Below are 71319 nucleotides of genomic sequence, written 5' to 3'. Positions count from 1 at the left end.
CTTTAACAATATTGTTTGTTTGATATAATAACATTTTGTATCCCATTCCATGAATGTTATTGTGAATTGGTCCATACAAATACGTGAATTTTATTGTGCAAGTGGTCCTTATACTTTAGACACAATAGAGGTTTTGCAGATGGATGATTGTACTTTGACTATAGCTAATGTAACACGAAGGGTGTCGAGTCGAACGACTCATGTTGCACCATAGGGAGAGCGGGAACATCAAGTTATGCAGCCGTGATGAATAATGCAAGTGTAATGCAAATGATAACTTGACGATAAAATCGATGAGAAGAATGACACCCAACGTCGGCAAACACCAACAAAAACTACGTCACGACAAGCAGGACCTGGGAATGCCAGTAGGCTCCCGATGATTCAAACGTCAGGTTGAAGGCTGATGGTGCGAGCACGTCTACTACCGCTAGTGCACTCACCCTCAACAACCCCAACCAAGGATGTAACGATTGAAATCCTAATCCTCTGAACATGGATCCTATCTATCAGTTGATGGATATTATGTGGCCGTCAAGCCAATCCCAAAACTGTGTGACGACACTACGGACAGATAGTTGGTGCTCTTTGGAGACAGAATTCACTAAATTGATCCATACGAATCCCTGAATGGTATTATATCTAAAGGTCAATCAGGTTGATTCAAGTCATGGTTGTATAAGTGATCCACTGACCTGAGACACCAAGGACATCTGGTGAGTGGACGATTACATTTTGACTATGACTTACGACCCTCTAATCATGGGATTCAAATAAGTTATAGATTGGATTTAGTAAGAAGCTTATGGAGATGATTGAGTGGTCAAGATGGGATCATCCGCCCTCGGTATAAGAGGATATTGACTCAAGGAAGACGATGTTGAAAAATCCCTGGCCAGGGTAGTGAGGATATTGGAGAAGGCATTCTCTAATGATCCCCGTTACGCATCAGTACTAATCGAATGACGTAGTAGGGTTTGACGATAAACCATACCCTAAGTTGTTCGAGAGTCTCGCGCAGATGATGGATTATACATATACGGTAACCGATGACGGTAAAGGTTACATGAGAGAGTTCAAGACTACTCGGTATCTTCTAGAGCTCGAGGTGTAGCTTGGCACCCCAAGGGCTGGAAACTTAACCTATCGATTGGGTTAAATTGATCCATATTTAATTAATCTATATCTTGATATAGTTAATTAATAAGGTTGGTCAATAAATGTTTTTAGTCCATTAAAGTTATTAACTAGAACGATACATGGGCCCAGAGGGTAACACTCACAAGATCATAAGGGCATTGGTGGATATATTTTACTTTGTAGGGTTTTTGAGAAAAACCTTGAGTGAAATATAAAGAGGGAAATGGGTCTCATTTTAAGCACCCATGCAAGCTTGATTTGAGAGCCCCTCCCTTTCTCCACTATCTTCTCCAATCATCCAAGGAAGAGTGTCTTCATGGTGAGGAGATCTTCAAGATTCTCAAGAAGAGTTGAAGAAGAAGACTTGGAGATCCAAGTGCCGAGTGATCGCGTGGATACTTCAAGAGGCCGGACGTGTGAACAGCTTCAGAACAATCTTGGAACGGCAAAGTCAAGGGTGAAACGAGTTCCCCAAAAGGTAGTTTTAATGTTATTGTTTTAAAGATCAATTGTGAATCGGTCGACACGCTTCCGCATCCATGGAAATGTGTTTTCCACAAACGAACCAAGGCACTAAACCCAACGATATACACACGGTGAGAGTGACTAATTTCCAAGTGCATAAAAGAATATGTTAAGCCGAGTACGCATTTTACTATTGTAGAACATTTATGTTCGACGCTTTTCGCAAAAGGTCTTTTACATGATTTGGACACACATCGCATAGAATGTTTTGACCCCTCCAATGACATCCACTTTGAAAGCCAAATATATAGAGATAAAAAAAATCCAAAGATCATGCACTCGACAACTGTACGCCTAGAAGCACTCTTACAGAAGGCAGCAGCAAAAAAGGACAGCGAAGCTGGGGACCTAAAAGTCGCAGGAACATTGAGTAAAAAAGTGAGAAAGCGTGAATATAAAGTTATACAACATCAGAAATTAAATAGATCTGACTTGTAACATTGAAAACAAGAAGGTGTTGGCCAGACCCGCTGGCAATATGTTCAAGAAGATACCACTCTATTGATTTCAGGCGCAGGTAAAAAAAAAAAAGTTTGATGATTCAGCATAATGCATTGACTCTTCATATGTTTTCAAACACGTGCCGACAAGAGAAAGAACTTAGTACACCAACTTATTGAAACTTTTTTCGATATTATCACATTCATCAACACATACCTAAAAGTCGCAGGAAAATTGAGTAAAAAGAGAGAGAGCGTGAATATAAAGTTATAAAACATCAGAAATTAAATAAGTCTGACTTGTGGTCCGTTATCTATAGCGGAACCCAGATATTGAAACATTAACGTAAACAGTTGATTTCTTTAAAGAAAATGAATATCAATATACAGGTTGAGAACTCAAAGAGAATTGGGACTTAGTTTAGTTCTTAAAAAAAAGGTACCTGCTCTTGGATTGGGACAAAAGACATTGATCCGGCTAGAAGAATGGACGAAACAATTTTCCCAATGACGATCGCCATAGCTGCAAAACATTTGTCCAATAAGATTACATTATAAGATTGGACTAATAAAACTAAATTAAGATTAATAAGTTACACTAGTCTTCATCGTCAAAAAAGTCATTCGCACTATCTCCATCACTTGACGGTGAGCAAGAGCTCGATGCTTTCAGCAGTAAGACGTGCCCGCTTAAAAGTGATGACTTCACGTCCTACGGAGAATAAAAGTTCTGCTGGGGCACTAGTAGCACATATGGAGAGAAACTCTTGCGCAAGGGTAGAAAGTCGCAGGGAGGTTCGTGTGCCTATGCGCGCCCACCATCCCAATGCTGTCTCTGTGTCCTTCCTCTCCGTTAATTGTAGATACATCTCCAATTCCTCAACTGGAATTGGTACTCGTCGTTCCTTCTGCCTAGCTGGTGCTACGCCATCGATGAGTTCTGTGAGCCAGTCGTCATCATTGGGGTCGTTACCAATTATGTCTTACTCACCATGTAGGGGCATAAATCGATGTACAAATGCCAATGCATATGAATGCCACTAAGATCGAGTGATGCTCCCTTGTTGAAAGGGTCAAGAATTGCTGCTGTTGTCGTCGCACAATTCTTCAAAATCATCTTCTCATATTTCAACATCTTACACTTTATGCTCTCCCAAGCTTTACCAATGCACACAATTTGAGCAGTGGTCATCTTTCTTCCCGATGTGAATATTGTAGACATATAAAACTTGGGTAAGATTGTATCAATATGTTGCATTAGCACCTTCAAGATGCGAATGACTTCCACAACTCTCAGTCTTCGAGCCACTAACATAGTTTGTCGTCCCATAAAATGGCCCTAGAATATCGCGAAAGTCTGCCAACACTTCCCACTCTTCACAAGAAAATCTCATGTCCTTATCTGTTATCGACAATATTTGTAAGACCATAAAATCTATGACTTCTTGCTTCTCCAACGCGGCATGCAACATGTCATGCGTACTATTCCATCGCATTGGGCAGTCTAATGGGATTTGGTTATGATTTTTCTGCATGTCTCTACACGTCTTTATGTACTGTTGTCGTCATTGTGTCAATGCTCAAATGCTTGTCACTAAGTGCCTAAGAGGGGCAACTGCATCCTCGAGGACAAAGCCACTGTCATGAATGACCATTCCTGCATGACTTGTCGCAACCTTCTACATGGCGTCCAAATCATCTATATCAGCGTCGTAATCAAGGTCATATGCTGCGTCCACTGCACAACTGTCCGCAGTCCTAGGAGGTGTGTTCACCGATACACGTAACGATTTCAATGCAGCCTGGACGATGATGTTCAGCACATGGGCAACGCACGGGACATGTCGGCCCACTATGAAATGGTCATTCACCGGCTTGAGTTCCTTTGCGAGTAGTGCTATCATCTGCCTGTTACTTGAAGCATTGTCCGTAGTGATAGATCCAACCTGCATGCTCAAAAGAAAGGTTAGTTTTGCAATAAGGAAGTATGATGCAAAATGAAGCCAGACGGGCTAACGCTGTCCTTCATCTTCAACCAAAGTCTTCCAATGCTTGGAGCACTTTTGTGCTCATATTCTCGCCATCGTGTTTCCCCACTAACTCGCATATAGCAAGTACACGTTCGTATAGTTCCCACTAGTTGTTCACCCAATGAACCATGATGCCGAGATGACCACATGAATTTTCCACGGTCCACGCATCCACCATTAGTGAGACCTTGGGGACATTTGCCAATAACTCTATGAGCCTTCCCTTCATGGTTCCGTATAGCTTACGTGTCGCATCCTTTATTGCCCTCAAACCTGGCGGGTCAACTATCATCTTCGCCGCATATTTCCACAAAATCTTGAGCCCCAGATTGTCCACCATGGCTCATGGGGAGTCCGTGAGACAAAAAAACTACGCTATGATCTCCTTTGTCTTCTCCAGCATCTTCGTGACGGCACCAACCTACCCGTACGTCTCAGCTATTTTCCGTTGATTGAGATTAGTGCCTGATGGAAGCTAAGAGGGGGGGTGAATTAGCTTATCTACTTTTAATTTGCCTAAATTACTTTTAAAATTCCTTAGATTGTCGCTCACCTTCTTTCTCTCGAACACAAGATTTACTTGGTTCCGCGATACGCTAGTGATCGAGTCAATCCAAGGCCCCCCTTCGAGTCCTAATTAGGACTCAGGATAACCTTACTAAGGATCCTCCCTTGTAAGGCACCCCAACCCAACTCACCGAGTTGCCTTTGCAGAGGAGTCTTCCGATGGTACGTCACATCCTTGGGTGCACGAGCTTCACCCCTGAGTCACCTTCGGGTAGACCGTCACGAGCTCTTCCTCGTACGTCCACTTCCCTTGTCACCGTCACGTCCTTGGTGCCACCAACGTCACCTCCCTGCCTTCTTGATCTTCAACACCTGTTCAGATTAGTGGAAGAAACGATATACCGCTCCCCGTGATTGATCAAAGGTCAATCACCGCTCTCAATGATGTATGAATGATCAAATGCACTAAGATTCAAAATGTGATATCAAGATCAATTCTGCAAATCTGTCTCAGAAGTAATTTCAAGATCAACAAATTAATTCCTCTTAGTCGCTTTCAAAAATAATATCAATCCCTTCACTATCCTTCACAAAATCTCATAAAAATCACCACTAACTCAATGATTGCGGAGGAAACTATTACCCTATTCAGTAAATGAATGAGTGATGAAAATGAAAAACTTCCCTTGAGAGTAGAGACGCACAAGCACACTGATTACAGGGGAAGAACTTCACAATAGGGAGCACTTTCTTCTTCAAAGAGGAGCTCAAGAGAGATGGTTTTCCCAGTCAGGATACTAACCCTTGCTTTGAAGGGGTATTTATAGTGCTAGAGGGGTAGATTGTAATTTTCTGAGAATTTCAAAAAAATTCGAGCTCAAAAAGAGCTCAAATTTTTTAATTTTTTATGATTTTTTTAAGTTTTATAGAAAGTTTCCTTAATTAAAAAATTAATTATAGTAATTAGTGCTAATTAAAGTAGTTAGGTTTAATATAGGAATTCCAAAAGTCGAAAAAATATGATTTTTAGAAATAACAAATGAATTTTGGAAAGTCAACCGTCGGACCCGACCTTTGGAATAAATCAAATTTCCTAATTTGATTTATCGGGTCCAAAGTAAGTTAAATATAGAAATTTTATTTCTATATTAAAGTGCACACGTGGCGCACTGGTAAAGCGCCAAGTTGCCGGGGCGGAGGTCGCGGGTTCGACTCCCGCCCGCCCCGTTTTTTTTTTTTTTTAAATTTAAACTTTCTACTGGGGACCCGACCGCGGACTTAACTGGTTAAGTCCGCCCATCGGGTCCGCCACTAAGGCTAATGGGCTCCGCCCATTTAAGTCTTATTGGGCCCTTTATAACCCAAAATAAATAAAAAAAATGATTAAAAACCATTTCTCATTCAATAAAAATTGTTTTAATTTCTTTATTTTTTGACATTTTAAAATATTTTTTAAAATATAAATCAATGTTTTAAAGACACTTTAAAACCTAAGACGCCCTTTATATTATTTAAAACATTTTAAAAACATTTTAAAACATTTTAAAACATTTAAAAACATTTTCAGAATATTTAAAAAGTATTTTTAATTATACAGAAGATTTTAACAACTTTTATTAAAAATTATATTAATAGCTCTTAATATTTGAAAACAATTTTTTTGTTTTTTTTAAAAACATTCAAAAACCTTTAAAAACCTTTAACTTCAAAGAAACTTATTAATTTATAAAGTCATGATTACTATTGTAATTTAATGTACATTAAAAGACAAAAACCTCAACAGTGCCCTTCAGCTTGTTGTATAGTCTGGCATGACTGAACTCCAAGTGCCTCCATAAAATGTTTGTAGACACGTCTTTTCGCTGCTTCAACCTATTCCGCAGTGGGTCAACTTTTTGGTTGTGGCATAATACGCATGCCCATATGCCTGACCCAACCTCCGTAAAATATCACAATATTTCAGCCTTCCCTTTGCGTTTGGGACGGCCCTACCACCAATAGAGGAGTTTCTCGAAGATCCTCCTCCAATGACTCTACTGCCAAGTCAATGCACACATTGCCAATTGGAGTTTCCATTGACGATTGTGTCATAGAGAATAGGTGAAAGTGCGCTGGTAGTCAAATTCAAAAATTAACTCATTCAATGAATAAATCTCCAGGAAATTAACAGTAAGATACTATGAAATATGGAGCTATGAATTTAACTCATTTAAACAAAAACTCATTCATTGTAGATAATGATTGGTTACATATCACAAAATAGACATCAGAAATATGGAACTATGTATGAAATTATTGCCTTCAAGTGTACCTCATTTACGGTGCACCGAAAGTTGGACATTTGAACTTTCATACTGCAAAATGTCAACTCGAGCAGAAAGTCAGAATTTTTGGTCTTCGAATGACCTCTCCTTCTTCGATGAGATTGATAGACGGATGGATACCTAGATTGGAGGAGCTATGTGGGAAGCTAGACATGCAGCCAGATCAGTATATATGTAGATAGAGAAAGAGACTGAAACATAGAAAGGGAAACAAAAAGATGTAGGCAGCCAGATAACAAAATTCAAAGAGAAGTGATAGAGATAGTAAGATAGAGATATTGAGATAAGGAGATAGAGAAATAGATAGAGTGGAGAGGGATGGAGGTGGGAGATAGATAAATAGGGAGAGCAGAGAGGGATGGAGATAGGGAGCTAGAGAACTAGAGAGAGCAGAGAGGGATGGAGATAGGGAGCTAGAGAACTAGAGAGAGCAGAGAGGGATGGAGATAGGGAGATGGAGAGATAGAAATAGGGAGATAGAGAGAGTAAGGGCAGAGAGTGATCGAGATAGGGAGATAGTGAGATTGAGATTGGGAGATAGAGAAATAGAGAGAGAAGAGAGGGATGGAGATAGGGAGGTAGCGAGATAGAGAGTTTGAGATTGGGAGATAGAGAAATAGACAGAGAAGAGAGGGATGGAGATAGGGAGGTAGTGAGATAGAGAGTTTGAGATTGGGAGATAGAGAGAGTGAGAGCAGAGATAACAAAATTCAAAGAGAAGTGATAGAGATAGTAAGATAGAGATATTGAGATAAGGAGATAGAGAAATAGATAGAGTAGAGAGGGATGGAGGTGGGGAGATAGATAAATAGGGAGAGCAGAGAGGGATGGAGATAGGGAGATAGAGAAATAGAGAGAGCAGAGAGGGATGAAGATAGGGAGATGGAGAGATAGAAATAGGGAGATAGAGAGAGTAAGAGCAGAGAGTGATTGAGATAGGGAGATACAGACAACAACTTCAAAGCTAAAGCAAGTCTCATACTTGAATGAACATAACAAGGAACATAACAAGGAACATAACAAGTCTCATACTCAAATGCTTTTCTGGAGTTGATGACAGTTGATTTAGTTCAGATCAATCTAGTCCCAATAGCTCATATAAGTAGAGCTGAGTTCAAACTATTCTGTCCCAAAGAAAGCAAGGGTTTAGATACATTTTCAAATGCATCGATCAGGTTGTCTCGAGCTGTCAATAAAGGGTTCTCCACCGCCAAGCTTCGAAAGTATCGGTAAATTGTTGTAACTTTGTTCTCGTCAGTACAAATAGATAACATAGCATTCTGCCAAAAAGCATTCGGCATTCACCATTTAATGCTAGAGGTAGAAATACTGAACAAAATCAGTATTATAATTCCTATTGATATTGTTGTAAACTTCATTATCAACAGAGAAGATGACATACTACTTGACGGAGAAGCTCCTCTTGGCAGAAGCGGTCCCCGACTGACGGAGAATCAATGGAGAAGAAGGCACTCAAAGAAGAGCTCGACCTGGAAAGAGCTCTCTCAATCTGACAAAAGCGTTGGCCTGGCAACTCGCAAGAGCGTTCAACCTGTCACTAGGAAGCCTTGGAGAAGAGCGTTCGACTTCAACCCAACAACTGTTAGGCTAACGGGGAATCCTTATTCCTTAGATAAGTTAGAAGTTAGAAACTTAAAATTTAGATACTATTTCCGTCACTAGTGACAGTGACGCCGTCATGGTGACGGTGATGTGACAGAATGATGATGGAGGGACACGTGATGGGTATGTGACAGTTTTCTTCCAAAATCCTCAGACGTGTGATGAGATGGTGACGTGACAAACTGTTCGTCATGTCATTGTTCATCACTGTTCATCATCCATCCTGTCACGTCTAGGGCGTCACGTCCTGGACTTGCCGTTCCCTATTGCCCACCGCCATTTGTCACACTGCTTCTCATGATACTCTTATTTTCATCTCCCCTAAAAAATTAAATTCGCGACTCCATTTTTAGGGTTGGTTCTCATTAATATAGGTATTTACACTTGTATATAATAGATTGGCTGATTAATCGGACTGGAATCAGACACCGAAAATTCACTTTTTGAAGGAGCAGATCCAGGAAAAGGAGTATCATAAATTATGTCCAATAAATCAATTGGGTCCATTGATTCAGACCCAAATTATCAACTGAGCTAAAATTTGGCTTGACTTATTATTTTCTATGAAGTTTTGAATGAAGATACATTTATAAAATGGGAAACCTTTGACTTGTTGAAAAATTAGTTTTTTGGTGCAACAACCTGATAGATCAGTAAAACAATGGTTGTTCATCAGAAATATATTCAAATATTGATTATCATTCAAATGTCATGAAAACATTTATTTGAAAGGTCTTGAAATAAATAAAAAATCAGAAATGACAAAAAGTGCAAAAAATTTTGATAATGTTTTTATAACCGTCAATCATCACTAAATTAAATAATTTTTCTATTAAAATAAAGAGAAGGATCCCAGCTATTGTGAATTCAAAAATCATAGAATTTGGATCAGATATGATATATATTTATATGTCATATGAACGAGAACAATATGTAGAAATGACTGATGATGAGTTTTCACTACATCAGCAACATGGGGTAGTGAAACCAAAGGCTGATTTGATGACCCATTTTCACCGCTAAATTTTCATATAGTTGCTGGAGACTTGAGGCATTGAACAAAAGACACTTTAAAGTTAGAAGCTATGACTTAATAGTTTTGGAAATCTTGATCCTCTTGGAGACCATGCCAATAAAACTTCACGGATCGTAAGGAGTAAGATGACCGTCGTGATACCAGTGCTTTAGGAGAATTGTAGAAGAAGACACATGTAAGATATATGATGCTATTTCTATCTGAAGTCAGAGAGTATGTGAGATTAGAAAATCACAAAGAAACCTTGAGGAAACAGGGATGAGATATAAAATTCCAGATGATTTTGTCCACAAAACTCCCCCAGTCTTCTATAAGCCTATAGGCAAGCAATTTCCCTAACTCTAGTTCTGCTTGTGTGTGCAGGTGTATAATTTTAACATGTAATGAATAAAAAAATAACAAGAAAAAATAACAAAATCATTATGGGTTTGATGGATAAAATGCAAAACCAAAAAGGGGAAAATGAATTGAAAAGAGGGTTTATCACTCTTTCAAAAAAATCATAATCTAACGCTATCAATAGAAATATAGTTGAGATATTTTCATTTTTACTCACGTGATAGTGGAGGATAAATGAACAATGATTGAAGAATCACATACTTGGTTCAACTATTTACAACTCTTTGTAATGCATATACTTTCATTATCTTGTACAAGGGAAACTGAATTGTAGGGATGCAGAAGAAACCTCATTACACTGCGATACATGCTAATTAATTCATAAATGCTTTAGATTTTACTAAATATTTTCGTTGAAGTGGTCATATGTGCATGTTACCACAAGTTAAAATGATGAGACTTAATTTTTTGAGTGACATGATAGTTTCTCTAGATTTTTTTTGCATTTTACTGAATTTTTTGCATCATATTCATAGATAAATTAATTTGTTTATAATAAAATATTTTTAAAAATGTTAAAGGTTTTTAAATTAATGATATCGAAGTTTAATTTTTAAATGTATTGAACACAAATTTGACAATTTGTTATAGTCATTACATACAAAGGTGAGTGTAGTATATTTAAAATGTGTTGTAATAATTGGATGTCAGTCCAATTATTACCAAATTTATCAAAATATTTTAAATATTCAGGATTAAAACTAATGAAATAAATTATCCAATACAAAAGAGATCCATCTTATTTGCATTCAATAGGCACATGAGAATGATACAATTAGCCAATGACATGAGACATGTGGAGGTTCTTATAAAACTAACGATTTATATGTGGGGAAAATATACTGGAGCTAGCAGAGAAAAATGTTGATGTGGATATGCATTTAAAAAATATTTTAGTTAAATACTTGGTTGTCGTTTTATTCTACATCCAGATAACTACGTCAAAGCCTTGCACAGTTTGCTAAAAGCAAAGAAAATATGTGGTTTTGTGCGCTGCCAATGACTACCCACTTTTTGGATATCCAGAAGACTCAGAAATACCATATGATCCAACAACAATAATGCTGAGTGAGGAGGAAATAAAAGGAGGACGTTAGATTAATGCAGAGAGAGGAGGAAACAATAATTGTTGAACTTACAAGCATGATTGCAAAGGAGTTTTGTGCTGAAACCTTTGCGGGTGCCTCATCTTTATCCCCTATATCCAACCTACTATAGGATCTAAAAGGGGAGAGAAATAAACTTAAAAATGTTTATTTTGCATTCATGTCCAACAAAGATGGCCAGAAAAGGGAAGGTGTACATGGATCATCCTCCAATTTTGAATCCTCATTTCATTTTCTTCCAAAATACCTAGCCCAGTAAAGATGTATTATTCTCGAATGAACGAGTTGATGGATATAATGTGACCATCAAGCCAAATCACATCACTATGTTTTTCTTTAAGTTCGTTGAATGAACTATTAGTTCATTATTATTCCAGTGTAATGTTTTTAATAAAATCCATGAATACGTGCAATGACCTTGTGAATTATGATGCAATCATAATACAGTGATTGATCGTCTTGAAACATGTATTCAAAATATTCCTATTCGATGGATAGTTGAGAGGGACAACAAATTATGCAGATAGGATAGCACTATTTGATTCTACTTATTTAATAATTAATTATGGTTGATCATGTGATTGTTAGTGTGGCGCCACTAAGGAGAGATAGTGGGTGCTCTTTGGAGAAAGAGTTCATGGAATTGATACTAAGAATCCGTGAATGGTATTATACCTAAACATCAATCAAGTTGATCCATTTTACAGTTGTATAAGTGATCCATTGCCCTGAGACACAAAGGACCACTATGTTTTGGTTAAAACTTACAAGTCTCTAAACTGTGGGATTCAAATAAGTCAAAGCTCAAATCTAGGAACAAGCCCACATAGATGATTGAGTGGTCAAGATGGGATCATCTGTCCTCGGTATAAGGGGAGATCGACTTAAAGTAAGAAAATTCATTTAAATCCCTAGCTAGAGTAGTGAGGATAATGCATTCCCCAATGATCCAATTACGCATCAGTTCTAATCAAAGGACAGATCAGGGTCTGGTGATCAACCATATCCTAAGTCATTCATGAGTCTCATATGGATGAAGAATTTTACATAAAAAGTAATCGATGATGATAAAGATTGTGTGAGAAGGTTTGAACACTACTCAATATCTTCTAGCGCACGAGTGATGGAGGACCATCCAGCCTCAAAGACCCTAGCGAACCACTTCGTTGAGCGACGGCTCACGCGCGAGCCCAACCTTCGGAGTACTCGGCCTAGTCAATGGGCCACAAAGGTTTGACATTATCTTTCCTTATATTTTCCTTGTTTAGTAGGCCTTGTATGTCGGCCTCGTATGTGCTTATTTTTGTTTGTTCGCACTTGTTTGGACCGCGGTATGAATCTACACGTTTGCGCGTGTTAGCCCATGTGTGGGCGTGTTAGTGTGTGTCTTTCTTCTATTAAGAGGCTCTAGGATACTTTAAGAGGGCCTTCTTCCCTTTTTTAAGGGGGAAAGGCCCATATCTACCTTATTGGAGGTGGGGCCGCCCATAGGAAGAGAAAAGAGAAGAAAGATTAAAGCAAATGTGATTTTTTAAGGATTTTCATGATTTTTTTAGTGTTTTATTGAGTTTTTGCCATATTTATAAAAATGCCAGTGCAAAGTTAGGAGAGAGAAAAAACCCTAGAGTTTGTCAGAAACTGCCATCGTCTTTGCCGACAACCACCATTGTCACCTTCACTAGAGCTCCGATGAACGTCTCCCATGGCCGTCCTAAGGCATTTGCCCTACGGCTGCTCTAAGGCCGCCCCCTTATGACCGTCCTAAGGTCGCCGCCCCGCGGCTGCCCTGAGGCCACTGCCTTGCAGCCTCCCTCAGACCGCCGCCCCCCGCCTCCTTGAGGCCCCCACCCTGAGGCCGCCGCCCCGTGGACTCCCTCAGGCCAGCGCCTATAGCTGCCTTGAGGCCGCCGCCTCGCGAGTGCCCTTAGGCTTCCCGCGTGGCCGCCTCTTCGGCTGCCCCTCAACCGCCCCATGGTCGGCCCCATGGCCGGCCCATCTGCCGCCCTATGGGCACCCCTCGGCCGCCCTGTAGGCACCCCCTCGACTGCCCCCGCGGTCGCCCCTCGGCCATCCCTCGCCTGCCCCTGCAGCCACCCCTCGACCACCCCCACGGTCGGGCCCGCGGCCGGGCCCCGCAGTTGCCCCTTGGCCGTCCCTCAGCCACCCCCGTGGCCACCCCTCGACCGCCCTCGCGATCGTTCCTCACCCGCCTCTATCACCGCTCCTCGGGCGCCCCTGGCATCCAGCCACGGCTGACCTTGGCGCCCATCGTACCTCCGTGGCTTGACGTCGTTGCGCCCTGTTGCCATCATGCTGTCGCGCCATCGCGCCGCCACACCCTACTGCTACCGGGTCCTACTGTTGTTGTCGCCCCATCCTGGGCCAGCCGTTGTACCCATTGCCATGCCCAACGTTGCGTTTGTCATCTGACCTGTTGCCTCGTCTTTTTGTGCCACTACTCTTACCTAAGTCCTCATCGCACCTACATGTTGCTCGCCTTCAACTGCTGTTGAATTAGACATCGCCAGCACCTACCGCTATTGGTACGCTCATTAATTCCCTCTTGGCATTATATTATATCTTTCAATATCTCCGAGCGTGTCTCCGCCGCCAGGGTTAGGTTAGTGATAGATAGGAATACATCAGTGGGAATAGGTGTATATTGGTATGATCTTGGTTGGCGCTTCAAATGGTGCTCGCACGAGCAGCAATAGCCGTACTTGCACCATCCGCCCTCAAGCTGTCGTCTGGGTGTTCGGAAGTCTAGTGGCATTCCCAAGTCACACTTACCGTAGCCTAGTAGTCGTTGGTGTACGTCGATGCTGGATTTATACTTCTCAGTGATTTCATCGTTGAATCATCACTTGCATTACATCCATGTTAGTCGTCTCCACTACATGACATGATTATGCTCACCCTCCCTGTGTGTAACACGAGCCGTTTGATCCCGGCATCCCTGTGTACATCAACGAGGTGTAGTTTGGCACCCAATAGGCTAGAAACTCAACCTATTGATTTGGTTAAATTGATCCTTACTTAACTAATCTACATTTTGATATAGTTAATTATTGGGCCACTAAGTCACACGCATAAGATCTTAGGGGCATTGGTGAATGTATCTTACTTTATGATCTTTTTTTTTAAACTTAAGTATAAATAGGGGAAGGGCTAACCATTTTAGGCACCCAAGCCAGTCAGAGTTGGGCAACACCCTTTCTTCCTTTGGAGATGTTTTCTCCACTCATCCAAGAAGAGAGTCTTCATGATGAGAAGGTTTAAAAGGTTTTCAAGAAGAGTTGAAGAAGAAGAAGTAGAGAGCCAAGAGCAACTTGATGGTGTGGATAGTTCTAGAGGCCGGGTATGTGAATGGCTTTAGAGAAATCTCAAAGCAAGTTAAGGGTGGAACAAGTTCCCCACAAGGTACATATAATGTATTATATTTTACAGATCGATATGGAATTAATCAATGCTTCCGTTCCATAGAAAATATATTTCTATCATTCAATCAAGGCACCACAGCACAATATGAGTTAGTTAAGATCGTCAATAGACTGATTTTGATTAACATTGAAAATAGTGAAAATGTAATTTTTCCTATTTGATTTGGAATTTGGTGTGTTAAATTTTATATATTAAATATCATTCCGTTTTTAAATATTGATTCCTTCCTTCTGCAAAAAGAGAAATAGATAATTTTGATAATATTTCTATCTTTTCTATATTTTTCTAATCTAATTAATTATCTTCTTCTATTATTTTAGTGTAACTAGACTCAAAATTAATGCATTACCCTCTTTGTGGTTTGACCTCTTAGTCGTGTCATGCGTAGTCTTTAGTGTTTAATGTGATATTATAAATTTACTACCTAAAAAAAATCCTTTAAAAATGATATAGTCTCTTCCAAAAGCATTTTCATCACATGATTTCTGAATCAATTTCAAGGGTACAATTTGTTTCTTGTTGGGCTTTAATTTTTTTAACCAAATAATTATTTATTAAATTTTTTATACCCACTAAAGATGTGTATTTGTGAGCGAGGTCATGTCCATAGGGACCCTTTAAGCCAATCATGTAATTGGATCATGCAAGTGGATCTCACTAACTGATATTATTTAAGAAGATTGTGTTTGGAAGTGTGTAACCTGCAAGCAGATTATAATGGAAACATATGTGGCCGGCAAGAAAATCACACATTCCATATCTCGTTCCATGTTCATTAATAGAACATACTAATTATAGTACACATGTGACGCTTATAATGAAGTTCATGAATACATGATCCGACTTAATGAATTATGATGAGATCATAATACATAGATCACTAGTCTTTAAGCATGTGTTCTAAGGATTCCTATTCAAATGATACTCTAAAGGGACATCAAAGTATCCAGATATAATAACACTATCTAGCAGCACTCCTATGATTAGTATGGCCATTCGTGTAGCCCTGAATGGATACACTAAGGATAGATAATGGGTGGAGACACTAAGGATAGATAGTGGGTGTTGTTTAGTGGAAAGAGTTCACTAAATTGATCCGTATGAATCCCTGACGTCACGTTGATTAACGTCACGGTTGCATAAGTTGTCCTTAGACTATTGTACTTTGACTATGGCCAACGAGTCTCTAATCATGGGATTCTAAACGACCTTAGTTCAGGAGCATCAAGAAGTTTAAGAAGATGATTGAGTGGTCAAGATGTGATCGTCCACCATTGGTATAAGATGTGACAACTAAATGAAGACGATGCGATGAAATCCTTGGCCAAGGAAGTGAAATCTCAAGAGAAGAGTTCTCCCATAATTTGCGAACGTATCAGTACTAACTCTAATGACAGATAATGGTTCTATAGTTGACCATACCTAAGTCTTCCAAGGAGTGTCAAGTGGATGAGGGATATACGTACACGGTAACCAATGATGAACAGGTTCCATGTTAGCGTCGATACACACTCCTTTGTATCTTCTAGATCATGAGGTGTAGCTTGGCAACCCATGTGTTGGAGACTCAACCTATCTATTGGGTTAATCGATCTGACATTACTTAATCTATATAAAGGTAATTGGGCTGTTGGAGTCATCAACTAGACTGATACATGGGCCTAGGAGGTCACCGCAAATGGTCTTTGGATGTCAGAAGATATACTTAAGTTTGGGGGTTTTTATGAAAATACCCCTTAAGAAGGGGAAGGCCCCAGAAAAATTCTGGCATGGGTGAATTTTGTTTAGGGCTTTTCCCAATTTATACTAAGTTGGTTTCTTCGTAATAATCTCAAAATTTACGTATATCTTCAGACATCCAAAGACTATTTGTGTGTGACCCTCTAGGCCAATATATTAGTCGAGTTAATGGCTTTAGTCACCCAATAACCATTATTGGCCTTCCAAATTACTTAAATATTATATAGATTAATTAGTATCAGATTAATTTAACTCACTCAATAGGTTCGGTCTCCAACACGTGGGGTGCCGAGCTACACCTGATGCTCTAGTAGATGCAAAGAAGTATGTATCGACTAACTCATTGAACACGTTCATAATTGGTTATCGCGTTTGTATAGTCCCCCATCCAGTTGGTGCTCCTAGGACGACTTAGGATATGGTCAATTGTCAAACCCTAATCGGTCGTTTGAGTCAGAATTCATGCATTCTAAAATCATCGGAGAACTCTTCTCTGATATTTCACTATCTTGGCCAAGGACTTCATCGCCTCATCTCCCTTGAGCTGTCATCTCTTATACCGAGGGTGGAAGATCCCATCTTGACCACTTAGGCATCTTCATCCAACTGATCGGCGATGCCGCCGCCGCCGTTCTTCCCGCAAACAAGCGACATGTGAGCCTAAAGACGACGACGCCGCGAGGGTCAGCGAGCGCATATACAGGCCGGCAGAGTAGAGAAGAGAGTAAGGTACAGAGACAGGTAGGATGACCCACTTCATTGATGGCAAGCAGAAAACGGTGCTTCTCGCGGAGCTCCACGAGCTCCAGCATTGGCGCAAAGTCCCCTTCCATGCTGAACAGGCTGGGCCCACGAAAGAGAGCCGCCCAAGAGGAAGACAGGGTGAGCAAGGCGAAAACAGGACGAACGTGCAAAGCCTATGGGTTTCGCCCACCTGTCCGTGATGACGACCTTCATCGGGTTGTCACATTGGGAGAGCAGCTCGTCCAGGTGGTGCATGTCGCTGTGCCTGTAGACGGAGACGACGGCCTGCTGATGGCGCTCCATCATGCGCAAGCCATCGATGATGGATGCATGGTTCAGGGCGTCCGAGAAAACAGCCACCTTCTCGTGCGCCTCGAGCCGCTTCGAGGCGGCGTTGTAGGAGGCGACGACGCCCAACGCTGAAAGCAAGGACGTGTTAGCGGCGAACCCGGTTGGCATCATGACGCATGCCTCCTTGTCGTGCATCTCTGCCAGCAGCTTCTCCAGTCGCCGGTGGTAGTCCGTGTGCCCGCTGATCATGGACGACGCCCTCGGGCCCATCCCGAAGGCCTTCGCCGCCCGCACAGTCAACATGCCGGTTAGTTATCTTGTGCCGAGCGCTGCATCAAGGAAAAGCGGCTTCGGGGGGGGGGGGGGGCGCGGGAAGCACAAACCGCACCTTTATGGACGCCTCGCGCATGGCAGGGTGGGCGCTGACTTTCCATTATTGGTTCAACAGCCCCTACTTCCCTGGAACTGAATCCAAGTGTGGCAAGTAATATGGAACCCCTATTTGAATTTGTCTTACCCCTCATTGTATCCTATCCTTGAATTATGTCCCAAAACATTACTAGCAGACAATGCATTAAATTTAGGCTCTCCAATATGTCTAAATTGTGCTAGATCCACATAGAAGTGATCTTACAAACTCTCATTTGGAGAAAAATAAAGAAGAATACCATCTTGGGCCCTAATTAGCCAGACCCAAAGGTTTGTGTGATCATTTTGATTCTTTCCTTGTTTCCCATATTACTAATAATTTATTAGCAAGAATATAGCATAGATCAAATGCATCAAATCAGGTTAAAAAAATCCTCTTGTAGAAAATGTTACATTTCTTTATACACCTTAAATCTTAGCTAAATTCTGCCACTCACTGCACACAATGGCCATCCCTTTATGTGCAGGTACCACAACCATCACCTAGAACGTGTGGGTGGAGATAAATATATATTTTTTAATTTCATTCTTCTTCTAAAAAATAAAAAAAAATTCTTAAAAATCTGACAAATACCATAAAATTTATTAAACAGAAAATATGTATCTATCTTGTTTTAGAAAGTTACTTGTTTTATTTTGATTAAAGCCATTTTACATAAAGTCTCAAATTAGGCATATTAACACTTTCAAAATATGGATTCGACTCTTACTCTATGCTTAGTATGGGCATTATAAAAAATTACAATGCATAAGTCAAAACGTTAAAATAACTTTTTACTTTATTATGTTTTATCAATGTACACATAACAAATAAAACAAGCAGCAGAGGTGAAATCATATGTAGCGCCGGATATTTTATATTTCATATTAACATCATGGGCTGGGCCAAGGGAAAGAAGACAGCAAGAGAGGATCGTGGCCTAACAAAATGCAATGTTAAAGATATCAAAAAATAAATGAGGTTAAAGCCAGCTCTTCCTGAAACCAAGTCATAATGGGTTACATTTAAAATATCGGGTTATAAATTCAGCCTTCCAATCTGTTCTTAATCTGACAACAGCGTTGTTGTCGAGTTTCATGCCTCTCACTGCCTTGTGAAGGACGCACCAACTGGCCAAGTATTGGTCCGGGGAACCACTAAGGATGGTCTGTACTACTCGGACCGCTCGCCCTCCAAATCAGCAGACATCGGCGAACACTCCTCGACAGGGATATGGCCCTCTCGTCTCGGTCATCTGCAAATGAAAACATTGATTCATATCATTCACAAGTTTGGACTTCCTATTTCCGATTTCCACAAGCATTTAGTTTGTGAATCTTGCAATATCTCAAAATCGCATAAGTTTCCCTCTTCTCTTACTCGCAATTCTGCAAAATCCCACCTCCAAGTCATTCATTCTGGTTAATGGGGTCCTGCCCCAATTATATCTCATTCTAGCCGCTATACGTGGCTTTATCCTCTTACAAAGAAAAGTGATGTGTTGCAATTTTTTCAAACATTTCAAAGACAAGTGGAGAACAAGTTATCCTCCAAAATCAAGTACGTAGCATCAGGCTGGGGTGGGGATTATCAATCCCTCAACACTTATCTTCAATCACAAGGTATTGTAGATCATGTTTCTTTTGGTCACACACCAGAGCAGAACGCCACTGCTGAACAGAATCACCGCCATCTCGTGGAAACCGCCAACGCCTTACTTCACCATGCAACAATGCCTAAATCAGGTTGGGATGAAGCCGTGGTCACTGCAGCCTATCTTATAAGCCGGCTTCCTACCTCTGTCCTTGCTCACAAGTCGCCATACGAGGTACTATTTGGATGTCTATCAAATTATAATCTTGTAAAAATTTCGGTTGTCTATGTTATCCGTTCTTGAGACGCTACGCCGAGGACAAGCTTGACTTATATTCTTTGACATTTTGTTTCCTTTCGCTAATCATACCTCCTCCCCGCATAATGACATACTCGGCGCCCTTCATCATTCTCCACCAGAACCAACTCCCTCCTTCTCTGCATCCGTCCCTGTCGTATAAACCTTTCCGGACGGATGTCCCTCTTCGTTGGCCTCGGACACCCCATAAGCCCACTCTCCAGGCCCGGCATTGATCGCTGCCTCTCCACCCACATCCCGTCTCCCAAACTCTCCCGATCCGACATCCCCACCATGCCATCATGATGTCTTTGATCCCACTCACCCCTCTTTGGCTAACCTCGCCCTTTGACCCACGCCTGATCACTCTATTGAGCCAGGGACTCTCTTTAAAGTCCAACCCCTCACCGACATCCACCTGGACGATTCTTTGTCAACCACTCCCTCCACTGTTCGACACCCTCTTTCTCAATGTCTTCTCTCCCACGTCAACACTCCCACCGAACCTGCTACGTCCACTCTTTCCTATCCAGATCCCAATCGGAGGCACGCTATACAGTTAGAATTTCTAGCTCTTCTTCATAACCAAACTTGGCGTTTAGTCCCCCGGCATCCAAATCTTGAAATTATTGGCTGCAAGTGGGTCTACCGCCTCAAATACGAATCAACTGGTGAAATTGATAAATATAAAGCCCGCTTCGTTGCCGAATGTTTTAAACAACAGGAAGGCTTCGGCTACACTGAAACTTTCAGTCCCGTGCTCAAGCATACTACCATTCGTCTTCTCCTCTCCATTGCCATCAGTCACCAGTGGCATATCCATCAATTAGACGTGTCAAATGCGTTCTTACACACCAACTTGACTGACACCGTGTATATGGAGCAGCCCCCTGGATTTCACCATCTGTCTCCTTAAAAAATCCATCTGTGGCCTTAAACAATCACCCGGCGCCTGGGTTACACGCTTAAGTACTTTCCTTCTCACCCTTGGCTTCGCCGGGGTCTAAAACCGACAGGTCATTATTTTATCGACTCTCTCGTGACTCTCCTGTGTTTAGCCTTATTTACGTCGATTATATTCTTATCATCTCTCCTCAGCCCGCCGCTATCTGCACAGTCGTCTCTCAACTCAACTGTGAGTTCGCTATCAAAGACTTAGGTGTTGCGCACTACTTCCTCGGAATTGAAATTCTTCCCCAATCCTCTGGATGCCTCCTTTCTCAATCAAAATACATTACCGAAATCGTGCGCCAAGTAAACATGCTCCATTGCAAACCCTCTACAACTCCCTGCGCTCTCACCCTCTCCTACCCATCACCCTCGCCCTTTCTCCCTCCTCTTCCTAGCGTAAGCTTGTCGGTTCTCTCCAATATCTCATTTGAACCTGCCAGATATCTCATTCGTCGTTAATAAAGCTTGCCAGCGCATGCATGACCCTACCGCAACTGATTGGCAAGCTTTAAAACATATTCTCCGATATCTCAAGGGCAGAATTCTTCATGTCTTCATATCCACTCATCATCCGATCTTACTCTCAATGTCTTTAGTGACGCAGATTGGGCTTGCGACTCCTCTGCCCGTCGATCCACTAGCGCATTCCTCATCCACGTAGGCCGCAACTTAATCTCCTGGATTTCCAAGAAACAACCCACTGTTGCTCGCTCCAGCGTTGAGGCCGAGTACAAAGCCCTGGCCAACGCCTCCGCCGAAGCCATTTGGCTCCAATCTCTTCTCCGAGAACTGAATCTGGCGTTGACGTCTCCTCCAACGCTCTGATGTGACAATCTCGGCGATACTTACTTGTCCGCAAATCCCGTGTTCCATGCCAGCACCAAAAACATTGTGACTGATTTCCACTTTGTCGGCGAACAAGTTGCTGCTGGAACTCTTCATATTGGCCAGCTCGCCGATGTCTTACCAAGCCTCTCCCTCAGGCTTGCTTCTCTGACCTCACAGCCAGGCTCAACGTGCTTCCGCCGACGCTGAGCTTGCAGGGGGATATTGAAGACCAGGAGTCAACCACTCTAGAAACCGCGTCTATCCAATCAGCATCCACCTAACGGACTGGCAAATCAGAACCGGGCACGCAACCCGCATGATGAACGGTCCAGATACGGCCCTCTTAAGTAACCGTTGCGACTCTCTCGGCGCTCACGGTTACCATCTAAGGGATTACAAGTCTTCTCGCTGTGTTGTCATCTCATCCCTTATCTCTCTATCTCCTTCTCCTACTTCCACTTCTCCTTATCTTCTTCTATGTCTTCTTCAGTGTCAAATCAGCGCACCGCTGAATCTCGTCATGCATGACCTGCGCGAGTACGCAGAAAACTAACCGAAGCCCGTCGTTATTTATACGAAAGTGTGCTAATACATGCTGAAGCCGATATTAATGCAGGCGAAATTGCACGTTCTGCCTAATAACATCTTTTCGGTTTTTCAAACCCGGGGACAAGGCGAATTCATGTAGCAGAGAACGTGATACCATGGAGAGCTTAAAACGTCACCTATCTTAGTGGGAGAATGATCTTATTCTGTTTATCGCATTTGAAGTTAAGTTTTAAAGATCAGCCTCGAAATAAACTGAGTCAGCTCCGCGGCAATTATAATACACCGAGGAAAAACTAACGGGGGGACAAGGGAGAAAATAGGAAAAAAGGGACCTCCGCGCTTTGTGAAATCAGGCACACGGAGATGGGGAGGCAGAGCTGTACAGAGCCAAGCAACGGACAGAGCAAGTCCACCGTAAGACTTCTTGACACCCGACTCAGAGGTCTTTTGGGGGCGACCTATCATCTCGAGTTGATCTCATGGATTATACATGTATATCCGTACGGTTCTAATATCGGTAGGAACCTGTGACGCTCCTATTTGACGCCACTCGTTTTGCCTTTCTGTGGCCGGGGGTATTTGGTCACAGTATCGTAAATGGAGATAAGGAGTTGATCCATAGGTTCCACTAACTACAATCTATATTTTATTTAAAGAATGACTATACATAGGTCGAATGTGTTAGCAGGACGGGGCGTCTTAAGATATTTTTCGCGCCCGAATCGAATAGATCTTACTCTTCAGTTGGATCTCTTGGGATTTATTTCGTGGTTAGATTGGTATACTTTGGGTCGTTTTTACCCAATGATTGACTATGTTATTTATCTCCGGCGAGTCTTCTGTGTTTTATCAATGCTTCAGTGACCAGGATCTTTCGTGCACGATTTCTCAGATCCACTGGCTAACATCCGTCGCGCGTGATTCAATTGGTAACTCGGGGTCCAGAGGTGGGGGTCAATTCGTAACACCATAAGATGTGAACGATACATTTATAAATATCCTGCGAATTGTATTGCATTGACGGCGAGCCAGAAATGATTCTGGTTCGCGTATAAATAAACGGTGAGACAGAAATTGTAGTGCGTTGAAGTTTTGTATGCCATTCGAGTCGTTGCTGTTTCTCGCAAAGTGAGGTTTCAATGATTCGTCGTGTTTAGTAGAAACACGAAGATGCAACATGCGGATGTTCGAACGGACGGCGCGTCGTTCAAGATGATCCAATTGACGATATCGGAGCTCGAGAAGTGGAGAAAGCCGGGCACCAGAAGAAAGAGAGGACTATGTTTCGCTCGGGAAATCCACCAGAGGACAGACCAGGTCGATGAAGAGACTAGCGCGTAGGGCCGGCGATCATTTCTCGGTTCGAAGGGGTCCATCGACCGGGGCGACAGCGTTCTCCGCAAATGACGTCAAGGCGGTGATCATTTACTTAACTTTTGGCGGGCGACTGGTTTTGAAACGACAACAAGACGATCTGAATGCCACAGTCTCTCGGAATCCTAACTTCTTCCCGACATAGTTTGCGCCAAAGATGAGCCGCGCGGGTGGTCGAACGGAGAAATCATGTTTAAGAGGATCAAACGCGCGAGATTGGAGCCGCAGAGGTCTTAAGCAGGAACCTAGCGACGAAAGGAGACACCCATCTTTCTAATTGCACAAGGAACCAAAGAAGAGACGAAATCGGGGAAGAGGCTATCACGTAGGTCCAGCCGGTGTGCATCAGTTGGGTGGTCGTGATTCCTCGCAGAGAATCAGCCTCCCTGAGGAGTTTTGTATTGAGAAGACTACCCGACGATTTGAATACCCTAGCCCTTCGAAATCCTAACCTGTTTTTAAAGTTAGCCAATGTTTGTCCATTTAGGCGACACTGCATATGAGGAGAGTGGATTTACTACAATCATTTCCAACTCCGACGCGCATGATCTGGCTGACTCCTGCACCAGGATGCCTGGCCGATAGTCGTCTCCGTGAGAGCCCTCTGAGAGGCGAAGGGAAAAGCCGCCTGCTGAGACGAGCGAAGCTCTTATCGTTGTTCGTTTGAGGGGGCCCGGGCATCCAGTGCAAAGAATGTATAGAAGAGTATAGCGACCGTCTTCCGTAGAGGTCAAAGGCGCCGGCGCCGGCCACCCATGACAAATGGCAGTCGAGTCATAGAGATCCTCCCCTGATTTCCACCAAACGTACAGTCTGCCGGGACCTTAAATACATAAGCCTCACTTATTCTTAGGACTGCAACGAGTCTGCAGCGCCATCGACGACTAACGTTCCCGGCGTCCCTGAAGACAAAGTTGTTAGATCCGCAGGAGTCTTGCATCGATTCTCAAGGATGATGAAGATCGTACATGAATGTAAATCAATGAAAAACATACCTCGATCCATCGCGTCTTCTCTAGTTGAATAGAACAAGCTTGAGGGGAGGCCTTTTGGATCAATATCGGATGACTTCCTGAAGAGGAGATACTTAAGCCTCTTAAGCCTATCTTAATTATTCCCATCATTATAATTAAGACATGCTTAGCCTCTACACAATTAATTACCACACTCATTGTTATAAATGTCTTAATCCCGTCATTAAGTGAATCACATATAAAGTGGGATTTATAACTGATAGCTTAACAATATGCAATTATATACATACATATATATAATTGTCCATAGATTAAGAAATTAATCTAACAAAAGTCCAGTTCGGCCATTCGTAGGCGACACGCGAGGAGTAGAGATGGCTTCCGTTGCGGCTATGTGGGAGGAATGGGTGCAGACAACGCTCGCCAAGGGAGATAGGAACAACTACCTGTCCTACTTGCCCAGAGTGTGCCTCCCTAGGCTCAACGCCGAGGATGATCCCCTGGCAGATATCCGAACGCAAGAAGGTCCGGGGCCATGGGACCGGACCTTGCTGGAGGTGGAAGCGGAGGATCCCACGGCGGCCCCCGCCGCGGGCGAGCCGTCGAGGAAGAAGATGATTCTCTTCTCCGGAAACGACTACCTGAGCCTCAGCGCCCATCCCGCCGTGCGCGAGGCCGCCATCAAGGTACGCCTTGCGCTTCCCGCCCCCGGCGGCCGCTTTTCCCGGATGGTGCAGGCCTGGCGCGAGAGGACTAACCAGCTCTTCGACGGTGCAGGCGGCGAAGGCCTTCGGGATGGGCCCGAGGGCGTCGTCGATGATCAGCGGGCACACGGACTACCACCGGCGACTGGAGATGCTGCTGGCGGAGATGCACGGCAAGGAGGCATGCGTCATGACGCCGACCGGGTTCGCCGCTAACACGTCCTTGCTTTCAACGTTGGGCGCCATCGCCTCCTACAACGCCGCGTCCAAGCGGCTCGAGGCGCACGAGAAGGTGGCTGTTTTCTCGGACGCCCTGAACCATGCCTCCATCATCGACGGCTTGCGCATGATGGAGCGCCATCAGCAGGCCCTCGTCTCCATCTACAGGCACAGCGACATGCGCCACCTGGATGAGCTGCTCTCCAAATGTGACAACCCGATGAAGGTCGTCATCACGGACAGGTGGGCGAAACCCATACGCTTTGCACGTTCATCCCGTTTTCGCCTTGCTCACCCAGTCTTCCTCCTCCGCGTCTCTTTCGTGGGCCCAGCCTGTTCAGCATGGAAGGGGACTTTGCGCCGATGCTGGAGCTCGTGGACCTCCGCCTGAAGCACCGTTTTCTGCTCGCCGTCGATGAAGTGGGTCATCCTACCCGTCTCTGTACCTTACTCTCTTCTCTGCCCTATCGTCCCGTACATGCGCCCGCTGACCCTCGCGGCGTCGTCCTCTTTAGGCTCACACGTCGCTTGTTTGCGGGAAGAACGGCGGCGGCATCGGAGAGGTCTACGGCATCGCCGATCAGTTGGACATTGTCGTCGGGACGCTGAGCAAGGCCACGGGATGCCTCGGCGGGTACATCGCCTGCAGCAAGAAGTTTTCATACCTTGTTCGCGGGTTCGGCCGCTCCAACATCTTCACCACCGCCACCCCGTTGCCGGTCGTCGCTGCCTGTTATGGTAAGGACGAGTTTGCTCGCGCCCATACCACGGAACCCGCATCCGAATTTATCCCCGCCGGATCCGAATTTATCGCGCCCGGATCGCCGTTTATCCCCGCCTGAGGATTACCACACCCTCCCTAAACTTCTTCTCTGGACCTTGCACAGCCGCCCTGACGGTGGCCAGGAAGGAGGGATGGCGCAGGCGGGCCGTGTGGAGCAAGGTGCAGGAGTTCGCAGCTATGACCGGGCACCCTGCTACCAGCCCCATAGTCTCCCTCGTCGTCGGCTCGGAGGCTGCCGCCATCCGAGCCAGCAAGCACATGCTGGACCGCGGCTTCCACGTCACCGCCATACGACCACCCGCCGTCGCCCCCGACGCCTGCCGGTATGCATGCCTCTCCTTCCCCAGCCTCTACCGCCCCTCCTGGGTCCTCCCTTGTATCGTCTCCCACTAAACATCACGCTCATTCCATTTCCAGCCTAAGGATCACCCTCACTGCGGCCCACACCTCAGAAGAACTCAAGAATCTTGTCGCCGCACTCGCCGAATGCATCCCGGCACTCGGCAGGCCCACGGATCTTCTCGCTGCGAGGCTTTGATTACCTTCCGGATGACGCCGCGCAGCGTACGCTCAGTGGCCAGTCCCAGACGTTTCATCGCACCGTTGAACGTCCATGACGGTTGACCGAGGCACATTAGTGGCCTAATTCTTTTGTACCTTAACTCTCAGATTGTTCTGTTCATTATCTGTGCTGTCTAAAAGAAACCAATAGAGAGGATCCTGTGGACCAAAGTGCCAGGGGAAGAAAGAGAAGCGGCCACCTAAAGGGAGGGAAAAGAAGTGCGAGGGCGAGTGACCATGAAGAGAGATGCCGATTGTTGTGGAGATAGCTTTGATGGCCGCTCGCAGATAGATCCAGGATGCCATCGCCATGGATGGGCATCTGATAGAAATGATGCTCTTCTGCTCTACTAGGGGCACCTAGGTTTCATCTTTTTTCTCTGGAGTACCCATGTGATCTCTGGCGCAGCGTAGAAACGACCATTCCAGAATCGTTTTGGAATGTCGTTTTGTTCAATGCCCTTGCTTCTCTTTTTTCCCCCATTCAGTGAAAACAACGAAGGAAAGTGGAACATAAGTGGAGCCTGAGTTCTGTCCAGAAGAGACAGATTGAGCACCACGATTCCGAAGCTAAAATAATTCCGAATCATTTTGTGTTTACTTTCTGGTCTTCCCTAATTGAGAGAATTCAATACTTCAATGATGATTACATTTCACATCGCTCTGGTCAGTCATGTAGCGTGAACTCCCAAAAATCAGATTTCCTTGTGGACTAATATGTAAACCGAATGAGCGATGTATCGATGAGAATAATTATTCAAAACACATTACAAACATAGATGGTCGTCAACGGCTTATATCTCTTCTAATCAAACACATGAATTTCCTGCCGGGGTCACCAGTCGGCATACCTTGTTGTCCGTATTGTACAATCAAGGGAGTCGGGCAAGTTAAAACTGGCGTTTCATTTAGGAAAGTTGCGATTTATTTGCGATCATGCGCAATTGTTAAGATATTAATTTTGGATCCACCACATCCTGGAAGTATTGTAGTTAAAGGCATCCTCCTATTGAATTGGCAGTAATTATTTCCAATACCTGCCCCGTAAATTTGTTGTTACTATATCCCTTTCCAGTTCAACATACGCAATGTTACGCCTTTGTCTGTCAGCACAACGTTGAGGGCAAGCTACACCTCTGTCGTTCCCCCTTTGCCAGTGATTTGCGCTCATTCCTGATATCCCTTTTTGTGCTTCTATATCCGTCATTCAGCGACATCCCATTCAAATCCTGCAACTAAGGGACCGTTGAAAATCTATAAACATGAAAGAGAGAAGGAAACGCCAAGAGGCAGAGTTCCTCATTCGATCTCCGGTCCTCGTGAAGCTCCCCGAATAGTTTTGTGTATTCATTTCTGGGCAGAGGTCTCTAACCGGCGGGCTGTAGCAACTCCAACCGCACGTAAACGTGTATAAACTAATTGTGTCCCCCAAACATGATCCTCATCATTACATTGGTTTTCTAGCTCCATGCATCCCTACTTCAGGGCATGCCTAGATCTTCAATGTGCGTAATTTTCCTCCGAATTCAGAATCCGGAGGGTTATGCATGTGTCACAAAATACCTGCACTCTCACAAGAGATTTGTTCAGTGAGAGTAGGATATAAATACAGAATCCCTACTCGAGCTTGGACCTGAAAGAAATAACTGTGAGGTAGGATATAAAACAAGTACAGCCCGCATTTCATTTAGGGATGTCTAATGTGCCATCTTCCGAGCTCATAACCACTGCAAAGACTTGTGGAAATCTTCGGCTCCAGCGGACAACGTATGGGATTGACCAGGATTATCGACATTCGGTCCAGGCCATCAAGTCCTTATGATGGATGCCGCAATGGGTAGGATATGGCGTAGACCTATAACTCGGCCTCACTATTACAAGTTCATCCGTGTCATGGGCCATGTGGGGCTTGACTCGCTAGTGGTGCTTTCTGACACCCATGTAAGCACTACATAGTCTTGTGCTGCGTTTCACTGGACCTGTCCCCGCTACCATCCCCAGGCCCATTGTGCGCCCCCTTTCATGGATCACCGCTATGGCTGTCTCGCCCTCAAGTAGGGACAAGGTAAACATGGGGCTCATATTTTCAGACATTTTCTCCGTGCGTCAAGTATTCTTCCTTCGAATCCAATGAATTGAAAGGTGTACAGTGTCAGGATTACTTTAGGACGTAGTCGATATATGACTCAACAATTCACGATGACAAAGATGGACTAGAAGGTCGAGTGGCTCAATTGACCATCTTTGTTAAGCCCATGGGATCACCGGATATAAATATAAAAGTCGCCTAGTCCTTTCGAAGAGGACGCCTTCGATATATGATGCAACCATTCACGATGACAAAGATTGTCCAGAAGGTCGAGTGGCTCAATTGACCATCTTTGTTAAGCCCATGGGATCACCAGATATATATATATATATATATACGTGAAAGTCGCTTAGTCCTCTCGAAGACCACATTTTCGACAGATGACTCAACAATTCGCGATGACAAAGATGGCCTAGAAGTTCGAGTGGCTCAATTGACCATCTTTCTTAAGCCCATGGGATGACCAGATATATATAGCTCCTTCTTTCGCTCTAATCCCTGCCAAAGTAAGTCATGTAGAAGACACAGAGACCTGCGGGATTCCATTAAACGCTGAGAGCCGTCTGATGCGCAACTCTCTTTGGCTTATGATACGATCCCTGCCGAGGGGGGTATCGCGAGGGGAGGAGAAGGAAGCTGGCCCTGGCTAATCTAGCTCTAAGACGTGCTAAGACACGAGTAGAGGCTATGAATGTTATTTTCGCTAGTTGATGAGTCGAACGGAACAATAAAAAGAAGTTCTTTATTAGAGAAGACTGTTTATTTTGAGCCCAAAAATGGGAAACAATGATATCAAGTCTAGTCTAATAAATACAACAAAAAAATGATCTGAGTATAAAAACTTATCAGATACGGGAATAAAGGGTATCTAATAAAGTTGTACCTACTATTGGATTTGAACCAGTGACTCCCGCATGAAAGCAATACTCTAACCACTGAGTTTAGTAGGTCTTTTATCACTACAAGGAAAGATTTAAGTTATCAGTTTTGGGATTTGAATAAAATACTTTTTTTTTGTCACTAGACAGTTCGACCTATCTTTTTTTTATTACGAAAAACAAGTAATTAGATACAAAATGGGCATTCTTTTTTATTTATTTTGTTGCTGTTCTGGCTTCTAAAAAACAGGGGGTGCTATTAAAAAAAGATAATTAATTCGTTCTCGCTACTCATTTCTGTAATCAGCGAACAGGAGCACACTCTAGATCAGAATCTTAAGGAACTGCTACTTTAAAATTGGAATGGACGACGCGGAGGGCCGTGGACGTGCAGCGGAGTGGACGTCGTCGGGGGAAAAGGGAAACTCTACTTGTGATTCAAATCCCGGCCTCCAACGAGGAGGGGCACATATTTAACGGTTAAAACAAGACGGAATCGGATAGTAAGTCGTACCAGTTTTTTGCCGTAACCCTTTTATGAGCTGGCGTGACTTATATCTTTCTGCATGTCCTGCGCGAGTTTGCATAGAACTAAATCAAGCCCCTCGTTACTCCTATGAGAGGGTGCTAATACAGGCGAAATCGCACGTTGTCCCTGATAACTTCGTTTGGATTTTTCAAAACTGGGGGCATGGCGAATTCATGTATCGGGGAGGATCATACCATGTAGAGCTTGAAAGGTCACCCGCGACTTGCGTCGGGGAATTGTCTTATCCTGTAGACCATATAATAGGTTTTGATGTAAAGATCACCCTCGAAATAAACTGAGGCAATTCCGTGGCGATAATAGCACAGAGAACAAAAACTAAAGGGCGACAAGGAAGAGAGTTGGGAAAGGAAGGACCCCGCGCTTTGTGAAATCAGGCACATGCAGATGGGGGGAGGCAGAGCCGTACAGAGCCAAGCAACGGACTGAGCAAGTCCAACTTGGTCCATGGGCCTTCTTGACACGCGACTCAGAGTTTCTTGACATCTCGACCATATTTCATGGATTACATATGGATATCCGTACGGCCCTTTTGCATCTGACATTCCTACTTGACGTCACTCGTTTTGCCGTTTTGTAACAGGGGTGTATTTGGTCACCTTATCCTTAATGAAGACAAGGAGCTGAATCTTAGCTTCCACTAACTACGGTCTGCATTTTATTCCCCTCTAAAGATGGACTTTACACAGATCGAATATGTTTGCAGGACGGGATTTCTTCAGATTTTTTTCGTGCCGAAATCGGATAGATATTACTCTTCAGTTGGATCGCTCGGGACTTCCTTCGCGCTTATATTGGTATTCCTAGGAACGCTTTTACCCAGTGCTTATCCCATGTTATTTAGCTCCGGCAAGTCTTCTATGTTTTATCAATGACTCAGTGACGCGGATCTTTCGCGCACGACTCCTTAGAGCCACGGGACAGCATCTATCGCGCGTGATTCGGCAGGAAACTCGGGATTAAGAGTTCCGGGTCAACTCGTAATACACTTATGAGTGTTGTGCGAACTGTATTGCGTTAACGGCCAGCCAGATATGATTCTCATTCGCCTATAGATGAGCGAGTGAGACAGACACTGTATTGCGTTGAATGATAAACGTTTGATATCTCATCCGAGTCATTGCCATTTCTCGCGATGTCAGGTTTAAGTGATTATTCGTATTTTATAGAGATATTAGAGGTGATCCCTCGTATCGAGCGGGAGAGGCCACATGCGGATGTTCGAACGGACGGTGCGCTGATGAAGATGATCCCATCGATCACATTGTAGCTCGAGAAGTCGAAAAAGCCCGACACAAGATGAGAGAGAGAATAATCTTTCGCGCGCGAAATAAACAAAAGAACAGACCAGGGTGACGAAGAGATTATCGCGTAGCCCCGACGACGATTTCTCAGTTCGAAGGCGGTCATACAACGGGGCGAGAGCTTTTTCTGCAATTTTTTTTCAGCTTTTCCTTAACGGCGACTGGATTTCAAACGACACCAAGATGATTGGAACGTCGCAGTCTTTCCGAACCCTGACTTCTTCCCGACACATTCGGGTCCCAAGATGAGCCGGGCGGGTGATCGAATGGAGAAATCACATTGAGGAGGATCAAACACGCGAGTTTGGAGCCCCGGAGGTGTAAAACAGAAACCTAGGGACGAAGGAAACACAACCCTGCTCGCTCGCTGGACAAGGAACCAAAGAAGAGACAAAATCGGCGAAGAGACTATCCCGTAGCCCCAGCCGTCATGCTCCAGTCGGGCGGTCGTGATTCCACGCAGAGAATTATTTTCTCTGCGAAGTTTCGTTTGGGGAAGACTACCCCACGATTTCAATGCCTCAGTCCTCCGAAATCCTAACCCGTTTTCAAAGTTAACCAACGCCCGCCCTTTTGCGCGGCACTCCGTATGAGAACGGGGGATTTATTCTATTGATTTCTGAGTCCGACGCGCATGATCTGGCTGACTCCTGCACCAGGGCGCCCCGGCGATAGTCGTCTCCGCGAGTGCCCTCTGAGAGGCGAAGGCAAAAGCCGCCCGCTGATACGAGCGAAGCCCTTACCGTTGTTCGTCAGAAGCGGGACCGGGCATCCGATACAAGCGGCGATCCGGCCCGGTCAAAGCCCGGAAGTGTCTAGCGACCGTCTTCTGTAGAGGTCAAAGGCGCTGGCGCCGGCCACCCATGACAAATGACAGTGGAGTCATACAGTCTGCCGCAAGCTCTGGATAAATAAGCCGCACTTATTCTTAGGACGGCAACGAATCTGCAGCGCCATCGACGGCTACCGTTCCCTGCCTGCCTGAAGACAGAGCCCGGTTCGGCCATTCGTAGGCGACACGCGAGGAGTAGAGATGGCTTCCGTTGCGGCTATGTGGGAGGAATGGGTGCAGACAACGCTCGCCAAGGGAGATAGGAACAACTACCTGTCCTACTTGCCCAGAGTGTGCCTCCCTAGGCTCAACGCCGAGGATGATCCCCTGGCAGATATCCGAACGCAAGAAGGTCCGGGGCCATGGGACCGGACCTTGCTGGAGGTGGAAGCGGAGGATCCCACGGCGGCCCCCGCCGCGGGCGAGCCGTCGAGGAAGAAGATGATTCTCTTCTCCGGAAACGACTACCTGAGCCTCAGCGCCCATCCCGCCGTGCGCGAGGCCGCCATCAAGGTACGCCTTGCGCTTCCCGCCCCCGGCGGCCGCTTTTCCCGGATGGTGCAGGCCTGGCGCGAGAGGACTAACCAGCTCTTCGACGGTGCAGGCGGCGAAGGCCTTCGGGATGGGCCCGAGGGCGTCGTCGATGATCAGCGGGCACACGGACTACCACCGGCGACTGGAGATGCTGCTGGCGGAGATGCACGGCAAGGAGGCATGCGTCATGACGCCGACCGGTTCGCCGCTAACACGTCCTTGCTTTCAACGTTGGGCGCCATCGCCTCCTACAACGCCGCGTCCAAGCGGCTCGAGGCGCACGAGAAGGTGGCTGTTTTCTCGGACGCCCTGAACCATGCCTCCATCATCGACGGCTTGCGCATGATGGAGCGCCATCAGCAGGCCCTCGTCTCCATCTACAGGCACAGCGACATGCGCCACCTGGATGAGCTGCTCTCCAAATGTGACAACCCGATGAAGGTCGTCATCACGGACAGGTGGGCGAAACCCATACGCTTTGCACGTTCATCCCGTTTTCGCCTTGCTCACCCAGTCTTCCTCCTCCGCGCGTCTCTTTCGTGGGCCCAGCCTGTTCAGCATGGAAGGGGACTTTGCGCCGATGCTGGAGCTCGTGGACCTCCGCCTGAAGCACCGTTTTCTGCTCGCCGTCGATGAAGTGGGTCATCCTACCCGTCTCTGTACCTTACTCTCTCTCTGCCCTATCGTCCCGCACATGCGCCCGCTGACCGCGCGCGCCGTCCTCTTTAGGCTCACACGTCGCTTGTTTGCGGGAAGAACGGCGGCGGCATCGGAGAGGTCTACGGCATCGCCGATCAGTTGGACATTGTCGTCGGGACGCTGAGCAAGGCCACGGGATGCCTCGGCGGGTACATCGCCTGCAGCAAGAAGTTTTCATACCTTGTTCGCGGGTTCGCCGCTCCAACATCTTCACCACCGCCACCCCGTTGCCGGTCGTCGCTGCCTGTTATGGTAAGGACGAGTTTGCTCGCGCCCATACCACGGAACCCGCATCCGAATTTATCCCCGCCGGATCCGAATTTATCGCGCCCGGATCGCCGTTTATCCCCGCCTGAGGATTACCACACCCTCCCTAAACTTCTTCTCTGGACCTTGCACAGCCGCCCTGACGGTGGCCAGGAAGGAGGGATGGCGCAGGCGGGCCGTGTGGAGCAAGGTGCAGGAGTTCGCAGCTATGACCGGGCACCCTGCTACCAGCCCCATAGTCTCCCTCGTCGTCGGCTCGGAGGCTGCCGCCATCCGAGCCAGCAAGCACATGCTGGACCGCGGCTTCCACGTCACCGCCATACGACCACCCGCCGTCGCCCCCGACGCCTGCCGGTATGCATGCCTCTCCTTCCCCAGCCTCTACCGCCCCTCCTGGGTCCTCCCTTGTATCGTCTCCCACTAAACATCACGCTCATTCCATTTCCAGCCTAAGGATCACCCTCACTGCGGCCCACACCTCAGAAGAACTCAAGAATCTTGTCGCCGCACTCGCCGAATGCATCCCGGCACTCGGCAGGCCCACGGATCTTCTCGCTGCGAGGCTTTGATTACCTTCCGGATGACGCCGCGCAGCGTACGCTCAGTGGCCAGTCCCAGACGTTTCATCGCACCGTTGAACGTCCGCACGGTTGACCGAGGCACATTAGTGGCCTAATTCTTTTGTACCTTAACTCTCAGATTGTTCTGTTCATTATCTGTGCTGTCTAAAAGAAACCAATAGAGAGGATCCTGTGGACCAAAGTGCCAGGGGAAGAAAGAGAAGCGGCCACCTAAAGGGAGGGAAAAGAAGTGCGAGGGCGAGTGACCATGAAGAGAGATGCCGATTGTTGTGGAGATAGCTTTGATGGCCGCTCGCAGATAGATCCAGGATGCCATCGCCATGGATGGGCATCTGATAGAAATGATGCTCTTCTGCTCTACTAGGGGCACCTAGGTTTCATCTTTTTTCTCTGGAGTACCCATGTGATCTACGAGCGCAGCGAGAAACGACCATTCCAGAATCGTTTTGGAATGTCGTTTTGTTCAATGCCCTTGCTTCTCTTTTTTCCCCCATTCAGTGAAAACAACGAAGGAAAGTGGAACATAAGTGGAGCCTGAGTTCTGTCCAGAAGAGACAGATTGAGCACCACGATTCCGAAGCTAAAATAATTCCGAATCATTTTGTGTTTACTTTCTGGTCTTCCCTAATTGAGAGAATTCAATACTTCAATGATGATTACATTTCACATCGCTCTGGTCAGTCATGTAGCGTGAACTCCCAAAAATCAGATTTCCTTGTGGACTAATATGTAAACCGAATGAGCGATGTATCGATGAGAATAATTATTCAAAACACATTACAAACATAGATGGTCGTCAACGGCTTATATCTCTTCTAATCAAACACATGAATTTCCTGCCGGGGTCACCAGTCGGCATACCTTGTTGTCCGTATTGTACAATCAAGGGAGTCGGGCAAGTTAAAACTGGCGTTTCATTTAGGAAAGTTGCGATTTATTTGCGATCATGCGCAATTGTTAAGATATTAATTTTGGATCCACCACATCCTGGAAGTATTGTAGTTAAAGGCATCCTCCTATTGAATTGGCAGTAATTATTTCCAATACCTGCCCCGTAAATTTGTTGTTACTATATCCCTTTCCAGTTCAACATACGCAATGTTACGCCTTTGTCTGTCAGCACAACGTTGAGGGCAAGCTACACCTCTGTCGTTCCCCCTTTGCCAGTGATTTGCGCTCATTCCTGATATCCCTTTTTGTGCTTCTATATCCGTCATTCAGCGACATCCCATTCAAATCCTGCAACTAAGGGACCGTTGAAAATCTATAAACATGAAAGAGAGAAGGAAACGCCAAGAGGCAGAGTTCCTCATTCGATCTCCGGTCCTCGTGAAGCTCCCCGAATAGTTTTGTGTATTCATTTCTGGGCAGAGGTCTCTAACCGGCGGGCTGTAGCAACTCCAACCGCACGTAAACGTGTATAAACTAATTGTGTCCCCCAAACATGATCCTCATCATTACATTGGTTTTCTAGCTCCATGCATCCCTACTTCAGGGCATGCCTAGATCTTCAATGTGCGCCAATTTTCCTCCGAATTCAGAATCCGGAGGGTTATGCATGTGTCACAAAATACCTGCACTCTCACAAGAGATTTGTTCAGTGAGAGTAGGATATAAATACAGAATCCCTACTCGAGCTTGGACCCTGAAAGAAATAACTGTGAGGTAGGATATAAAACAAGTACAGCCCGCATTTCATTTAGGGATGTCTAATGTTCCATCTTCCGAGCTCATAACCACTGCAAAGACTTGTGGAAATCTTCGGCTCCAGCGGACAACGTATGGGATTGACCAGGATTATCGACATTCGGTCCAGGCCATCAAGTCCTTATGATGGATGCCGCAATGGGTAGGATATGGCGTAGACCTATAACTCGGCCTCACTATTACAAGTTCATCCGTGTCATGGGCCATGTGGGGCTTGACTCGCTAGTGGTGCTTTCTGACACCCATGTAAGCACTACATAGTCTTGTGCTGCGTTTCACTGGACCTGTCCCCGCTACCATCCCCAGGCCCATTGTGCGCCCCCTTTCATGGATCACCGCTATGGCTGTCTCGCCCTCAAGTAGGGACAAGGTAAACATGGGGCTCATATTTTCAGACATTTTCTCCGTGCGTCAAGTATTCTTCCTTCGAATCCAATGAATTGAAAGGTGTACAGTGTCAGGATTACTTTAGGACGTAGTCGATATATGACTCAACAATTCACGATGACAAAGATGGACTAGAAGGTCGAGTGGCTCAATTGACCATCTTTGTTAAGCCCATGGGATCACCGGATATAAATATCACAGTCGCCTAGTCCTTTCGAAGAGGACGCCTTCGATATATGATGCAACCATTCACGATGACAAAGATTGTCCAGAAGGTCGAGTGGCTCAATTGACCATCTTTGTTAAGCCCATGGGATCACCAGATATATATATATATATATATACGTGAAAGTCGCTTAGTCCTCTCGAAGACCACATTTTCGACAGATGACTCAACAATTCGCGATGACAAAGATGGCCTAGAAGTTCGAGTGGCTCAATTGACCATCTTTCTTAAGCCCATGGGATGACCAGATATATATAGCTCCTTCTTTCGCTCTAATCCCTGCCAAAGTAAGTCATGTAGAAGACACAGAGACCTGCGGGATTCCATTAAACGCTGAGAGCCGTCTGATGCGCAACTCTCTTTGGCTTATGATACGATCCCTGCCGAGGGGGGTATCGCGAGGGGAGGAGAAGGAAGCTGGCCCTGGCTAATCTAGCTCTAAGACGTGCTAAGACACGAGTAGAGGCTATGAATGTTATTTTCGCTAGTTGATGAGTCGAACGGAACAATAAAAAGAAGTTCTTTATTAGAGAAGACTGTTTATTTTGAGCCCAAAAATGGGAAACAATGATATCAAGTCTAGTCTAATAAATACAACAAAAAAAAATGATACGAGTATAAAAACTTATCAGATACGGGAATAAAGGGTATCTAATAAAGTTGTACCTACTATTGGATTTGAACCAGTGACTCCCGCCGTATGAAAGCAATACTCTAACCACTGAGTTTAGTAGGTCTTTTATCACTACAAGGAAAGATTTAAGTTATCAGTTTTGGGATTTGAATAAAATACTTTTTTTTTGTCACTAGACAGTTCGACCTATCTTTTTTTTATTACGAAAAACAAGTAATTAGATACAAAATGGGCATTCTTTTTTATTTATTTTGTTGCTGTTCTGGCTTCTAAAAAACAGGGGGTGCTATTAAAAAAAGATAATTAATTCGTTCTCGCTACTCATTTCTGTAATCAGCGAACAGGAGCACACTCTAGATCAGAATCTTAAGGAACTGCTACTTTAAAATTGGAATGGACGACGCGGAGGGCCGTGGACGTGCAGCGGAGTGGACGTCGTCGGGGGAAAAGGGAAACTCTACTTGTGATTCAAATCCCGGCCTCCAACGAGGAGGGGCACATATTTAACGGTTAAAACAAGACGGAATCGGATAGTAAGTCGTACCAGTTTTTTGCCGTAACCCTTTTATGAGCTGGCGTGACTTATATCTTTCTGCATGTCCTGCGCGAGTTTGCATAGAACTAAATCAAGCCCCTCGTTACTCCTATGAGAGGGTGCTAATACAGGCGAAATCGCACGTTGTCCCTGATAACTTCGTTTGGATTTTTCAAAACTGGGGGCATGGCGAATTCATGTATCGGGGAGGATCATACCATGTAGAGCTTGAAAGGTCACCCGCGACTTGCGTCGGGGAATTGTCTTATCCTGTAGACCATATAATAGGTTTTGATGTAAAGATCACCCTCGAAATAAACTGAGGCAATTCCGTGGCGATAATAGCACAGAGAACAAAAACTAAAGGGCGACAAGGAAGAGAGTTGGGAAAGGAAGGACCCCGCGCTTTGTGAAATCAGGCACATGCAGATGGGGGGAGGCAGAGCCGTACAGAGCCAAGCAACGGACTGAGCAAGTCCAACTTGGTCCATGGGCCTTCTTGACACGCGACTCAGAGTTTCTTGACATCTCGACCATATTTCATGGATTACATATGGATATCCGTACGGCCCTTTTGCATCTGACATTCCTACTTGACGTCACTCGTTTTGCCGTTTTGTAACAGGGGTGTATTTGGTCACCTTATCCTTAATGAAGACAAGGAGCTGAATCTTAGCTTCCACTAACTACGGTCTGCATTTTATTCCCCTCTAAAGATGGACTTTACACAGATCGAATATGTTTGCAGGACGGGATTTCTTCAGATTTTTTTCGTGCCGAAATCGGATAGATATTACTCTTCAGTTGGATCGCTCGGGACTTCCTTCGCGCTTATATTGGTATTCCTAGGAACGCTTTTACCCAGTGCTTATCCCATGTTATTTAGCTCCGGCAAGTCTTCTATGTTTTATCAATGACTCAGTGACGCGGATCTTTCGCGCACGACTCCTTAGAGCCACGGGACAGCATCTATCGCGCGTGATTCGGCAGGAAACTCGGGATTAAGAGTTCCGGGTCAACTCGTAATACACTTATGAGTGTTGTGCGAACTGTATTGCGTTAACGGCCAGCCAGATATGATTCTCATTCGCCTATAGATGGCGAGTGAGACAGACACTGTATTGCGTTGAATGATAAACGTTTGATATCTCATCCGAGTCATTGCCATTTCTCGCGATGTCAGGTTTAAGTGATTATTCGTATTTTATAGAGATATTAGAGGTGATCCCTCGTATCGAGCGGGAGAGGCCACATGCGGATGTTCGAACGGACGGTGCGCTGATGAAGATGATCCCATCGATCACATTGTAGCTCGAGAAGTCGAAAAAGCCCGACACAAGATGAGAGAGAGAATAATCTTTCGCGCGCGAAATAAACAAAAGAACAGACCAGGGTGACGAAGAGATTATCGCGTAGCCCCGACGACGATTTCTCAGTTCGAAGGCGGTCATACAACGGGGCGAGAGCTTTTTCTGCAATTTTTTTTCAGCTTTTCCTTAACGGCGACTGGATTTCAAACGACACCAAGATGATTGGAACGTCGCAGTCTTTCCGAACCCTGACTTCTTCCCGACACATTCGGGTCCCAAGATGAGCCGGGCGGGTGATCGAATGGAGAAATCACATTGAGGAGGATCAAACACGCGAGTTTGGAGCCCCGGAGGTGTAAAACAGAAACCTAGGGACGAAAGGAAACACAACCCTGCTCGTTCGCTGGACAAGGAACCAAAGAAGAGACAAAATCGGCGAAGAGACTATCCCGTAGCCCCAGCCGTCATGCTCCAGTCGGGCGGTCGTGATTCCACGCAGAGAATTATTTTCTCTGCGAAGTTTCGTTTGGGGAAGACTACCCCACGATTTCAATGCCTCAGTCCTCCGAAATCCTAACCCGTTTTCAAAGTTAACCAACGCCCGCCCTTTTGCGCGGCACTCCGTATGAGAACGGGGGATTTATTCTATTGATTTCTGAGTCCGACGCGCATGATCTGGCTGACTCCTGCACCAGGGCGCCCCGGCGATAGTCGTCTCCGCGAGTGCCCTCTGAGAGGCGAAGGCAAAAGCCGCCCGCTGATACGAGCGAAGCCCTTACCGTTGTTCGTCAGAAGCGGGACCGGGCATCCGATACAAGCGGCGATCCGGCCCGGTCAAAGCCCGGAAGTGTCTAGCGACCGTCTTCTGTAGAGGTCAAAGGCGCTGGCGCCGGCCACCCATGACAAATGACAGTGGAGTCATACAGTCTGCCGCAAGCTCTGGATAAATAAGCCGCACTTATTCTTAGGACGGCAACGAATCTGCAGCGCCATCGACGGCTACCGTTCCCTGCCTGCCTGAAGACAGAGCCCGGTTCGGCCATTCGTAGGCGACACGCGAGGAGTAGAGATGGCTTCCGCGGCTATGTGGGAGGAATGGGTGCAGACAACGCCGCCAAGGGAGATAGGAACAACTACCTGTCCTACTTGCCCAGAGTGTGCCTCCTAGGCTCAACGCCGAGGATGATCCTGGCAGATATCCGAACGCAAGAAGGTCCGGGGCCATGGGACCGGACCTTGCTGGAGGTGGAAGCGGAGGATCCCACGGCGGCCCCCGCCGCGGGCGAGCCGTCGAGGAAGAAGATGATTCTCTTCTCCGGAAACGACTACCTGGGCCTCAGCGCCCATCCCGCCGCGGCGCGAGGCCGCCATCAAGGTGCGCCTTGCGCTTCCCGCCCCCGGCGGCCGCTTTTCCCGGATGGTGCAGGCCTGGCGCGAGAGGACTAACCAGCTCTTCGACGGTGCAGGCGGCGAAGGCCTTCGGGATGGGCCCGAGGGCGTCGTCGATGATCAGCGGGCACACGGACTACCACCGGCGACTGGAGATGCTGCTGGCGGAGATGCACGGCAAGGAGGCATGCGTCATGACGCCGACCGGGTTCGCCGCTAACACGTCCTTGCTTTCAACGTTGGGCGCCATCGCCTCCTACAACGCCGCGTCCAAGCGGCTCGAGGCGCACGAGAAGGTGGCTGTTTTCTCGGACGCCCTGAACCATGCCTCCATCATCGACGGCTTGCGCATGATGGAGCGCCATCAGCAGGCCCTCGTCTCCATCTACAGGCACAGCGACATGCGCCACCTGGATGAGCTGCTCTCCAAATGTGACAACCCGATGAAGGTCGTCATCACGGACAGGTGGGCGAAACCCATACGCTTTGCACGTTCATCCCGTTTTCGCCTTGCTCACCCAGTCTTCCTCCTCCGCGCGTCTCTTTCGTGGGCCCAGCCTGTTCAGCATGGAAGGGGACTTTGCGCCGATGCTGGAGCTCGTGGACCTCCGCCTGAAGCACCGTTTTCTGCTCGCCGTCGATGAAGTGGGTCATCCTACCCGTCTCTGTACCTTACTCTCTTCTCTGCCCTATCGTCCCGTACATGCGCCCGCTGACCCTCGCGGCGTCGTCCTCTTTAGGCTCACACGTCGCTTGTTTGCGGGAAGAACGGCGGCGGCATCGGAGAGGTCTACGGCATCGCCGATCAGTTGGACATTGTCGTCGGGACGCTGAGCAAGGCCACGGGATGCCTCGGCGGGTACATCGCCTGCAGCAAGAAGTTTTCATACCTTGTTCGCGGGTTCGGCCGCTCCAACATCTTCACCACCGCCACCCCGTTGCCGGTCGTCGCTGCCTGTTATGGTAAGGACGAGTTTGCTCGCGCCCATACCACGGAACCCGCATCCGAATTTATCCCCGCCGGATCCGAATTTATCGCGCCCGGATCGCCGTTTATCCCGCCTGAGGATTACCACACCCTCCCTAAACTTCTTCTCTGGACCTTGCACAGCCGCCCTGACGGTGGCCAGGAAGGAGGGATGGCGCAGGCGGGCCGTGTGGAGCAAGGTGCAGGAGTTCGCAGCTATGACCGGGCACCCTGCTACCAGCCCCATAGTCTCCCTCGTCGTCGGCTCGGAGGCTGCCGCCATCCGAGCCAGCAAGCACATGCTGGACCGCGGCTTCCACGTCACCGCCATACGACCACCCGCCGTCGCCCCCGACGCCTGCCGGTATGCATGCCTCTCCTTCCCCAGCCTCTACCGCCCCTCCTGGGTCCTCCCTTGTATCGTCTCCCACTAAACATCACGCTCATTCCATTTCCAGCCTAAGGATCACCCTCACTGCGGCCCACACCTCAGAAGAACTCAAGAATCTTGTCGCCGCACTCGCCGAATGCATCCCGGCACTCGGCAGGCCCACGGATCTTCTCGCTGCGAGGCTTTGATTACCTTCCGGATGGCGCCGCGCAGCGCACGCTCGATGGCCAGTCCCAGACGTTTCATCGCACCGTTGAACGTCCGCACGGTTGACCGAGGCACATTAGTGGCCTAATTCTTTTGTACCTTAACTCTCAGATTGTTCTGTTCATTATCTGTGCTGTCTAAAAGAAACCAATAGAGAGGATCCTGTGGACCAAAGTGCCAGGAAGAAAGAAAGCGGCCACCTAAAGGGAGGGAAAAGAAGTGCGAGGCGAGTGACCATGAAGAGAGATGCCGATTGTTGTGGAGATAGCTTTGATGGCCGCGCAGATAGATCCAGGATGCCATCGCCATGGATGGGCATCTGATAGAAATGATGCTCTTCTGCTCTACTAGGGGCACCTAGGTTTCATCTTTTTCTCTGGAGTACCCATGTGATCTCTGTGGCGACAGCCATTCAGAATCGTTTTGGAATGTCGTTTTGTTCAATGCCCTTGCTTCTCTTTTTCCCCATTCAGTGAAAACAACGAAAGTGGAACATAAGTGGAGCCTGAGTTCTGTCCAGAAGAGACAGATTGAGCACCACGATTCCGAAGCTAAAATAATTCCGAATCATTTTGTGTTTACTTTCTGGTCTTCCCTAATTGAGAGAATTCAATACTTCAATGATGATTACATTTCACATCGCTCTGGTCAGTCATGTAGCGTGAACTCCCAAAAATCAGATTTCCTTGTGGACTAATATGTAAACCGAATGAGCGATGTATCGATGAGAATAATTATTCAAAACACATTACAAACATAGATGGTCGTCAACGGCTTATATCTCTTCTAATCAAACACATGAATTTCCTGCCGGGGTCACCAGTCGGCATACCTTGTTGTCCGTATTGTACAATCAAGGGAGTCGGGCAAGTTAAAACTGGCGTTTCATTTAGGAAAGTTGCGATTTATTTGCGATCATGCGCAATTGTTAAGATATTAATTTTGGATCCACCACATCCTGGAAGTATTGTAGTTAAAGGCATCCTCCTATTGAATTGGCAGTAATTATTTCCAATACCTGCCCCGTAAATTTGTTGTTACTATATCCCTTTCCAGTTCAACATACGCAATGTTACGCCTTTGTCTGTCAGCACAACGTTGAGGGCAAGCTACACCTCTGTCGTTCCCCCTTTGCCAGTGATTTGCGCTCATTCCTGATATCCCTTTTTGTGCTTCTATATCCGTCATTCAGCGACATCCCATTCAAATCCTGCAACTAAGGGACCGTTGAAAATCTATAAACATGAAAGAGAGAAGGAAACGCCAAGAGGCAGAGTTCCTCATTCGATCTCCGGTCCTCGTGAAGCTCCCCGAATAGTTTTGTGTATTCATTTCTGGGCAGAGGTCTCTAACCGGCGGGCTGTAGCAACTCAACCGCACGTAAGCGTGTATAAACTAATTGTGTCCCCAAACATGATCCTCATCATTACATTGGTTTTCTAGCTCCATGCATCCCTACTTCAGGGCATGCCTAGATCTTCAATGTGTAATTTTCCTCCGAATTCAGAATCGGAGGGTTATGCATGTCACAAAATACCTGCACTCTCACAAGAGATTTGTTCAGTGAGAGTAGGATATAAATACAGAATCCCTACTCGAGCTTGGACCCTGAAAGAAATAACTGTGAGGTAGGATATAAAACAAGTACAGCCCGCATTTCATTTAGGGATGTCTAATGTTCCATCTTCGAGCTCATAACCACTGCAAAGACTTGTGGAAATCTTGGCTCCAGCGGACAACGTATGGGATTGACCAGGATTATCGACATTCGGTCCAGGCCATCAAGTCCTTATGATGGATGCCGCAATGGGTAGGATATGGCGTAGACCTATAACTCGGCCTCACTATTACAAGTTCATCCGTGTCATGGGCCATGTGGGGCTTGACTCGCTAGTGGTGCTTTCTGACACCCATGTAAGCACTACATAGTCTTGTGCTGCGTTTCACTGGACCTGTCCCCGCTACCATCCCCAGGCCCATTGTGCGCCCCCTTTCATGGATCACCGCTATGGCTGTCTCGCCCTCAAGTAGGGACAAGGTAAACATGGGGCTCATATTTTCAGACATTTTCTCCGTGCGTCAAGTATTCTTCCTTCGAATCCAATGAATTGAAAGGTGTACAGTGTCAGGATTACTTTAGGACGTAGTCGATATATGACTCAACAATTCACGATGACAAAGATGGACTAGAAGGTCGAGTGGCTCAATTGACCATCTTTGTTAAGCCCATGGGATGACGGATATAAATATAAAAGTCGCCTAGTCCTTTCGAAGAGGACGCCTTCGATATATGATGCAACCATTCACGATGACAAAGATTGTCCAGAAGGTCGAGTGGCTCAATTGACCATCTTTGTTAAGCCCATGGGATCACCAGATATATATATATATATATATACGTGAAAGTCGCTTAGTCCTCTCGAAGACCACATTTTCGACAGATGACTCAACAATTCGCGATGACAAAGATGGCCTAGAAGTTCGAGTGGCTCAATTGACCATCTTTCTTAAGCCCATGGGATGACCAGATATATATAGCTCCTTCTTTCGCTCTAATCCCTGCCAAAGTAAGTCATGTAGAAGACACAGAGACCTGCGGGATTCCATTAAACGCTGAGAGCCGTCTGATGCGCAACTCTCTTTGGCTTATGATACGATCCCTGCCGAGGGGGGTAGGGAACGGCACGTCCGGGACGTGACACCCCGGACATGACGGGACGGATGACGAGTCATGACGGACGGTGACGTGACGAACTGTTTGCCACGTCACCGTCACGTCACTCGTCCAAGGATTTTCATAAAAATCATCACCGACCCGTCACTCATCGGCAGACCCTCGTCACCGTCATGTCACCGTCACGGTGACGGCGTCACCGTCATCGTGACGGGAAAATTTTCATTTTTATTGGTTATGTATTTTTATTCTTATGGACCATTTGTTATTGTTATGTGACATAACGGGAGAGAGAGTGCGAGAGAGAGAGAGAGAGAGAGAGAGAGAGAGAGAGAGAGAGAGAGAGAGAGAGAGAGAGAGAGAGAGAGAGAGAGGGAGAGAGAGAGGGAGAGAGAGTGAGAGAGAGAGATCGCGAGAGAGAGTGAGAGAGAGAGAGATCGAGAGAGAGAGTGCGAGAGAGAGAGGGAGAGAGAGAGAGAGAGAGGGAGAGAGAGCGAGAGAGAAAGAGAGAGCGAGAGAGGGAGAGAATGAAAGAGAGAGAGCGAGAGAGAAAGAGAGAACGAGAGAGGGAGAGAATGAAAGAGAGAGAGCGAGAGAGAAAGAGAGAGCGAGAGAGGGAGAGAATGAAAGAGAGAGAGCGAGAGAGAAAGAGAGAGCGAGAGAGGGAGAGAACGAGAGCGAGAGAGAGAGAGAACGAAAGAAAGAGAGAGAGATTATTAAAATACCGTCACGGACGTCATCCGCGATGGACGTCACTCGTTCGGACTACCCCGTCACTGTCACGTCACCGTCACGGGCGATCCGTCACCGTCACCGTCACCGTCACAGGACCTCTGATTCGTCACCGTCACCGTCACGTCATCCGTCACGGGCGATCCGTCACCGTCACGGGCCCTCTGATTCGTCACCGTCACCGTCACGTCATCCGCCACGTGACCGTCACGGTGACACGTGACGTGACGGATGACGATTGCCGATCTGTCGAGGGGGGTATCGCGAGGGGAGGAGAGGGAAGCTGGCCCTGGCTAATCTAGCTCTAAGACGTGCTAAGACACGAGCAGAGGCTATGAATGTTATTTTTGCCAGTTGATGCATCGAACGGAACAATAAAAAGAATTCCCAACTAATCATGAAATCTGTTTAATCGGAGTAAAAATTTCTACTCTCTAATCCAATAAAAATTGAATTTCCCTATCACCTCCCTAAGGTTCGACCCCTTACTCAAGCATCAAGGGACAAAAAAAATTTAGTGATTAAGTTCGAGAAACCCCTAAAATAACGACATATAAACACGTATTTTTGAACTTATCTCGGGGTTCCCTTTGGCCATACTATCCACATTCAACTTGAGGATACCAATTGGCGGTGGGCGCCAATGGACAGGTTGTAGCCAAATGGTAATGGGGGCAAGGGTCACTGAAATGCCCCAAGTGTGTAGGAGATCATATGTGAGGGCTTAGTGGTGGGTGAGGGGCGATATGAGATGGTGGGTGTGTCGCATCCACTGCTGAACTCATTGCATGATATCCAGCGCTCGCATGGGGGTCCCTACAAAACGAGAAGAATTTCGCCCTTTCCAAATCTCTCATAGTAAGTAAGTTGTGGTGACGTGAAGGAATGGGCTCCGCTTAGAGCATGTTGACGAGAGAAAAAACTTGCCAAAACACTCTAACGGTGTTAGAGTAGAAAGGGTACATAGTAGCGAGTGCCAATGATGTGTAATTTGGTGCCAATAGTCTAGGGATGTCTCACTATGGAAGAAAAAGGTGCTCCATAGTCTCAGCCTGGGGAGATACGGGGCAACAATGGCAACGCGAACTGAGGGAGTGACCGATATGAGTCACCCGATCATCAGTCGAGAGGCGACGATGCATGAGTCTCGAGAGGAAGAAGGAGACATGAGTGAAGATCGTCGGACGCCAGATGCAGCGACCCTAGTGTTGGGTGGGGGATTTCTCGCGAAAAGGCTCCCAAGAAGATCGGCACGAGAAGGACCCATCGAGGGTAAGCGTCCAAATAGGACAGTCATGAGTGATCCCGATGAGAGTACTCTTGGCATGATATAACATGTATGAGGGGAGTCCATGCTTCTCCCAAAGGCGGCGCATGTTGCCCGTGAGCAGCTGTGCCATGGTCAATCGAAGGCGATGGGGCTCAAAGTGTGGATGATGGGCTAAGGGTGCCTCAGCTAGCCATGTATCATACCAAGCACTAATCTCGCCGCGACCAACATGCCAATGTGTGACCTTGGCTATCGCTAGCCAATGTCACTTCCAAGTCCGCCATCTGTGATAGCCCCAGATATCTATCTCTCTACGAGCCCGTTTGCCATACTTGGCTGAGATGAAACTCCCCAATGGGTAGTGCGTGGTACGCATACGCCACACAAGCTTCTTCTGAAGCATGTCATGGATGTCCTGAAGATGTTTGATCCCTAAACTCCCCTCGTCCATCTGCTGACAAGCTTTCTCCCATGAAATCCAGTGGTGGCGACTCTCTCCCTCGAGGTGACCGGACCATAAGAAATGTGCACACTATTTCTCCCTCAAGGTGCTTCTTCCTTTAAACTCTAATTGACTACTTGGTGTTGGAAAACTTTAGGGCTTTCATCAACAAATCTATAACTCAGTCGTGCACCAGAGTATCAAATTGAAAACAGATTTGAAAACCAAGAAGATAGAAAAACCAAAATGTCACCTTTGCATGGATCAAATCTGCAATTTCTTGGTTCCTAAAATGAGCATTTGAAAGTTGCTCAGATGCCTAGATGTATCCACGTGATCTTTACGGTGCTTGATCTCCTCTTCTTTTCACAAACACTATTGTTGGAAATCCAACATCCACTACATCTAGTCTCAACTAGAAGCATTACTTAGGGAAGAGGAAGAGAAGAAAAAAGGGGGCTCAAACTGAATCGCATTTGTATCAAATGAGGATCGCCCTCCCTATTTATATTTTTTGTAAATTTCTTCATAAAACAGTCCTTGGGAACAATTAATAAAAACCCTCAAACTTTGAGTATTTCCACTGACCTCTAGAAACCTTGTGTGGGTGGCCCTCTTGGCCTACATATTAGTATAGTTGATAACTTAAGTGGCCCAAAAACTTTTATTCAGATAACCTTCTTATATAACTATATCACACACACATATATACTAATCAAGGATAGATTTGACCTGATTGATTGGTTTTAAGTTCTTGGCACGTGTGTTGACAAGCTACATCGTGTGCCCTAGAAGACACAAAACAGTATGCCAACTCTCTCATAGGACCGTCCTTGGTAGACTCATTTCTCCTAAATAGTGTAGTTTTGTCAAGGGCCGACAGATTTCTGACAATATCATGCCAGCTCACAAGTTGCACAATCACTGGACTCTCTTATTTCGATTTGGAACATCATTGATGGAGCAAGAGATCTGACTCCATCAAGGACGATGCCGAAGCCCATGCTATCACCGTCAACAGCTGCCGGCTCAAGCACCGCCAGATCGGCACACCAAGAGGAAGGCGACGGTACTTTCTGGTGGCGACAACGTCAACGCATCGACACCGGACGTCAAGGCATCAACACTGGACGTGCCTCCAACGTCATCCGACACGCCGAGCATGCAGACTCGTCATCGACATCAACCAAATAACTGCCAGACTTGAACGTGTCACCACCGCCTCCCGAGACATCCATCATCATGACATGTCATCAACGACAGATCCAGAACTGCCCTTTGATGTGACATGATTACACGTCACCCATGTTTTATTTTTACGTCATTTCCCGTATTTTCTCTTTCCTCCAAGGCCTATATGAAGGCCAATGTTGTAAGAAACACTTGGAAAAGTTATAATCAAGAATTGAGTTTTCTCTTCGTGAGGACTTGCCCTAGCCCTTCTTCCCTAGATCGCCGTTGCCACCGCCATCGTCGCCGTCACGCGTCGCCGGCTGCCCTTCTCTCTCTCTCTCTCTCTCTCTCTCTCTCTCTCTCTCTCTCTCTCTCTCTCTCTCTCTCTCTCTCTTGTCCTGCGCGTCCAGTGCTCTAGCACCAAGGCCGCCCACGCTAGGCTTCTTAGCGCCGGTCGTCCCGCTCAGGGCCGCCCGCACCAGACATCCCAGTGCCAGGTGCCCCACGAGGGCCGCTAGGGCCGCCCGCAGGCACCCTAGCGCCGGCCGCCCGCCAGGGCTGCTCGCGCTAGGCATCCTAGCGCCCGGTTGCCCGCCAAGGCCACCCAACGCTGGGTGGCTTAGCACCGGCTGCCCCGCTCAGGGCCACCCGCGCCAGGCATTTCTCCGCCAGTCGCCCCGCCTGGGGCCGCCCACGCTAGGCCTCCCAGTGCGGAGCGCCTCGCCAGGGCTGCCCACGCCAGGCATCCTAGCCCCCACCGGCCCGCCACGGTCACCCAACGCATCGGGCATCAACACCGGTCATCGTCGACGCCGTCCAAAGCTTCGAGTCACACGTGCTCTGCGTCCTCCATGTGCGCTGCATGCCCTCTGCGCTTTCTGCGTGCTGCTCTGCGCACCCTATGCGCACTCCACGCGTGTGGGAAATCGCCTACGCCTGAATCTCCGACAACGACGTCACTGCTCGTCTGCCACGCCCAAGCATCCCGGTCACCAAGTGGCCAGGCTTTGTCCGGACATCCCCCCGCCAGGGCTGCTCAACGCCCGAAATCGCCAAGTTATATCATCCAAGCGGGGCCACGCAACGCCCGGATTGTCGAGCCAAGTTACGACCAGAATTCCCCGCAGCCTCAACACGCACACTGGTGCCGAGGTACGCCTGAACTCTTTGGTGTCATGTGTTCTTCGTCCAGTATTCCACGAGAATTCTTCCATCGCCGTCTGATTTTCTTTGAATTTCTTGGAATTTCAACGACTAGTGGATTAGGTCTTTTCGTGAGATTTCCCGCGAACGTGAATTCGAAAGTATTGGATTTGGGGCTTGAGCATCGTCGCGGTGGTTCAAGACAGTACTCCCGCCCTCGACGAGGAAAGGGGCTGCACCACTATTATTTCATCGGGTTTAAGTTTTTGAAATCGACCGTGTTGATTTGCGGTCTGTTTTATCCCTCCATTCCTAAACCATACCGGCATCCAACACCTATCATCGTCCTTCCCGTCTCCTCAATCGTCTACTCCCGTTCCCCTATTTGTCCTGCATCACTTTCGTGATTTCAACTTTTGGGCCATATCTCCACGCACGGCCCTTTTCCTTGTCGAATCGTTGTTTTATATGTGTTTTATTTTTGTTGTTTTAAGAGGAGCCCCTATGCTAATAGGCCCCTCTTATGGACCCTTTGTTAGGCCCAACACCATCCCTATATAAGGCATCGAGGGGGTGCCCTAGTTTTTTAAGTCCAGTTGAAATTATGGAAAAAAGGGATCGTTCATGATCATGAGAGAAAGAAGAGGAAGAAGGAGAAGAAGCAGAAGGACGAGGAAGAGAAGAAAAAAGGGAGAAGACAGAGAGAGCGGCATCGCCGCCTTTTGCCAGATGTTGTCGTCGGGCCGCCACCGCGCTGCCGCCCACGCTACTTCCTTCGTCACCGCCCCACCAATGCGCCGACTCGCCGCCCATGCCAATGATGCACTGCCATCGTGCGCCGCCGCTTAAGATGCTGCCGCCACTACCAGACGTCGTCGCCGTGACGCTGCCCGCGACGCTCCCCCTCCGCCGCCCATGCCATCATTGTGCAAACCCGCGCCCCGTCGCGCCACTGTCAGCGGTGCAGCCGCCACCGCCATACACTGTCGCTGCCGCATCGCCGCTCGCGCCGCCACTTGCGTCGCCACCTACCGCCGGACATCGCTGCAAGCCACCCCCGTGCCACCTCCCGCGTTGCCATCGCGTCGCCTCGCTGCCTGCACCATCGCAGCGCCGCTCACGTCGCTACTTCTGGCATCGCCGCCACTACTGAATTCTGCCACCGCCCACCGCTTCTCGCGCCGACTCGCCGCCCGCACCGTCGCCATGCGAACCCATGCGCCACTGTGCTGCCGCCCGCGCAGCCACCGCGCCGCCACCGTGCCGCCAATGCGCCATCGCCCGGGCCACCGCTTGCGCCGCCGCTGCGCCGCCACCCACGCCGCCGTCGAACCGCTGCCCGCGTTGCTTCTTGGGCCGCCTGTGCGCCTCTTGTTCCGCTACTGCTGCCACCAGACGCCGTCGCCGCCACCCGTGCCGTCGTGCCACACCGCCAGTCCAGCAACGCCGTGCCTGTCTCTGGCACAGCTCCACCGACCCCGCCCACCGGTTCCTGCATCGACAAGTACCACGACTCAGGGAGGATGTCATCATAGAGGTACCTCGCTCCCCTCGCCCACTCATTAATTTATCTTTTGTCGTATATCTTTCGATTGCACTCCACTGCGCTCGGGTTAGAGTAGGTGAGAGGATAAATGGACACAAGATAATCTACCGAGCGTCTTCCCTAGGTACGTGTTGAGCCCGTCCGTTACGTGAAAGCACCTACGGACACAGTCTGTTCGGCATCGTAGAGATCGTCGTCCCTCTAACGAGGGTTAGGAGGTCACCGTCACCATCATCGGTCGTTCGCCCTGGAGCCTGAAGCTTGGTGAACCCCACGAGTCGTGGCCTGCACGTACATCCACCTAGGAGTCTTCGCATCATGTAGTCGCATCTCCGTAGATCCATACCTGACCGAATGAGGTCTGGCATCAACCCCGTATCCGAACATCGACTTGGTACCCCTACGGACGACATCTCCAACGACGTCGGCATCAGTCATCATCAAACTCAATAAGGAGAAGGCCTTTGATAGAGTCAAATCAACTTTACTTACCGTAGTGTGGTGATGCTTTGCTTTTGCTTATGCATTCATCAATCTTGTTGATGCTTGTATTTGAGAGATTCATTTATCTTTCTCGGTTGATGGAAATTCCACTCGTTTCTTCACGACCACGCACGATCTATGGCAAGGTGACCCTATTTCACCCACCCTTTTTATATTGATGGAAGAGGTCTTCAGTTGATTACTCACACAAGCGATCGCCCGAGGTCTCATAACCATATTTTTTTGTTTCGTCTTGCCTTCTCTATTCACAAATGATGTGATCCTTTACATTAATGGATCTAAAAAATCCATTTAGGGGCTTACGAGTGTACTTATTGCATACAAGAGGCCCTCGGGTCAACTCATCAAGGCCTCGAATAGCAGCTTTATGGTAGGACCATCTACTACCGTAAAACTCTCACACATTATCCAACATTACACTCGACACTCACGAGGATGTCAACCTTTCGACTATCTTGGATGTCCCATCTTTCTAGGCCCCACACATCATGATTATTTTGATGCCATGTTGGCCTAGTTGAGAAAGAAACTCGAAGAATGGAAACTCCATTTTCTATCCCGGATTGGCGCATTCAACTCATATGTCATGTCCTCATGAGCTCCCATTGCATATCCTAGCGTTACACTCTGTATCTCTCACCATTCTTCAATCCGTGGAGCGCTTATGTGCGCACTTCCTATAGTCGAGTCACCTAGAGGGAGGCTAGTGACATCATTGGGTCTCATGGGAGAAAGCATGTCCACCGACAGACAAGGGGTCTAATAATCAAGCGCCCTCAAGACATTCAAGACATGCTTTAGAAGAAGCTTTTGTAGCATATGTACCACATACGGTGCTTTTTATCGACCAAATATGACGAGTGGGCTTGCGGTGAGTTAAATATCAGAGGCCCCAAACGGTGGCATACTTAACAATGTCACTAGCTAGAGATATTCCATGTGACCCGCTAGCTAGACAGGCATGGCACGATTAGTACATGGCATGATGCTTGGCTTATGACTACCCCCTTAGCTCACCACCCTAGCTCTATCCACCATCGCCTTTGGTTGATCGTGGCTCAGTTGCTAACAGGGAACGTGAGACTCATGTGGGAGAAATATGGACTTCTATTAGACTTCTTACTAATGACTATGGCCACTGATATAAGAGCCTCCCCTGATTATCCTATATAGACACTCACGCTTGATGGGAATTTCTCCTGCCATTCCTCTTGGGACCACTTTCGAGAGAGATTCCCTACGCAGGCTTGGGGTAGACGCATCTGGCATCCAACGGTTATCACCCGCGCCTCATTCTTCCTTTGGAGATTCATGCACCGTGGTCTACCTATTGAAGATCGAGTGACCCGTATTGGTCACTCCATTACTTCAAGCTGTCATTGTTGTCCCGTTTCTCCTGAAGTTGAGACTATTGAACACCTCTTCTTCCATAGTAAGATTGCTTTAAAATGTTGGCGCTAATTTACTCGCCATTGGTGTCTAATTCTTTGTACCCATACTACACCAACAGTGTTAGAATGTTTTCACAAGATCTTTATCTCGTCAACACACTTTAAGCTTAGCCCTTATCTACACATCATCATAACATACTTACTATGAGAGATATGGAAAGGGAGAACTTCTCATTTTGCAAGGTCCACCATGAGCGCACCAGATGTCATGCGACACATCAAGCAATGGCTACAAAGAACTCATCGCCTTGTACTGCCCATTTCACGATGCTCACTACCTCTGTGTGACTCACTCCATAGCTGAAGCATCCCAGTTGCTTTGACCTGCATCACCACTCGACTATAGAGTGTCCATTGGAACCCACCACCAATAGGCTATCTGATGACGGATGTCGTTCGGTTGACACCGAATATGATTGTTCGGTGCCGGTGAATGATAATGGTATCGGACTACAATGGTGGCGTCGTCCGACTAGAAATCCTAAACGGAAAATATACTATGATCCAATGCAAGATGCGAGGTATTTGGTACGTGCAAGTGCCGACTTGCTAGGAATACTGACGCCCGGGACTGACGAAGTCACCCGGCGGTGGAAGGGTAGACCTCTCGAGCCTCGTCCGAAGGGACGAGGACGACTACGAAACCAAACAGAGTAACTCCGCCGGATGTTGCCCATACGTGACGGGCAGACCCCACTCGTACCAAGAATAGACGCTCAAGCAAGACATAGTTCACGCTCAACCTGTCTCTCTCACCTATATCTAACCCGAGCGCGGAGGAGGCAATTTGAAAATGCACTATAGAAAATGAGAGACGGGCGGGCAGAGAGATGATGTACCTCGTCGATGTGTGCGGGCCGATATTCTTGTGCTTGCGTGAGTCCAGATCAAGCGCGAGAGGTGTCGAGGCGAGAGTTTCAGGGGAGAGACCAGCGAGGTATAACTACCGCAGGCCTGGACCGTTAAGTGGGAGAAGTGGTCGAGGTGGCAGCGGTGACGGGTCGGTATGTCTGTTGGCGGAGGGACCCTGCCCTGAAAAACCCAGTTCCCCGTCATTCGACCAGGTCGCGGTCAGCACAAGACCCGGTCAACCCAAATCAACCAATGGTCAGGGCACCTGGCTCGTTCGGCGGTGGTTCAAGGGTGAACCGTGATCGTGGCTGGGCGTCGGGGGTGACCCACCAGGCTCGGGCGCATCCTGGGGTTCCCACACGATCAGGAGGGGATCATTCTTGACCAGAGCAATCGATCACCAGAACCGCATTCCCCAGTCAATCGACTAGGTCGCAGCCCCGCGCAAGACCCGGTCAACCCGAATCACCCAGCGATCAGGGCGCCTGGCTCTTCGGCGGCGATTCGCAGGTGAATCGCAGTTGTGGTTGGGCATTGTGAGTGACTCGCCCGGCTCGGGCACGTCCTTAGATTCCCATGCGGTCGGGAAGGGGCCATGAGCGTCGGTCACCGACGTGACAACTTCCAATCGTCCTCCAGCGACGAGAGGGGAGTCAAGAGAACCGGCGCTCAATCTCTGCACCCGGGTTGTTGGGGTGATCGATAGCGTGAAGGAGGGGGGGAAGAACCACGACACGACCGAAGCAAGCAATGCCCTCTTCCCCTCTCTAGTTCTCTTCCTCCTTAGCCCACCTTCCTCCACACTCCTCTGCTTCTTCTCCAAGAACGGGACCTGTTTCTTCAACACAACTTCTTCAAGAAAATCAACAAGTCCAAATCTGTTAGGGCGCCCATCCTTTCCTTTTATAGGGAATGACGTGAATGGGCCCCTAACAACCCAAAAGAGAGTAAAACAGGGGGGGTCATGGCCCATTAGGGGAAAGGGGAGGGGAAAGTCCTTATAGAATGGACTTCCCCTCACTACAACACAAAAGGGAAGGGGAAAGAAATAAAAGATGAGAAGAGGAACAGGATGGAGGAATAAGAGGGGGGTCTCGGGAGATGCAGTCAAACCAAAGCTTCTCATCTCATCACTAACGAATGCTGACAGCGGAAAACGCGGATAAAGACTCGAATGAAAACAATGAAAAAATGAAGATGATATGCCTTTTATTCAGGATATTTGAATTCGGACGTTCGCGCGGTTGCCTTGGCTTGCCGGGAAGGCTGAACGTGAGCCGGCTGTGGTGTCGTTGGTGATGGCGGCATCTCCAAAGATGTTCTTTGGGGCTCAGGCTGCGTCACGCCATCACTATCTCAAGTTTATCATGGATGGTACTGCCAAAAGGAACCCAAGCCTTGTCGACAGAGGTGGTATCCATCAAGATCACGCAAGGAGTATCATTTTTACTTTATCATATTTCTATGGAGTTCAGACTAATGTAATAGCCGAGGCTATGGTGGTACATGATAGCTTGCTCCTTTGTGAGGAGCAAAACCTTCATAGTATCATCATAGAATTGGACTCACATTTTTTAGTCGATATGCTCCATGCACGCTCACGCTCTCAGTGGCGTCTCTAGAGGGTATGGCAGGATGTCATGCGGTCTCACGCTCACCTAACTAGTATGTGTCACTAGCTGCTAGAGGGAAACCAGGTGACCGATGCACTTGCCAACTATCCAGTATGCCCTCGCACCCCTTCCCTCTATACTGTATGGCAGGATCTTCGCGAGGAGGCCCACACCAGCCATCGTGTCGAGAGACTCGGTCTGCCAGCTCTCCACAAACATTGCACCCTTGCGCGACCGCCCTCCTGAGTGGTGTATTGTGTGGAACGCTGGAGGCGGGAGTGCACGGCATCCCGCCTAGACATTGTACCCTTTGCAAAACTCTATGATGATGTGTAATGATGGCGCAAAGATGGCACCTATTCCACGCACCACCAACTTTGAGGGACAAGAATGAGCTGCTAGCGCTTGAGGTCTCCACGACCTATAGTGGTATCACTATTATTTTTTTTTCCTTTTTGTCATGGGCGTTGGTGAATAGGGTTCATGTGTAATTGGGATATTCACACTCACTCCATACCAATAAACTCTTATAAACACTCAACCTTGCATATATAAAGCCCCCCGGGTGCATCAATGGCATGACTGGATCGGTCTACAAGCACAACCCATGAGTTGGTCGTACCCAGCACCATGTTTTTGCCAAAAAAGACTCTCTCATGAACCTTTATCATCACTGATTGTCGTGTATTTATGATCTTTCAACTGAATGAGAATCCCAAATTACTTAGGGTATGGATTTCCATCAAACCCTAATGGGTCATTCATTTTAGTACTAATGCATGAAAAAATCATTGGACAACATATTCTCCAATATCTCCATTACCATGGCCAGGGATTATTTAGTTTCATAATCTTCTTCGAGTCAATGGAGGCTGAACGATCCCATCTTGACCACACAATCACCTTTGTACGTTTGTTGCTGCATCCGACCTAGGACAATTAGGAATCCCTACTTGAAGATTAGTAGGTCATAGTCAAAACACAAATGTCCATGAACAAGGCATCATTGGCATCTGAAGTCTAAGGACCACTTAAATAATAGTGACTTGACATGAAACAACTTGATTAATGATAGGTATATACAATTTGGGGATTCATATGGATGAATTCAGTGAACTCTTTTCCCTAAGAGCACCCACTAAATGTCCTTAACATCTCCAAACTAATGGCCACCAAATCAACCATACTCATCATATGAGTGGGATTAGACAATGCTATTCTATCCAGATATTTTGATGTCCTTATTGAGTATCTTTCAAATAGGAATTTCTAGAAACACATGTTTAAATACCAATGATTACCATACTATGATCTCATCATTATTCACATAGTGATGACATGTATTCATGGATTTCAATTACAAGTATTGCCCGTGCATTATAATGAATATATATTGTGTAAAATGAATATTAGACGAGATGTAGAATGTGTGCTTCGCTTACAGGCCATATGTATTGTTAACAATTGGTGCATGCGGTATATTTTCCTAAGGTGGCTATTGAAGCGGAAAAGGTGAGGGCAGTGCAAGATGGCTTCACAGTTTTCTTCACTTAGCATGCTACTTTTGACACTTTGTTGCATGATACAGCTCCATTCCCTGGTTACTCACCAAACTCTTGAATAAGGGCATGTTTGTGTAGCCTAAGGAGGCCAAATAGGCATTCTAGCAACTAAAGTGGACTTTCTCCAATATGTCGTTGCTGATCCTGCCCTACTTTTCCCACGAGTTTTGTGCTGGATGAGCACACCGCAGATTAGACATGGTTGTTCTGTTCGGATTGTTCGATTTGGTGCGAATTGCGCGTTCTGTTCGGATTTCCAAACAGAACAATGTTGAAAACGAACACAACTTCGCACACATGACTGTGCACTTCGTTTTGTGCGAAATGCGCGAATTTTTTTAAGGTTTTTTTGAAAAAAAACTCCCTCGTTACTCTCGTTCTCGTTCTACTTCTCCTTCCCCCTCCTTCGTTCTCCATCTTTCTCACTTCTCATCTTTCTCCTTCTCCCTCCCTCGTTCTCCATCGTTCTCCTTCTCCCTCCCTCGTTCTCCATCGTTCTCCTTCATCTCTCTCGAGTCTCCAGAGAGGCTTTTTCTATCTTTCTTTCTCCCGTATCTTCTCCCCGAACTTGAAACCATCGGACTTCCTCCCAGTCGATTTGGCGCCGGATTCGGACCGCGCCGAGCCGTGAGGTTTGGATTTTGTTTTTTTTGTTTTTTTTCTTTTGGTTTCTCTTGATTATTGCGCTCCGCTCCCGGTCGGCGTCGATCGGGAAATTCGCTCCGACGCCTCCGACGCTTGGAAATTCGCTCGGAATGTGTAAATGATCTCTGCTTCCTTCTTCTTCTTACTACTACTACGATAGATTCATTCAAACTTGTTCTTCTTTTTCTCGCTTTTGTTCGTTGGAATCGTTGCTTCTTCTCAATTATCTTCTTCGTCTCCCTGGTATGATCGTTAAAAAGGATTTAACCTTCGTCTGAATTTTGAAAAATCCCTCGGGATGTGGTAATGATACCCCATTCAAGCTTCTGCTGACAGTTCGTCAATTACCTTCTTCGTCTGTCTCCCTTGTGCGAATTTGTTAGGGTATGCGAATTTTGTTCGTTTGTTCGAATTGTTCGAACATTTGTTCGAATTTTCGAACATAAAAAGAACAGCACACCGAACACACCCCTGTGCAGATGCAACACAACCTATTGTCACATACTGCAGCCAGTCACATCCTCAGCAAATCTCTCTCTTTTCCTCTCGCTCTCTCACTTTTATCTCCCTATATCTAGCTCTCTTTTCCCCTCCTCTCTCACTTTTTATCTCCCTATATCTAGCTCTCTTTTCCCTTCCCTCTCTCTCTCAATCTTTATTTTTTATCTCTTTCTCTCTTCATTTCTTATCATCATTCTATCTCTAATTAAGGTCATTGTTTTGACAAGGGACCATTAACACTTAACCTCAATACTTATTCTTCATCATTTGTTCTATTATCCTTCACCTTCAGCCCAGTCACAATGACAGTACCGATACACAAAGCTTTTCACAACCATTTTCCGACTACAATATCAAATTGTCAAGGTTTAATCAAACATATCTTAAAGAGTCAAACAATCATGCTTTCAAGAAATTTCAGCTCCTTTTTGGGTTTTGTCCTGTCATCTTTGTAAAACCTTGTCTCCATCATCTTCTTACCTTATCTTGCTATATTTTTCATCTGTTTTAGGATAAAGAAATCACGCCATAAGCAGAGATGTAGAACATCAGCCCCCATAATTTGAAAGAGGAATCACCTTGATTTTTTTACTATCTGATCGACAAGTGAATCTATAAAATATTTAATTTTCTTGTACTGAAATCCTTCACTTATTGTCCAGCACTATCCAATGTTGGGTCAAGCTGAGTTACACATGCACACTAGGACAGAAACCAATGATGTGCATTCCAGAAGCCAGTTTGATTGACAGAAACATTCAATATTTCATTAACCCAATAAGAACCCTTGAAAATTTAGTTCAATGAAAGCAGATAATAGATTAATATAGGCCAAAGCAATTGGAACCATAACACTAGCCAAGCTCTAACATGGTAACCAAAAAAATAAGTTTTGGTGCACTAAACAATCAGCAGCTTACGTTATTACACAACGTTCTGTTTTTATTACCCAACGTTTCCATCTATTTTCATCCATTACAATAAGAGGATTCCAAATACAGTATGGCAAAATAACACCTCATATAAACTCGGATGCACTGTGATACTCACCATGCTCCTCAAAATATTCCACCAAGCGTTTCAAAAAGGCATCTTGGCTCACTGTTTCTGTGTCACAGATAACACAGCACTGTCTCCTTGCACGGGTGACCGCAACATTAATTCGTCGTCGCTCGCTCAAGAAGCCCACCTGAGAAGAGTAAGTCAAATACCTGCACAACCTACAGGAAGTAATTTTTTCTCTTCAGGTTTGGGCAAGTCACCTCTTTCTTTTGGTTGGAGCGAACCATAGAGATGATGATGGCTTCCTTCTCCCGCCCTTGAAACCCATCAACAGTGGAGATTTCCAATTCCCTCAATTTATCATTTTTACCTCTCATTGTCTTCAGAAGAACAACCTGACAAGGGTAAGTCGGGACTCGGTCAAAAAATGAAATAATAAGAGTGACTGCAGGGCTAAAAGCTCCCTAGTTTACTAGCTGTTTAAATCTAGATCTGCATATCTCTACTGGCGTATTTAAGGCAGAAATGGAGAGGTAGAATGGGACCCGTCTAGGGTATTTCCAACAGAATATTATATTGAACAGCATTTTCAGGAGGGGTGCAACGCAGAACCTGAGCAGCATATGGTGTGATGATTCCTATGTCAACTGGATGAATGCCAGCCTCCACGAGCCTTGTCGCATGAGTAATGGCCACCGTTGCTTCACCCTCATTCAGACTGCTGTCCTCTTCATCCTTTTTCTCTTCCATGTCACACCTTCAACCAATACCAAAATCCAAAGACATATGATAGGTTTCTAGAACGCAATGCATTATTTTATAGTTATTGAATATTAAACTAATTGAGGATTCACAAAATTACAAAATAAAAGAATTGACAGCTCTCAGGTTTAGGGTTTAGGGTAGCAACAAACTGTACCCGGCCGTGTCAACCAGCAGGAGAGTGGGTTCAGTCGACGGAGTTTGCAGCACGTTATCGAGATCAAAGAGAAGGTGGCCAGCAACAGTCGGGTGGGCTTCAATCTGCGTATCCAAAGAGGATATCAGAATAATATTCTGAATAAATAACCCAAAACATGAGTAAACTAAATGTTGATGCATCTTCAGCACATCGATGCATGACCGTGATTGAAAACCTCATGGAGTGTCAGATAACAAACTATAATGACATACCTTGCCTTTGTACAACTCCTTGGATGACCAATTCATTACTTGCTTATGCATTCGGTATTGGACAGTGAGCATGGACATGACTTCATCCCCATACATTTCTGCAAGGCGTTCAAATAATGTTTTACCCAGACCTTTTCGCTTCGCTTCAACACTTTGTATGGTGGGTGGAAGCTGCAAGTGGTCACCTGAAAGGACACATCTCGAGCCCTGGAATGCCATGGAAAGATTATTTGATCATTAAAGAAGAAAATGTTGACACAGAAGGATTAAGACATGTTTAAGATATAAGTATGTTTACATGGGCATAGAATTTCCTAAATGAAATTTTATGAAAACTAGGAAGACCTAAAAGTCAGTACTTTCTGGGACACAACCCAGAACCCGTCTTCTTTCCCTTATTTGATTAAATTCCCCTAAAAATCATCACTCTAAACGACAGTTATAATGTTCTTTTTCTTCAAACTAAAAATTGAGGCATACAGATGAAGAAAGATCTCTGAACCTTCAATAAAGCGATCCAGCAGGCTACCTCAAGCGCTTGAGCAGCCTCATCAATGATTACCAAGTCAAAAGTCAAACCGTCCAGTTTTTTAGAAGATGCCCCAGTCAACGTAGACAATATGACATCTGCATTTTTCAGCACATCCTTGACAGCAAGTTGCTGCCTCTTTCTTTCTTCCTTTGCCAGCATTTTGAGCTCCTTCCTGATATCCCTTTTTGTGTTCCTATCTTTGGCTTTCAATAGCTTCCCATTCAAAGCCTGGAATGAAGGCATTCTTGAAACTCTAGAAACGTGAAAAAGATAAGGAAAAGATGAGAGATTGAGTTTCTTTTTTCACATCAGGTACACCTGAAATACCCTGCAAAGGTTAGTGTACCTTCATTTCTTTGCGGATGTCACTGGCCAGGGCACTATTGTCCCCCCGTAATACCTACAAGGACATGAAAACATCAAAAAATAGATGGCAACAAGCACGGCTGACAGTGACGGCCATAATCGAAAAGATATCTATAAAAAATTCAAACCAAAAAAATTACGCCAGAGTTATTATCCTGTTGTCATCAAAACAGACCCCTCTTAAACAAAACTAGAAATACAGGAGAGGCAGACAATTCACAAACAACACGACATTTGTGTTTGAATCTAATGCTACCCATCCCTGACAATTCGTTCGGATAATTATCAACGATTAAAAGCATTTTTCGCGCAATCCCAGCATGTGATTCGAGTTTAGTTAATAACATTAATAAGCAAATTGAACGTCACCATTTCTTGGCCAAATTGTGTTGGCAAAACATTTTGAAGTATTAATCTAAACCATATATAACTATGGTGCAACAATACCATTTACAAAAAATCAATGGATATAATTAAGTAGCGCACAAATGTAAGGTTTCAGAAACAGGAACCTGTAATCACATATTCTTATACCTGGGCATCAAGAGCACTCTCCAAGACCTGAGGTAGCAATCTAGCAGGATGCCCCACTCTAACCAGCTTTACCCTATTTAAGACAGATGACCATCAGTCTTTAGCAGTATTGTCAAAACAAGAGAACATCTGAAAATCAATTGTTTTTATTATACAATAAGATATTTATAATAAGAACATGCGAGTTCCATTCAGGGAGAGGACAGCAATGGAGGGCAAAGATGCCAGAATGTTCATCGGCAGAGGGATTGGGCACCAGGCAGCTAGAGGGGAGGGGACCTGGCGGAGGGGGCATTGCTAAGGGAAGGGACACCGGCTGATGGACATCATACGGAGAGGACTGAGAGACAAACACAGCTTTGATTATCTCCTTGTCTGTGCTTCCAAGTGGAGGGTAACACCTATTTAAAGGGAAAACTCCTAAGACATAAAAATGACGAAAATGCCGGGGTGACATTACAATAATACCCCTAAATATGTTGAGGATCATAACATTTTATACGATAAAAGAATCTCAATAAAAATTTAAAAGCAATTTGTAAAAGGCAGGGAGTCACTTTTTAAATTCATTGTCATGAATATTATATGATGAAGGAATGTGTCATGAGGAAATAGACATTAACTTTTAAATATTACAAGGGAAGATTGAAGGAATCAGATTAATAGGTTATCCATCATCCGCTTATCGTATTGGCATGCATAGAGCAGTAGACATATTCTAGAAACATACTTCTATCCAGTATGTTCTCTAATTTGGAGATCCCAGGAAGAGACTACATCAAAATCTAGCACAAAATTCAAATTATAACAAGCTTACTTGTATTGAAATAAGCGTTCAACAAGGTTGTCAACAGCAATGTTTGAAGCAGCGCATGCAAGGATCTTTGAGCCCCGTTTGACCTCTTGCAGAATAATTTCGATCACTGTAGTTGTTTTACCGGTTCCCGGAGGACCATGCAATAGAAATACATCCTTTGATGAAAGAGCTCTAGAAATGGCAGCTTTCTGAAGAAACAAGACAAAAGTAGACCCAAAGTGAATGAAACTGAAAATTAGTAAGCAAAAAGCCATCATGCAGAATAATGGAACACGATAATAAAACAATGGTTATATGATGCCTTCCCCAGACGGGGGATGAGGCGGCGGCAAAAGAGTTTTGTTGGGAGATGGCCTAGGCGGGGTTAGTCAGGGAAAAGGTCACCTATAACACAATGATCCGCATGTTCGGACTTGGCACTGACGCTTTACAGGTAGATGAAGGATGGGACGGGACACACACCAGACGCAATCACGCTTACAGCTCTGGTTGACAAGCTGGGGTGATGTCGGAGGATTGAGAGGGAAAGAAAAGACTGTGGAGGCGATGATGGCCAGGAGGGTTAGGCCGGGACGGCAGGTGTTTAGCACTTAGGTCTGTGGGTACACCAAGGCGGGATGTGGCCAGAGGCCCAGGAGGCGTTTGGCCTGATGCGGGGGTCTGAGGATGGGCTGGCTTATTCTGCCGGGTCTGGGGGTCTGGGGATGGGCTAAGCCTGTTTCAGACCCTCTATCTACCCTGGTTCTTGCCCTCAGAAAGAATGGCAAAAATGACAAGGTCAGAAGGCTTGTATTCAACATGGAGAAGGTGATGGACTTGGGTTCGGTGTCTTCAATTCTGATCAAGGCGCAGTCTTTTGGGCTGGGATTAGAGGTACTGAAACAAGCCCAGGCCCTCGGAAATGAGGTTGATCAGGAGAGTTTTCTGTCCATCTTAAACACTTACGGCTCAAATGAAGGGATGAGGAAGCCCATCTCCCAATTGATTTCATCAAGGATCGTTGTCCCAACTCTCAGATATTCCTCCCTCCAGGTTCCATCGTCATGTTGCGTATTTTTTATTTTTTATTTCATCAAAAATCATTTTGCTGTGCAACAGCAGCGAGGATGGTGAAGACGTCCTCAATGATGGTGTTGATTGACATGGAGAAAAGCGAGGATTATGGGCAGAAGGAGAAGACCATTCAATGTTTTACTATATATCACCTTGCCAACATGGATGATGCCCCCCTACTGACGAAGACGATAATCAGAAAAGAGGAAGAAAAACAAGGTTGATGATTGAGAACAAAAAATAAGGGCTTTTCCCGGGGGGAGGGGGAGGAGGAAATCACCGATGATCTAAGGGGAAAATGTAAATCTTCCTGAAGACCCTGACCACGAAGATCACTACTCTCAAGATCAAGAGCAGTGACATAAGCAAGACTATGAAGGGGAATATCTGGGCCAAGGGATTCCCCATGATTAGCAGCTGCTCTTTTTTGCCAGAAAACAGCTTGAGGATGGCCGAATCCTCGCCGAATTTAATATCCACAAAGAGTCGACCATACATGTAGGTTCGAGATTGATAGGAAGCATGATGTCCCGGAAGTCTAGCTTGCAGTGGAAATACTCCATTCTTGACGACCGAGTCCTACATGAGGAAGAGATGATGGGGAGGCATTGAGGAGACCAAAGGGAGGAGTCCTTCCCAGGTGGGCAGAAAACCTGTTGGCAAAGCAAAAGTATATTTCTCAGAGTCATACCCACGGAAACAGCAATGGCGCCACAGCAAAAGGTGGCACGACACATACAGTGGCAGCAGTGATGGTCCGCAGAGGTGGAGAGCTTGACTACCCTCTGGGTGTTGGAAGCAGGTGGGAAATCACATATCGTGCTGGGGTTGGCAGCAGTCTTTTGTATTATCCTGTAGAGAGAGGTATACCATAGCTTTATAGTATTGGGGCAGGGAAAAACAGGCTGGAGGATTCAAAGGGTTACAAAGGTAGGAGTGGGCCAGCCAGGCACAGGCAAGGGCAGGTAGGCCTTCCAGATGTTACAATCATGAGCCCGTTGGGCAGGTATGGGGTGGCACGACACATCCTCTGATCGCCCCACAACTGGCCAGAAATATGGCAGCGGGGTCACAAGGCACAAAAAGGGTGGATCTCCTGGAAAAGCCGAGTCATGCAATCATGCAAAACCTTTATTTTGTCATGTTGCAAGGACTGTGAATGAGGAGGGATGGATGAAGGTGGGGTGCGCCAAGGAAATTACCCAGCTGCCGCTAAGTAATACCAAAGAGAGAATAACCAGTATAAACTCATACCTCCTTCCCCGCTATTCCCTTATTTTCTTCTATACTTTGTCCCCTTCCACTCTTCTTTCCCAACGCAAATCCTGCAATCCCATTTCTCTAAACTATCCCAACAATCCTCTGCCCTCTTTTTCCCTCTCTACCCTTGAAGAGTAACTCTGACCAGTCCATCCCCATCCATGCATCACGTGCAAGGGTACGAGGATGGTTGTTATGTCATATGTAAGGTCATCACTATTTTTTTAGAAAAAGGTAGAGGAAACAAACCTGGGAATGGTCGAGGTTCTTGTTGAACAGAGAGAGTGATGCAGCTTTCTTTGCAACAGTTGATGGCTTTTCCCCAAAGAGAACAGGAACTAAATCTGTAGCAGGCCCCTTTTGCACGCCTTTACTTAGCTGGTTCAATGCATCTTTCATTCTGAGATAAGTGACCTGTAATAATGTACCCTAAGCTCAGATTTTTTACAATTTAACGGAAGAAAATACTTGGATAATCAGACGCACTTAAATAAGAGAGCAACTAATCGGGAATAATAGTATTCAGCGCATAATGTGACTGAAAAGACACGATCTATGAAATCATGCAGAGTGAAAAGTGATTCCACCCAACAGCATCTTAAGAAAGTATTAAAACACACAGAGTATTTCAACCAAAGTTTAGTTGAAAGGATCATATAAAAGGAGATGATACAAAAGAATAAAAGTAAAATATATAGTTATAGGAAATCAGAAGGCACACCTCATTTGCTACTTTCTCTAGTCTGAGAGGGTTATTCAAGCCATCCTCTGGAATATCATCAAACGCAACAGTCAAAGAGGTATCCTGTTGTCCAACCATTCCCATAACATCAGAAGAAAAAACAAGAAAAACAAAGTAAAAATAACTGAAAAAAATTATCCCTAAAGTGCAGAGAAAGAACTCTGGCCCTATGAATGGCTCAAAGTAATTGAGAAAGAATGTACCTTTATACGATAGACAACACCTTGTCCAAGTGAGGCGGACCCTGCATCTCCCTTATTAGGTTTCAAAATTACCACATCATGCGTCCCAAACTGAAAGAATTTACAAGAGCTCAATTGAATTGCCATTAGCAAAAAGGAAACTAGTCCAAGAAAATATGTAAAGGGTACTATTAAATGCACAAGGATATAACGATTAGCGTTCTTGATATTAAGACTAAGTTCCTTATAAATACGATCTTCACAGGAATCAGTTTCGTGGTAACCCTACTAAGCACAGTGAAGTGAAAAGATTTATTTCCTTGCCTTTCATGACTAGCCCTTACACCAGTCTCTGGCATCACATCAATGAATCGTGATGAAAAAGAATGGTGGAAAGTCATACTCTCCCGAGTCTAGCAAATAATCCTGTCGTGATGGAATCGTGATGAAAAGGAAAATTTATACCTTGTGGGCGGGGAGGACGTCACCTTTGTTTGATTGGAATTCCAAAAGGGCTTTTCCCATTAATCCTGTCTAGCAAATAATCAAGTACTGATGGATAATTCACAAGGGGGCAGTATAAACTGTACATTAATACCTGTGCGTCTGTGCATCTAAGGTTAAAAATGACCGAGCCCCTCCTTTTCATAGCGTCTAATCCGCTTGATGAAGAAGAATTAATGGACATAGAAACTTCAGCTTCCTGAAAAAAGCGCAATCAAATTAAGGTTACATAATTTTTTTTGAAAGAATTAAGGTTCCATAATAATTCATGCACTTCAGTGAAAGGAGCATAGTCGAATCAGTCAAATTTCCGAATTATTAACCAATGTTCAAGAAATTTATGAAAAGCCAGACTAATGAAGTATAAGGAGCCGGCACGTGGCATTTTTCACGTTCTCAAGGCCTGTGCCTGATTGAAAATGGAAAACAGAATCCCTTCGAATTGATAGTAGAATGATTAAAAAAGATGATGCCAGAACTTGGATCTAATGGCGCAGGGCAAGGGAGGAAAACGAGGATAAAGCCATCAACCTCTTCATATACATGTCTGCACGTCAACCTACATAACGCATACATCAACTTCGCAGGAAAGATTACTTCTATCTTCTCACCACTTAATTTCGACTTCAAATGGCGGTCCAGATACAGATGAATGGAACGGCAGGTTATCGCTATTCACGAGTAAACACAACGGACTGTCAACCAACTGCAAATTTTCCTGACTCGTATGCAATCAACCTTTCCTATGTTAAACATCAATACTATAAAGGTACTCCTCAACACAAAGCCTGGAGAGCACGCTTTGATCTTATACCAACCGAAGAAAAAACCGCATCAAAAACTAGGTTGCTCTCATCACTAACTTCCAAATTAAAGAAAGGGGAAGAATTCGAGCACCAGATTCAACCGAACGAAGAGTCAAGATAATGGAACACGAAAGAACAGGAAGAAGAAGCCAAAGACCTTCTCCATGTCGAGCAGAGGAGCCATTATCGAAACGAACTTCTCCACAGACATGGCGGAGCTTCTGCTCCGATCTTTGCCGCTGTCCATTAGCTTGATTCTGCTCCGAGCTTCTGCTGGTGGCTCGCTATCCCCACCCTCTGCAGGCTATCAGGCAATATCAGAAACGATTCAAACGAGGAGAAGGTTATATTAAACCCACCAATTCGTCCCGGCCTACGTACCAATTTTCGGAGTTTTGTCTCAATCCCGTCTTATTTTTTTCGTCCACGTCCCACGCGAAACCAGCCCAGTCTCATCCCGTCCAATGTCTAGGGACGAAACAGGGCGTGAGTCAGTATTAGACCACTCAGAAATCGACACGTGGCGTAGCATGCATTCGGCCAGGCGCACCAGTCAAGCGCATACTATACTCCCACGGGACGAAATAACCGCCCCATCCCCCGTCCAAGGCCCCAGACGAGACGGTTATTTCATCCATAGGCGAAGCAATCGCACCGTCCAGGGGTGGGCGGACGACTCTTCGTCGAGTCAATCGTCCGAAGTTCTGGATGGGACGATTTTTTCGTCCACGGATGAAATTACCGTCCCGTCCACGTCCCTGCACAATACCCACCACTATATTGTACGATCATCCAGGATGGGATGAAGAGCGTCCCTGTACTACATCTCGTCTTTAAATTTCATCCGAATCGTCCCGTTTAGACGTCCATCCCAAATATTTTCTTCCATATCTCGTCCCGTCAGAAAACCATCTAGTCCAAGACATTCTCGTCACGTCCGGCATCCAGGATGAAAAATATGGCACCATTAGGATTAGGTCACTCAAAATTGGACACGTGGCACAGCATCTGTGTCGGCCAGTTCGAGCTCTCGGTCTCCTACTTGACTCCCATGGGATGAATTTGCCTCTAACGGGCGAGTTTTTGTTGGAAATGTCAAACCCCCCAGCCCTAAGTTTCAGGATTGTGGGGGTTGACTTGGTACATCCTAGAAAGTAGGATGACCTAGCACATCCTTGAGAATAGGATCGTGCCTAGTTTTTAGGGGGGCATTTAGGCCTTGGGTTGTGCCTACAAAAGGCCCTGCAATTCCCTTGTTTTCTTCATCCCAACATGCCTTGATGTATTCTTCTTTTCTCCCTTTGAGTTGAGTAGAGTTTCTTGAAAGTTCATTTGAACTAGAAGTCTCTTCCTCCTTCCCTCTCTCTCACGCTTGGAGTTGGTGCTCTCTTGACGGTGACAGCGGAGGGGACGTGACAAGGCTGACGACTACGCCTCGGTGTTTCTCCTCGTATAATCTTGGGATCATCGTCTACATCTTCTGCATTGGTTCACGTCCAAGTACACTTCCGCGAGTGTGTAAGCCCAACAGTTTTACGTCGCCCCAAACCTCCTCGTGGAAGGACGGTTCTTATTTGGAGCACATTCCCCCTTGCAATGCCACAGTAATAGAGAGAAAGAGAAAGAGAGAGAGAGGTAGTCATTGTTCCCTCAATGTTGTGCATGTTTGTTGTTGGTGTGGGTCAAGAAGTGCAAATTGTCCAAAGAGTTGAATTAAGTGTCGTGTACGGACTAGTTCAAATCTGATAGCACACCGCTAGGGTTTGACAGTCTTGGTCTGGTCAGAGTTTTTGGAAGGACGTAAACCTTATATAAGGTTCACTTCCAATTCTAGACCTGTCTTGTCCTTCCCTGGTCCAGTCATGTTGATTAGCCAATGACAAAGTCAAAGAAGAAAAGTAAAAAATGGCATGGAAAAAGAAGATAAAATATGATGAAAATAAGAAGAAAGTAAAAATAAAAGAAGGAGAAAACAATAAGAAGAAAACAAAAGGAGAAGATGAATATGAAAAGAAGGAAAAAAGAAGAATAAATAATGATTATAAGATACACAAACTTTAAGAATAAAAATGAAGATGAGAAGAAGAAGAAGAAGAAGACAAAAAACAAAAAGAAAAGATAATGACAATGATGAAGAAATGAAGAAAAGAAGAAGAGAGGAATGTGAAACTAAGATGAAAGTAAGATGAAAATATTAATAAAAGAAGGAGAAGACAAGGAGAAACAAATATGAAACGAACTTGAATGATTGATTAAGGTTGGATTGTTAACCATTAACTATGTCATTCATAAGTCTAACATGGATGAAGGATTCTATGTATTGTGTAATCTATGGTGTTAAATAGTCATAACGAAGTGGACATGCTCCTTTTCCATCTTCTAGAACATGACATATACCTTGGCACCCCATTGGCTGGCAACTCAACCTATCAATTGGGTTAAATTAATGATCTATATATATTGAAAGTTGAGGAAATAGATGGAACCAGATTAGGAATGGAAAAACATCTTGTTATGTATTTAACCAGAAAAAATTGATTATAGTATTGTAAAGTTTGCTAATAAGGTTGGCAATATAAAGATTTTTTGATATTAGATTTGTCACACAGGCCTAGAAGGTCACACACACAAGATTTTTTTGCATTGGTGGATATTCTGTAAGTTCATGGACTTTTATTAAATCCCAAGGCATTCCTATTGTCCCCATTTCTTGTCTTCCTCTTCTTCAATAGTCCTTTTGTGAGACTAGATGATGAGGAATCAAATTTTTGGTTGCACGGCTCAAGAGAGAAGAGATCAGGTGCTCTGAAGATCACTTGGATATATCAATATGTCAGAAATCTGAATGATTGAAGACATCAAATGATCCAAGAAATCGGTAGAGTTTATCCAAGGAAAGGTGGTGTTTTTATTTTTAGCAATTTTTTTTAATTTAAAGATATATTTTTGTTTTGGTATTCCACCAAGGTGATCTCAATCGGCAATGCATCTAGGTGTTCTCAATCGGCAAAGCCTCTAAGGTGTTCTCAATCGGAAAAATCTGTGATTCCAATCAAGCCGTGATCCGAGCATCTATTTGATAATCACAAATAACATGGTATTTTAATAGTACTTGTACATATTTTTAAATTTAATTTCAATTAAAGTTATCACAAATGCATGTTATTTAAGCAAAAAACAATTTATTAAATTTTAGGAAGAAACTCTATTTTTCCTTATTTTTTGGTATTTGTACGTAGTTTTTTTACATTAAATTCAATAATAAATTAGTTTAAAAAGTTTTAGCCCAAAACTTCCTTAAAAAGGCACCCTCGTTTGTTATCATAATTATGATTAGTGGAGTCATTTTTTCTCTTGAAATCTACTTTGGGTTGGTTCTTGGGTTTCAAAAGTGAAGGATTGAAGGAGAAGGGATTTGACAAAGACTCATGAAGAGAAAAGCACCATTCAACGCATTGGGCATGAGACAATGATGTTAGTGCGATCTACATCTGTTCAGACTCAAGTCTTCGTCATTTTACCTAGGTTGTCATTACCAAGGATAACGTATATTTTTAACATACCTCACATCACCATAAACTCTGCTGCTTGTTAGTGCGTACCCACCTCCATACCAACTACTTTCAGAAACATGATGTATATATCACTTTCCTGGTCTATTTCCCATTTGTTTGTATCTACCTCCATCTTCATCGCAATCAATAATGGTATTTTGTTCATATGATCCGCTTCGTTCACCGCCATACATTCATGTCCCCTAGTGTTACCTAACTGTTGGCTAAGGTATTTGATTAAAACTATATAGTATTTTAACTATAAAATTCTATGATTTTCCATAAAATATTTTATTATTTTTTAAAAAAAATAGCTTGAGTAGGATATTTTCATATTTTCTTTAAGGAATTTTTATTTTAAACTAGTTTTCTTGCATTAAATTAAATTTGTATACTAGACGGCATACAAATTGTAAAAAAAAAATTTTAATTTTTAACTTTTTCAATACTTTTTCCTACTGATTATACCCTTAATTCTCCTCATCTCCTAAGTAAAATTATAATTATTATTGCTTAAATATATAACTTAAGCAAAGTAATTAAGCCTATATTCTTATTTTCACTGCCTTTAACTCTCTCCATTTTCCTCTCTATCTACCTATAAATCTCTCC

At 45.6% G+C, this 71319-nt stretch overlaps 3 protein-coding genes, 1 long non-coding RNA gene and 2 pseudogenes across 6 annotated transcripts; 4 read left to right on the top strand and 2 right to left on the bottom strand.

Moving 5' to 3' along the window:
- Positions 1-16899: 16899 nt before the first annotated feature.
- LOC144702519 (8-amino-7-oxononanoate synthase pseudogene) lies at positions 16900-17649 on the bottom strand (annotated as a pseudogene).
- A 7047-nt stretch (positions 17650-24696) lies between these two features.
- On the top strand, positions 24697-26583 carry LOC144702518 (8-amino-7-oxononanoate synthase-like). Its single transcript, XM_078574569.1, has 6 exons — positions 24697-25008; positions 25100-25488; positions 25578-25665; positions 25761-25983; positions 26133-26352; positions 26447-26583. The coding sequence occupies exons 1-6, from the start codon at positions 24697-24699 to the stop codon at positions 26565-26567; spliced, it is 1353 nt and encodes a 450-aa protein (XP_078430695.1). The 3' UTR covers positions 26568-26583.
- A 5643-nt stretch (positions 26584-32226) lies between these two features.
- On the top strand, positions 32227-34660 carry LOC144702630 (8-amino-7-oxononanoate synthase-like; annotated as a pseudogene). The gene is made up of 6 exons (XR_013581297.1): positions 32227-32753; positions 32845-33232; positions 33324-33411; positions 33504-33725; positions 33875-34094; positions 34189-34660. The product of XR_013581297.1 is annotated as an 8-amino-7-oxononanoate synthase-like (transcript).
- A 5933-nt stretch (positions 34661-40593) lies between these two features.
- LOC144702629 (8-amino-7-oxononanoate synthase-like) lies at positions 40594-42066 on the top strand. Its single transcript, XM_078574647.1, has 5 exons — positions 40594-40975; positions 41067-41154; positions 41250-41472; positions 41621-41840; positions 41935-42066. Exons 1-5 carry the CDS (start codon positions 40605-40607, stop codon positions 42053-42055), a joined length of 1023 nt encoding a protein of 340 aa, XP_078430773.1. The 5' UTR covers positions 40594-40604; the 3' UTR covers positions 42056-42066.
- A 15386-nt stretch (positions 42067-57452) lies between these two features.
- On the top strand, positions 57453-59685 carry LOC144702013 (uncharacterized). Its single transcript, XR_013581163.1, has 2 exons — positions 57453-57668; positions 59301-59685. It is a non-coding gene; the product is annotated as an uncharacterized LOC144702013 (long non-coding RNA).
- On the bottom strand, positions 59057-67471 carry LOC144702011 (DNA-binding protein). 2 transcript variants are annotated; one of them, XM_078573867.1, is made up of 15 exons: positions 67311-67471; positions 66442-66546; positions 66309-66377; positions 65865-65954; positions 65641-65724; positions 65169-65333; positions 62607-62794; positions 61790-61862; positions 61236-61289; positions 60860-61117; positions 60358-60564; positions 60104-60207; positions 59797-59941; positions 59445-59579; positions 59057-59371 (listed from the first exon to the last, which is right to left on the bottom strand). In XM_078573867.1, the coding sequence occupies exons 1-15, from the start codon at positions 67398-67400 to the stop codon at positions 59201-59203; spliced, it is 1938 nt and encodes a 645-aa protein (XP_078429993.1). In that variant the 5' UTR covers positions 67401-67471; the 3' UTR covers positions 59057-59200. The 2 variants fall into 2 exon arrangements, with proteins under 2 accessions (XP_078429993.1, XP_078429994.1); XM_078573868.1 differs by having other exon boundaries at positions 66309-66373; positions 67311-67450.
- Between the last annotated feature and the right edge of the window lie 3848 nt (positions 67472-71319).

Source organism: Wolffia australiana, chromosome 4 (genome assembly GCF_029677425.1).
Source record: "Wolffia australiana isolate 7733 chromosome 4, ASM2967742v1".
In the NCBI taxonomy this organism is placed as follows: Eukaryota; Viridiplantae; Streptophyta; class Magnoliopsida; order Alismatales; family Araceae; genus Wolffia; species Wolffia australiana.
Note: the sequence above shows the minus strand (reverse complement) of the source record. Positions and strands in the feature narration are given on the sequence as shown.

Excerpts from the sequence above, each read along its gene's own strand:
- LOC144702518 (XM_078574569.1), top strand. The coding sequence starts at position 24,697 with ATGGCTTCCGTTGCGGCTATGTGGGAGGAATGGGTGCAGACAACGCTC. Across the intron at positions 25,009-25,099 it reads TGCGCGAGGCCGCCATCAAG|GCGGCGAAGGCCTTCGGGAT; the intron begins GTACGCCTTGCG and ends TCGACGGTGCAG. Across the intron at positions 26,353-26,446 it reads GTCGCCCCCGACGCCTGCCG|CCTAAGGATCACCCTCACTG; the intron begins GTATGCATGCCT and ends TTCCATTTCCAG.
- LOC144702629 (XM_078574647.1), top strand. The coding sequence starts at position 40,605 with ATGGGCCCGAGGGCGTCGTCGATGATCAGCGGGCACACGGACTACCAC. Across the intron at positions 41,155-41,249 it reads TTCTGCTCGCCGTCGATGAA|GCTCACACGTCGCTTGTTTG; the intron begins GTGGGTCATCCT and ends CGTCCTCTTTAG. Across the intron at positions 41,473-41,620 it reads GGTCGTCGCTGCCTGTTATG|CCGCCCTGACGGTGGCCAGG; the intron begins GTAAGGACGAGT and ends GACCTTGCACAG.
- LOC144702011 (XM_078573867.1), bottom strand. The coding sequence starts at position 67,400 with ATGGACAGCGGCAAAGATCGGAGCAGAAGCTCCGCCATGTCTGTGGAG. Across the intron at positions 61,290-61,789 it reads AGAGTGCTCTTGATGCCCAG|GTATTACGGGGGGACAATAG; the intron begins GTATAAGAATAT and ends ATGTCCTTGTAG. Across the intron at positions 60,208-60,357 it reads AGGAGTTGTACAAAGGCAAG|ATTGAAGCCCACCCGACTGT; the intron begins GTATGTCATTAT and ends TTGGATACGCAG.